The sequence below is a fragment of the Glycine soja genome, chromosome 8, assembly GCF_004193775.1.
Source record: "Glycine soja cultivar W05 chromosome 8, ASM419377v2, whole genome shotgun sequence".
Classification (NCBI taxonomy): Eukaryota; Viridiplantae; Streptophyta; class Magnoliopsida; order Fabales; family Fabaceae; genus Glycine; species Glycine soja.
Window position 1 is genome coordinate 19,121,812 of NC_041009.1, and position 66,249 is coordinate 19,188,060.

The 66,249-nt window shown below is 30.0% G+C and overlaps 3 protein-coding genes across 5 annotated transcripts; 2 read left to right on the forward strand and 1 right to left on the reverse strand.

The window, feature by feature from the left end:
- The first annotated feature begins 5,744 nt into the window (after window positions 1-5,744).
- On the forward strand, window positions 5,745-7,574 carry LOC114422841. Of its 3 annotated transcripts, none has more exons than XM_028389383.1 (4): window positions 5,745-5,843; window positions 5,960-6,004; window positions 7,035-7,142; window positions 7,228-7,574. In XM_028389383.1, exons 3-4 carry the CDS (start codon window positions 7,049-7,051, stop codon window positions 7,371-7,373), a joined length of 240 nt encoding a protein of 79 aa, XP_028245184.1. In that variant the 5' UTR covers window positions 5,745-5,843; window positions 5,960-6,004; window positions 7,035-7,048; the 3' UTR covers window positions 7,374-7,574. The 3 variants fall into 3 exon arrangements, with proteins under 3 accessions (XP_028245184.1, XP_028245185.1, XP_028245183.1); XM_028389384.1 differs by having other exon boundaries at window positions 7,040-7,142; XM_028389382.1 differs by lacking the exons at window positions 5,745-5,843; window positions 5,960-6,004 and adding an exon at window positions 6,837-6,884 and having other exon boundaries at window positions 7,040-7,142.
- A 5,443-nt stretch (window positions 7,575-13,017) lies between these two features.
- Window positions 13,018-18,799, forward strand: LOC114422592 (prohibitin-3, mitochondrial). The gene is made up of 2 exons (XM_028389035.1): window positions 13,018-13,951; window positions 18,450-18,799. Exon 1 carries the CDS (start codon window positions 13,089-13,091, stop codon window positions 13,929-13,931), a length of 843 nt encoding a protein of 280 aa, XP_028244836.1. The 5' UTR covers window positions 13,018-13,088; the 3' UTR covers window positions 13,932-13,951; window positions 18,450-18,799.
- A 5,704-nt stretch (window positions 18,800-24,503) lies between these two features.
- LOC114422646 (potassium channel KAT1-like) lies at window positions 24,504-31,707 on the reverse strand. The gene is made up of 11 exons (XM_028389116.1): window positions 31,428-31,707; window positions 31,092-31,307; window positions 30,657-30,812; window positions 30,508-30,565; window positions 29,601-29,918; window positions 26,850-27,089; window positions 26,280-26,378; window positions 26,146-26,178; window positions 25,849-26,034; window positions 25,022-25,589; window positions 24,504-24,850 (listed from the first exon to the last, which is right to left on the reverse strand). Exons 1-11 carry the CDS (start codon window positions 31,604-31,606, stop codon window positions 24,717-24,719), a joined length of 2,187 nt encoding a protein of 728 aa, XP_028244917.1. The 5' UTR covers window positions 31,607-31,707; the 3' UTR covers window positions 24,504-24,716.
- Window positions 31,708-66,249: the final 34,542 nt, after the last annotated feature.

A 66,249-nucleotide genomic window follows, 5' to 3' on the forward strand; every position in this document is an offset into this window, starting at 1 on the left:
GTGTTGGGTGCACCAGCAATATTGCTAGGTGCATCTAGCAACAGCCAACAATTGGGGATGACCACACCCCAATCACATGCTCGCTAGGTTTGGACTTTGAATTGGCTAAGAACTACATGAAAAACTTAGGGAATCACCTATGGTGTAGTGGGGTCCAGTCCTACATAGCAAAACATACTTGAATTCATAGGAAAAATAAAAACATATTTGGATCCTAGTCACTAGAAATAGCATGTCTAGCCGTGTTTTGTGATTTTTATAATTTAGCCTATATAATATAATTTTACTTCATTTCATTTTAATTTTCCCTTACAATAAACAAGTAGCTTTCTTTAAGTTACATTTCGGTTCTAAACACTTTCAACAATTATAGGAAATGTTTTAAAAATCAATTATACATGTATTTGTTCATGTTATGTGCTGGGCTTAGACTCAATCTATATGATGACTAATCTTTGCCTATTAGTCTAAAATCACAAGTGTTAACAACAAGAAAATAAAAAAAAATTGCAAGTGTTAACCAGGTCAACACCAAGAACAAGAATCTTAACATGCACTCACGAACAGTGTGGGTCATATCACATCTTGAAGTATACTTGTTCTGTTGCTACACCAAGCCAGGTATTATTGTCCATGAGAAGCCTTGGACTCTCTTTCAGAATTAAGCTCATCTCTATCCACTATATATAACACCAATGTCACTTAATCAGGTAAATATTTAATATACATAGTTACTTTATGAAATTGTTATTAACTTGAGTGTGGAAGTACCTTTTACATGTACCTCCTTTTTTTTCATGAACTCAACCTCATCAAAGTGTTAACCAAATTCTAAAGGCCTTACACCTCATTCCATTAAAAGTACACCCGAGACAATATTTATCAACAGCTTAGTCTTAAATCAACAATTCATCTCGAACATAAGGTGGGTAATTCATACCATAACATACTTATGCAGTTGAACCAATGTTTATGCATTTCTAGCATCTTTTCGTGGAGCATATTATTGTATTGGAAATTACCTATAGATATTGAGATTTCATACCCATAGAGCCTTATACTAAAGATACAGTTCTTCGTAAGCACTTGATCCTAAACCAAATGTATCTTACCTGCTTTCTCCCTTAACCACTCCTAATCCTTGACCTTCCTTTCGGATGGAGAACCTTAACCTTGATGGGAATGATCTAGGGCTCAAATATCCTTTGTTCCAAACCTTGAAGAACACATTGATTTCTCACTATGTTTAGTTGGTGTTAGAACAAAACTTAAAAAGCATGAAGCCCCTAATTTAGTTTTTGGTTTGATAATTTTACAATGCCTAATACATTTTTGTAGATGAGACATTTGTTTTGATTATTTTTAGTCTAGGCATTTATGTGCTTCATTTTTTTTCTTCATGCCTTGAGTTTTATGAAGTAGATGAAGATTCTTTTTCTCTATGTTTCTTAATAACTCACTTTTACTTGAAATTTGGCTAGTAGCATTGAATTAATTGACCTACCCAGTTAGGCCTTCCAGGGATAATGACTCTACCCAGTTGGAACTGTGAAGGTTTAGGCGACCCGAGCATATTTCTTATCTTATGGGATATTGTCTTGTTATATCATGTGGATTGTGCCAAACACTTGCTCACACTATATGTATAGAAGAAATAAAATTTCATCATGACTTGATTCTTGTTCTCAATGGATGTCAATGGAAGTAGTGGTGGTTTGGCACCGCTCTGGAAAAATCCTTTCACCTGTCATTTTCTCAACTTTTCTTCTAATTAATGTCCAGGTTCTTCACCCTGATCATCCACCATGGAGATTAACGAGCTTCTATGGCTACCCTAACAAAAACAAAAGAAGAAAGTCTTTGAACCTTCTTTGTTCTATGGCATCACATACTACCTTCCCTTGGTGTATCTTTTGAGACTTCAATGGTTTGCTATCAAATGATGGAAACATTTGTTTAATGGATCCCCTTTCTTGGTTGCTCAATGGTTTTAGAGAAGCAATCCTTGACTGTAATTTGCATGACCTTCTAATGGAAGGATATCAATACACTTAGGCCAAGAGGAGAGGAAATCATGATGCAATTGAACAAAATTTGGACCGTGGCTTGGCAATAACAAGGTTGATCAATCTCTTCCCAAAACTTAAACTTTCCAATGGTTAATTTCTTTCGTCAATTCATAGCCAATTCCACTGGAAAAATGAAGGCATTTTTAGTATTGTTGAAAGTAAAAAACAAAGATGAATTCATTTGGGGAGATGTACAACAACAAGCCTTTGACCAAATTAAGTAAGTATCAGTTGCACCTGCAATATTAGTTCCACCAATACCATGCAATCCTTTGAAATTGTACATTTCAATTGCAGAAAAGTATAAATTCCTTTAAGCACAAGATACTGAAGATGGGATCGAAATAGCCATATATTATTTGATTCGATTATTACTTGATGTTGAATGTAGATATATTCCTATTGAGAAATTATGCTTATCTTTATTTCATGTGTGTACAAAACTCAAGGACTATTTACTGCCCAATGAGGTATTGGTTTTATGCAAGTTTGATATTGTCCGGTATTTTTTTAATAGATTTCATGGATATTTAAGGAAATGAGCGATTAAATTTAATGCATATTCTTTAATGTATGTTCCATAACGAGCAATGAAAGGACAAGTTCTTGCTGATTTCATAACCTAACCCTTGTGTTGAAGTACCTGAAACACACTAGAAGAAGGGTTAAATAATGTGATGGATAAAAACTTAGTCTTCCAAAAAATTTTAAAAGTTTTACTCAAACAAATATCAATGGACGATAGGCTTCGTCCAAGTGGTTTTGAAATCATTTAATGCTTAGAAAACCAATTCACAAAAATTGGATATAGTAGTGCAGGAGTAACTTATAAAAACAAACTAGTTACATAGAAGCAATAAAGAAAACATCAAGGTTTTATACTGGTTCAACCAAATTTTTGGGTTACATCTAGTTCTCCTTCAAACCTTGAAGAGTTCCACTAATCGATTCTTCGATTACAATCAAGTATTCTCTATGTCACTTTTGGCTACAACGAATACTAGGTCACTCCTGACACTACACTTAATCTCCCCTTGAGATTAAAACCTAAGTATTCTTTGTCATTAAGCCACTATTGTCTTTCACAAACAATATATGTTTGATAGAAAATATATTCTTAATCACTCAAAGAGTGTTTACACAATAAGCTTAGATACAATGAAACTCTCAAACCTAGCAAAGCTAAGATTCACTCAATTTGTTCAAGTTTCCTTCGTCCAGTAAACTGACAGTGTTACAACACTTGTTTGTTTTGTCTCAGATTATTTTCTTATGATTCAACAAATTTAACACAAACACCTTCAAGCTTTATATAGACTTCAGAGCTTCGATCCATTGAGAGATCCTAGCTAGCCGTTATATAATAGCTTTGACACTTGACATGAGACCGCTACTGTGTAGAGAGAGAGTGGGACCACAAACAATTTTTGCAACAGATCTTTAGAGAAGGAGAATCTATCAATTTTTCCTAGTACTCAAAGTTGAATTTTACCGTATGAATTGAAAGAAACATTAATAATATAAGACAAAAGAAATTAAGAATGTCAAGACAAGACAATTTAAATTTTCCCTTTTGTGCGTCATGACACAAGTTTCTTACTGAACATATGTATGTTACTTTATGATGATTGTTTTGCAGTACTTGAGAATAGAGTAATCGTTCTATTGCTTTTGTATTGCGAGCCAAGTGCTAAAAAACTTGTCTTCTCATTAATGGACACTAATTCAGTATTGTCCAACTACTGGTACTTTTCCTATCGTCCATAACCTTTCAATTTATTCTTTTCTACTTGTATCTCATATAGGTCTATGAATATGTAGCTTAAGCATGAAAGGTTAATAGATAAAATTTATACTTTGTTAACATCAAAATTTTTGGGATTTAATTGTTTGGTACAGTCCAATGTGACTTGGACGCAGACAGACTTAACATTTGCATCCCTATTAATGATGAATCAAAGTGGACTAATAATTATGTTGGCCTACAACCTTGGTTTTTAGGTTTTGAAAGATCATTGACACAAAATGGTTTGGGGGTGAGAATAGTAGTAATCAATCCAAACAACAAAGTATGGAGATATTTCAGAATAATAAACCCATGTTTTTAAAATAATCAAGCTGAATATGAAGCTTTGATTTTGGGTTTAAAGATTTTAATAGAAAGAGGTGTGCAATATTTCAGAATATATGGTGATTTCCAATTGATGATTAGGCATGAGGAATATAAGTGTAATATTGTCCAACTATTGGATTTTTATCAATCAGCTAAGCACTTGTTGCAATGTTTTGTCGATGTGATCATAGAGCATACCTGTAGGGACGAGAATGATGGAAAAAATGAGTTAGCATAACATGTTTTTGAATACAAGAAAATCAAAGGAGAAATGATGGACTATTCTATAGAAGATTTAGCCATTATCCAAGTTGAGGAATTGGATACATGGCAATAAAAATTGATTAACTATTTGCAAAAGCCAAGTGCCAAAGTAGAATTTAAACTGAAAGAAAAGGCTTTAAAGTATATCATGATAGGAGATGATCTCAACGTAAGAAGTTCCAATGGAGTATTACTAAGATGTATTAACCAAATTGAGTCCATAAGACTAATGGGAGAAGTTTATGAAGGATTGTGTGGGTCTCATAGATCTGAAACCATAATAAAATGGTTATTAATTTGACGTGAATATTATTAGCCTACAAATTTAATGGTCTAGACTTGTGGACTTATTAATCACATTTCAATTCCTAATCACTCCTATTATTCCTCCGATTGAATTGCTTATTGCAATACCAAATATCTTCAATTGCCATCAATAACATTAACTAATTTCAATCTATTTTAAAATTCATATTTTTTCTTTAACCACAGTGTCTCCATATGAAAAAAATTCATAAAGAAAATAACCACACGCTAAATTCACAATTTAATACAAAAAGTTAGTAATATTATATTTATAATAATTAATTTGTATAATATATTGCCATGATTTTAATTATAATGTGGTATATTATTAATTATTAGTTTTATTTTTTTGACGTGATTTTTAGTTTTATTTAATTATTATAAATGTTGTAATTGAGTCAAAATTAAGTAGTTCTAAAAACTAACAATTAATATTCAGTTTAAAATATAACATTTAAAAACGAGTCAAAGTTCTTGTTTTTTTTACAAACTGAATATTAATTTGTATAATATGTACTCAACAAAATAAAATGATAGAATCAAAATATTATTTATTTATATTTTTACTGTACTGACTATTATTATTTAAAATATATTCTATTAAACTTTTTCTCTGAGAGGAAAACATTCTAATAAACCTAAAATTATCATTATTGAATAACTAAAACCTAAAATTAATATTTTTTTTAAAAAATAAATAAATATTTAATTTGGTCCCTAAGTGTGATCAGTTATGAAACTGGTCTCAAGATAGAAATTAAAAAAAAAGACATATTAATCATAATTTAATTGCTAATTTAGTTCATAAATTTTATAATTTTATATGAAATTGATTCTTAAAATATAATCTATTATTAAATTGATTTTTAAATATTATAATTTAATAAAATAATTTCACAAGTTAAATTTAATGATAGGACTGTTCTGTACAGGTTTTATGATAGGACTAATATGCATCATTTTCTTAATTTTAGGATAAAAATGAATATTTATTCAGTAAAATTTGTTAAACTTCACTTAACATTTTCAACCAAAAAAAAAATAAACTTCACCTAGCATAACCTAATCGCACCCCGGTTCCGATTGCATCTGTCTGTCTGCGTTTTTTTCTTTGCCTTGTTTTTGTTTTTTACTTTAAATTTTGGGGGTGTTTTCGGATTATGCTTTGCGATTCTCTGAGTTTCTTGTCCTTTCCCTTTCTTTCTAGGAATCAATTCTGAGAAGCATTGACGTTCAACAGGTTGCTTCGAAGGTAATCTCCTTTTTAACCTGTTTTCGTTAAATTCAGCAATTTACATTATTTCTTTGCTGATTCAGTATTGAATAGAAGACTGTGGTTGATTCTAAATTCGACGTTTATGTCATGTGGCGTAATAGTTTATTGCTTTGGGAAGTGAAATCCCTTTTATGTCACCATGTTTTACAAGCAAATCAGATAAACCCAAAAATTTGGTGTTTTATCTCAGATATCTGATTGTTTTGCCGTTCAATTTGGGCTGTCTGTAATTTCGATTTTTGTTATTGCTTAATTCTTTCAGCCAATTAATTGTGTGGTTATGAGTGTCTTGGAATTGTGTGAATTTATGGATTGGATTTTGTTTGAAGCAATGCCTTACTTTCTTGTATGCCCTGTGGTTCCAATGAAGCAACGCCTTTGGATTCTTGTGATGGATTTTGTTGTGTGAATGTCTTCACTGATACCCTTTAGGTGGTGCCAACAGAAATTTCTGATTAATTTCCTTATGGTCTGGACTGTAAGTTTTACATAACCCCCCATCCTGTTGTCATATTAGCGTATCGTTTTGGAATTTAGATCATGCTGGACAAGTCTAAAAATGTTGCCACATGTAATGTATTCTGTTGACATTTGTCTTTTGATGTACACAATCTGCTTTGCCTCCTTGTGGTTACTGTTTTCTTCAATCTATGCAATATCTCCTGAAGCTTCTTGCATTTTGGCTTTTTTATATTTGTTCATGAGTTATCCTTGTTTCTCCAGTTGTTAGGATGTTTAGCATTTAACCAGCAAAGGCACTTACATTGTTATGCTTGAGTTAGTAGGATTTTAGGAATTTTGTGGCTTTACCACACTGGCTGTCATGGTTTCATTTCATGCTTTTAGTGCCTTTGCAGTTGAGTGTGAAATCAACCCTAACCGTTTTTTGCAATTTTCTTGTGTCACACCCTTTTGTTTATTTGGATAGGAATGTCTGCCATTCATGTAGTCTTTTTCTTTCTCTTTTGAATTTTGATTTATCTATTTATTCTTTTGTTTTGTGTAGTGAAGTCTGTAATCATGTCAAGCAAGTATATCATTTCTGCTATTCTTGGATCATTTGGAGTTGCATGGGTTTGTGATTATTATGTTTCAGAGAAGAAGCTATTTGGAGGTAAGTTGTGTTTATCATAGGAATTGATTTGCTTTTTAGCTGTTGCAGCAGACAGCAGTATGTAACTGCTAACTTCTTTCTTCAGGTAGTACCCCTGGCACTATTACAAACAATGAGTGGGCAGAAGAGACTGACAAAAAATTGCAGGCATGGCCTCGTACTGCCGGTCCACCAGTGGTCATGAATCCCATAAGTCGCCAAAATTTCATTGTGAAGTCTCGCCCTGAGTAATAATTTTTGTTGATTGATTGTGAGTTAATTGATGCACCTTGTTCATGGGATATGTTTCCATAAATGATGATAATGTTTGAGGTAAAAGTCTTGCAGTTCAATTAGTGTTTTGATTTTTAAACATGTGAATGCTTACTTGCTAAATAAAATGTTATTTAAGAAATCATGGATTGATTAATGCATATTCATGTATTCAAATTCTATGTTTAGTCTTTACCTTGGTATGAATAGGAATCAATGCCTAAAATTATGTTTAGCAGACGTGCTAAAATTTACTTTTATGTTGTGATTTTTTATTTCCAGCAGTTGTATCTGCTATTATATTGGGTGCTTTTAGGCAGTGTCGTTCAGTAAGAGATTAGCAACATTTTTTCCTTTCTCTCTCTCTATTTTTCTTTTCCACTTATTAAAATCTCATCGTACCAATTAATTGGTATGATTAATTCTTAAGTTAGATGTTTCCCTACAAGAGTCATGTGCTTTCCTTTCTTAAAGGCACAACCACTAGCCAAGTCTATGCTAATTTCATGATGTAATTTCTCCAGCACCTTGACACCTCATCATGAACTAGCAAATACACCAAAATGGAAAATGCTTTGTCTCTACTAAATATTGATGTTTAAAGGAAAATGCATTTTTTTTGTTAGTATTTCAGGCAGTGAACACATTTAGGACTTGGACCATAGTACATGAAAGGGTTGTAGGTGGTGTTTCTCATCATAGCTTTCGACATTGAAAAAATAGCAATCACAAATACTGAAACACACCCTATCATAACCCACTCCAGTATTGAGAGAGGGTAAAAATAACATGAAAGAAATCTAAACTTTCTATTTCCTGAATGCTGGTTGAAATTCTCATTCCATATGAGCCAACTCAAACTTCTTCTCTCTTTTCAGTGGAAAAGGTGCATATATGGATCCATGTATTGATGCCTGCTGCTATGGACAATGGACCATTTGGGGCATTGGTTCATTGGTTGAGATATAAGAGTAATGGTTCAGATGTCACTTTCAAAATTCAGACCAATAGTACATACTGGTTGAAGTTCAGTGCTTGTGTAAAATTTGAATGAGTAATATAATATAGTTAACCCTGCCAAGTGCCTAGTTCTCTTCTGATTCAGCTCTTCATGTCTTTTTTGATTCATCAACCTTATCGGATTCATATTGGGAGCAAGGCATCTTCCCATGTGTGTACTATCATCATCTTCCTCCAAGTTTGAAAAAACTGTTCTATCAATAGATGCTTCATCCTCAGAATCATCGGTTCCTGACTGCACTGATTCATTAATTTCGGAACTTAAAAAACCAGGCGATGATGAACAACATGAATAAAAAACATCATACATGCTTATGTTATCTTCTTTCATTTTTTTAGCATAAGCTTCGTAGTTGAATCCAACTGTATTTTCCCCACCAAAATAGGATTCCAGCTTGTCCATGTCAAGGTGTTCCTCCATCCATGTGACTCCTTGGGTTGTAAACAAATATCACCTTTTTGTATGTCTCGGGCTCTAGAAATGGTTTCACCATCTGGTACCATGAAAAGCATGCTTATAAAACACACCAAGCAAATATAACAACACTGAATTTAAGTGATGTCCATGAACAAATTTCAACAGAAAAGAAAAGCCAAAAAAAAGAAGAAGAAATAAATTGACCTGTCTTTCTACTTATAAATCACAACTCACTTTAAACTAGTATCTTCAAACTGAGCGATACGTTATACCCTCGTACAAATTCCCATCAAGCACACATCGTCTTCTCGTCCATGAAACAAGTTTTGTGTAGAATTTTTAATTTGAGAAAATGTGCTTTTAGTTTCTATATTTTCTGCCAAATGTAACCAAGGTCCTTATACTTTCCTATTGGTGAATTTGATTCTCAAACTTTAAAAACGAGTGAATTTAGTCTCTTCTAAAAACATGTGGATTTAGTCCCTCCAAACTTTTAAAAACAAGATGAATTTATAGAGATAACAGGTTAAATATATGTGTTTTTAAAATTTGAGAACCATATAGGAACTTTTATCCCCTTTAACCGAAAGAATAAGGACTAAAAATATATTTTTAGCCAAATAATAACTTTGCAAAATAGCCAAGCAATTGAGACAAACTTTTTCCCTGTCCAGTTGATAATATCAGACAACTTTAGTTAGTCAATATCATTACATACAAACTTTTTCCCTGTCCAGTTGATAATATCATTACAACTTTAGTTGATAAATTTGGTAAATTGTTTATTGAAAAAATATAAAAATCAAGGATCATACACGTAGCTGACACTATAAGACAGGGTCGGTTTAACGCATTATTTAAATCATTTCAACTCTATTTCAGCAACTTCTTTTTTCCTTCATCATCATCTCTTCCTCTCGCCAGAAACCCCAGCTTGCTGCTAAGGGTTGAAACTTCAAGCATGCAAATGTGATGCAACGGAAAGACGAGCAATCGCTGAAACGTGAAAGTGTTGGTTACTCATGTTCTTTAGTAATTCTACTAATTCCATTAAATTTTAAAATGAGCGTGCAAAAATTAGATTATTTCTCTTGCCATATTGTTGTACATTGGATTTAGTTACGATTAAGTTATCCCAAAAGCTAAGGAAGATATACTCGATGAATCTTAACTTCGTAACAAGTTTGAACCACTATTTCCAATTCCACGTGCGTCGCTGCAATGGGCAAAGAACTTGCGTGATTTATCGGTCACCCAAGACTCCCGTTAAGTTAAATGGAGCTCAAATGGTTTTTAAATTATTTTTAAAACATTTTTATACTTATTTTCACAATTTAAAAAAAGTTTTGTGAATTTAATTTTTAATTTTTTTAAAAAATACATTTTTCACATTTGACAATAACAATATTTATTATAATCATTGTTATTACCATCATGACTATCACACCATTATCACTGTCCTTTCCACCGCTACCCCATCATCAATATAACCTCCACCACCACTAATGTCATTGTAACCACCATTATCACCCATCGCCACCACTAACACCATTTTTACTGTCACTATTATCATCATTACTAACATTGTTACCACCACCACTATCATTGTCATCACCAACGTCTTTGTTAGCACCACCACAATCACTACAAACATCGTTGCAACTACCATCTATAATAATTTGGTCTGTACGTCGGAAAATGAAATGTTCCATCAGTTTTGGAATTGAGAAGCCAAACATTGAATGACTACTAATAGGTGGTAATGACCACTAATGAGTGATAATGACTACTAAATACATTTTTGATGGTATAATACTTATATATAATACATGTATTTGATCCCTGAAAACTAAAATCACCCCAAACAGGCCCTACCATATGAGTTGCCCATTTAATTTTACATGTTATTATATTACCATAATTAACGCAACATATATTGACATTTATTCGTCATGTCATTTGAGGATTATTACGGTGAAATATATTAGCATAATTTTTTTTACAATTTCATATAATTACGAAATTGCCATGTATTTGGGCGGGAAAAAGGATTGTATCAATTACCCAACTCATCTCTCTTGGGCATGATCCAACTCGGGTGAATGAGTCACTGGTTTAACTGCAAATCTGATTGGTCCATATTGAGTTGCGTCGAGTTAAATGCATGATCAATCTAATAGGCAACTTGACCCGAGTCGTAGTCAAATCACTTCAATCGAACAAGTCAGCTTGAATTTTAAAACACCAATGTTAAGTGACAACGTAAAACCGATAATGTAATAAAGACGTTGTAGAAGCAAATAACATAAGAAAAAGGGTTGAATTGTGTTTTTAGAAATTTAAAACTTTTTCTAAAACTGAAAAACATGTTTATCGTATGATGCATATAAACCTAAAGAACTTAGAGATGTTTTGATTCAAACTTTATCAAATGATGAGAAAAATAGTTTTTTTTTTTTTTTTTGTAAAACAAAGAGATATAAGATCTAAAAACAAATTCAAACCATTTGGCAGTTCAAGCAATATAAAGAAGCACACAAAGAATTATATTGGTTCATCTCAACCTTGAGACTACGTTTAGTTCTTGGCAACCACTAAGTTTCCATTAACTTATCAAAATTACAATTATTTTTCATTGTCACTTTTTGGCTCTTACACTTGCAAGATCTATCCCAAGCTTGACTTAAATCGAGTATTTTTTGTCCTATCAAGTCACCGCTGGGTCTAAACAAATCAACAAGATTTGTTGGAAGTTTGCACATTGACTAAATTTGTGATCATCCTACAGATGAATATATCACTTAACACTTTTAATTTTTTCTCTCAAAGTATACATGAAAGAATATGTTCGCGTAGATGATTTGTATCTTATTTTTTTTCAAAGATTCTTCTATATATATAGCCTTCATATCCAAATATATGTTATCTCACAACGGTTGGATTCTTTATTCTGTTCTTCGTCTAAAATCTTGAGACCATTGGAACATTTAATGTTTGAATTAAATGAACACTAAATACACATCCCTTTTTCATGTAGAGTCTATGTTGATATGTAGTGTCTTGTACTTTAGCAGGAAAGTCACTTCTTTCATCATAACATATCTGCAACAATAACAAAATGTGCCTTTTGATGAGAATCAACTTATTCCAGACTATGAACTTCATTTATTTTTTTTATAGGATTTTGATGGATCCTAGAAGAATATTTTCTATATAAAATAATCGTAGACATAAAGTATTAAATGGAGATTTTAAATGCACAACTTAAATGGTATACTTGATAATCTTATGAATGCATCGTTTAGAACTTTAGACGCACATATACATATCATGATCTTATAATATATCATACACAATTTTTATCATTTGTATTTATTTACATATAATCAAAATAATTAGAAGTCTTGAGACATAAATATCTTTTGATTTAATAAATGTCCATAATTCATTGACTTTATCAACGAATCTGACATGACATTAAAATATAATTTAAAAACAAAAAATAGAAATACTTAAAAAAAAATATTAAACCTACATGTAATCATATCATATTATAAAAAAAAAATATTAATTGGATCTATCAACACACATGTCATATACTAGTAAAAAGAGATTCAACTCTTTTTCTCAAAATTTAAAATTATTGTAAAAAAAAAAATATTTTCCAGTGATTTTAAAATATCAATCATCATTAATTTATTTTGTCATGTAAATACAATGCCCTCTTTTTAGCAGTTTCTGATTTGTAATCATATGTAATAACATCAATATAAATAATAATAATTTCGGTGTGTAATTTTGTCAATTTATTTAATGTAATAAATATCAATATCAATATACTTCTATAAGCTAATTTCCGTTAGAAGCAATACAAATTGAAAGTTTAAAATTTTGTTTCCAAAAATTTATTACATATACATAGCTATGGTGACATTTTTTCCGCCTTTTGTTCATTTCTAATTATTTAATTAATTAATTTATTGATTAACACCATCACAATTTTAATATTTGCAAGACACTTAACATATTTATATGTCTCATTCTAAATTTAAACTTATATTTTGAATGTTTGATAGCCTACATAATTTTAATTTAATAAAATTAGTAATATAATATTTGATATAAATAAAAAAGAAATTGTCCTCCAAATTTAAATATAGTGTAGTCTAGTTTTTCATTTATAATGTAAAATAAAAGCCATAGTCTCCCTCTCTTAAGCCCTGAACCCTCATCTCCAATCTGCAAATCCAACTAACATGGGAAGCCAGCAAGCCGCCGTGTCGTTCCTGACGAACCTGGCCCGCGCCGCTTTCGGGCTGGGCGCCTCCGCGACCCTATTGAGCTCCTCCCTCTACACCGTCGATGGCGGGCAGCGCGCCGTCCTCTTCGACCGTTTCCGGGGCATCCTCGACGAGACCGTCGGCGAGGGGACCCACTTCCTCATCCCGTGGGTCCAGAAACCCTACATCTTCGACATCCGCACCCGCCCCCACACCTTCTCCTCCGTCTCCGGAACAAAAGACCTCCAGATGGTTAACCTAACCCTCCGCGTCCTCTCCCGCCCCGACACCGACAAGCTCTCCCTCATCGTCCAGAACCTGGGCCTCGAGTACGACGAGAAAGTCCTCCCCTCCATCGGCAACGAGGTTCTCAAAGCCGTCGTCGCGCAGTTCAACGCCGACCAGCTCCTCACCGACCGTCCCCACGTGTCGGCGCTCGTGCGCGACGGCTTAATCCGTCGCGCACGAGACTTTAACATTTTACTCGATGACGTTGCGATCACGCATCTGTCTTATGGCGCGGAGTTTTCTCGTGCCGTGGAGCAGAAGCAGGTGGCTCAGCAGGAGGCCGAGAGGTCGAAGTTTGTGGTGATGAAGGCCGAGCAGGAGAGGCGGGCGGCGATTATTAGGGCGGAGGGAGAGAGTGACGCGGCGAAGCTGATTTCGGATGCCACTGCGTCCGCCGGGATGGGGCTGATTGAGCTCAGGAGGATTGAGGCGTCCAGGGAGGTCGCTGCCACGCTGGCCAAGTCGCCGAACGTGGCCTACTTGCCTGGAGGGAAGAACTTGCTCATGGCGCTCAATGCCGGTGGACGTTGATTCATGTATCTCTGTGTGTGGTAATTGATCTTGTTGTTGTTGACCTTTTGGTTTGATGTTTGTTTGTTTAATATAACTTGTTTAATAGATATGCATTGTTTTGTGTCTGTGGAGATATAAGGTGGGTTGGATGGATAAGAGAGAGAAGGAAAGGGGGGAAAGGTCGTGGATTGGATCCCTCTGCTAAATGCTAACAAAACTAACGTCTGCTGATAAAAAAAAGATTGTTGTGTGTCTGTGTGGTGATTGATCTTGTTTGAATTGTGGTTTCACTCGGCTTAATGATTGTTTGATACAAATTGTAAACCTATCTGCACGACATCTATTCATTGTTGTTGGATGTATCTTTGTTTTAGGAGGTTGTTGGTTGTGTTGACTATGAAGCATGAACACCTCTCTTGTTTGAAGTGTTGTTGTTTTGGATACGACACCGACATACTCGGACACTTGTTTGATACTTGTCCGATACTTCTTATCTAGGATGCACCAAAACAGGGACAGGGACATATATGGGTATGAGGATGGGAAACGGCAAATCTAGAAATCTCAAGATATGGGTACTGCTAGGAAACGACAATTTTTTTTTATTATTTAGAAAAACTGAAAAATTAAAAAAAATGAGAAATAAGTAGCAACACTAGCATATTATAAATAAAGACAATATTATAGATAATATTAAATTAAATAAAGACTAGTAAAATACTCCTATAATATAATATAATAAAAAGCAATCAGATAATAGATCATCAAACTGAAACATAAAAATGAAAAATAAAATAGGAAAAGGAAAACATAGAAACCGCAAAACGTCACTGCTTTTTACTGCATATAAAAAACCCCTTTTCCTCAGCTCACGGAATCTACCAGCCATTGTTCGTGTATGTGTATTTCTGTGTTTCTTTGAATTGTTATCACTTTGTGCCACCAAGGTTGGTGCTGTGTTGTGTTTGTTATTTTTTGTGTGAGAAAATGGGTGTGAGAGTGTGAATGAGAAGAAGGTGTTTTGCTGAAAGAGGATTGCGACGGTGACTGAAGAAGGCGGCTGCGGCTTCTCTATTGGTGGCGACACCCTCGTCACATAAAAAAAAGAAAATTAGAAAAGAGAGAGAGAGAGAGAGCAAACCTGGCTGGTGGTTTGCCAGTGGTTCGCCCAAAGAGGGAGTGAAAGAGAGGAAGCCCTAATTTTTGAAAGAGTGAATTATCGTTTCTCTTCTTTCCACTTTTTTATGTTTTTCCTTTTTTCTTTTTTTTATAAATTTTGGACTATAGGGATGCACGTGTAGGCCACTGCCGTCCCCAATACGTCCCCACAAAATGAAGGCACCGCCCCCGTCTTGATCAGTCGTACCCAATAAGTCAATGCCGTCCCCTGGCCATACCCATCCCGTGCCCGTGTAGTTCCAGAAACGGGGAAGGCCACCAGCAGGCATCCCCGTGCTTCATAGCTTCTTATTAGGTGTCTGATTCAAAAAATATTTTTGGTTGGCTTGAACACTTCAGTCATCACCTTTACACAACTATTACACTTCAAAAAACATAGAAGGTTAGTTTAAAAAGATGAATATACCATTAATTTAGATATTTTGTTATATGTTACTCATATTTCATTTAATTAGAATCTTTTTTTTTTAGTGTGTGGTATCCCCGTGTCCTATATTTTAGACATTAGTCGTGTCGAAGTGTCTGTGCCTGGTGTCCATGTCAGAGTCTGTGTTTCATAGGTGTTGGATGTAAACAGTGTGAGCAAATTATTTAAATTCTGGTTGTGTTGCAATTGTTGAAATTACAAAAAAAGTGTGAGCAAATGCAGCTACAGTTGTGTTGTGATGCGGTTGGGTTAAGGCTTTAGATTGTGGTTGCAGTCATGTGTTCCGGCTGGCCATTGCAGGTTGTTGCGGTTTGCAATTAAAAACTTGTGTGGTTGTGGCGGTGCTATGTGGTTTAATTCACAATTTAAAGCCTTCAGTTGCATCTTGCATACTCCTTCCAAACTGCAATATTTGAAATGCAGCTGAGTTTGTGGACTGCAATTTGAACAAACACTGGTGGTTACCGATTGTTTGGTTGAAAAATGTCACTTGTAGAGTGATTTGGGAGTGTGTGGAGTGCTGTTGATTGGTCCTCTAATTGAATTAGTGGCTTTTAGTACTTGATTCTGGTGATGATGATCCTGCATATCAATCAATAGGTTATAGTTATACTAAAGGCTTTTTTTTGCACACAAGTAAAGCTAGTCAACCCTGAGTATTTACATGCCTGCTTAACAATGTATTAATTAGTTTACACAATTACAGGTAAAGGTAGAAAGAAAACAACCCTGTTGGATTGCAATGAGTTTAGGACTATTTAGGCAAGAAAACATTGTTGTTATAATTTTTTGTTTTCCTTAGTTCTGAGAACTTCAGTTTGACCCCTTTTGTAAGAGGTACACTTGTAATTTAAGACTTATGGCTTTACCTGTTAGGGCCTTAGCATAATCCCAGAACATATGGCATATAGTTCCTTGAGTAAATTAAATATTGTGTTCCTGTCCAGGTTGTCAAACCCAACAGTTTAGGTAAACTTGGGGAGGGTCTACAGATCCCAGAACTTGTAGCATATAGTTAGTTGAATAAATTAAATCTTGTATTTCTGTCAAGGTTGTCAAACCCAACAGCTAGGTAAACTCGGGGAGGGTCTTTAGACTTGTAAAACCATTGGCTTTTGACCATTTATACAGCATAAACTATCAAATCATTAGTGATCTTCCTGTTTACTATTAGGTATCAGAGTTGAAGCAAAAACTTAAACCTCAGAGTAGCTTTAGCCTTTGAAGAAACCTGCTACTACAGCTGAGTTGTCCATGCTCTATATAATTAACAAGCATGCACCAAGTTGAACTTTGAACCTGTGGTCTATTCACTTTTCCAGTCTATTATTTGCAGCTAGTAGGATCGTTTTGTTTCATGTTGGGTTCCCTTTATTTGCCTTTAGTGTTTGATTGTGTTTTTACTTGGTTTAACAATTATTTGTCACATCTGCATGCAGTTTTTCCATTGCTGTTGGGTGTTGTTGCTTTGTTTTAAGAGATCATTGGTTGTGTCAGATATAAATAGTCATAAGTTTAAAATGCAGTTGCAATTGTCAAAATTGCGGCGAAGTGTGGGTGAATGCAGCTGCAATTGTGATACAATGCAGGTAGCTCATGGTTTTAAATTGTGGTTGTAGTCTCGTCATGATTGTGTTGCAGCCATTGCAGATTGGTGCAGTTTTGTGGCTGCATTTGTGATTTAACCTGCAATATAAAACCTCGGGTTGCATACACTTTCAAAACTGCAATTATGCAAATGCATCTGTGGTTAGTAAACAAAAGCTATTGTAGAGCCATTTGGGAGAGTGGAGTACTGCTTGTTGGCCTTCCAATTGAATTGGTGGAATGATGCTATATGTTGGTACTTGGCAGTAATACAGGGCCATTTCTCTTAACATGGCATGCCGTGCTAATTTGATTTAGTACCTTTGACGGATAAAAAACAGTAGTAAGAGCTCGCCAAGTTGTCCATATAATTAACTTCGCTTTAGTTAAAAAAAATCATATGAGAGCAAGAAGTACAAAGAACGATGCTGATCAGAAATCCTCATAGAAGTTGATGCCCAGAAAGAAGCTGAGACAAATCTAGGCCAAATGATGAAAACAGTAAAAGTCTTCGCATTACATTTTATATACATCCATCCAACACCACACTTTCTGATGTACCTTTTTGTTGTTTTTCCCTGCAAAATGTTGAAAATAGGGAGAGGATCAAACTCTCAGCACTTTCTGGAGGGTTATCAAATTGCTTAAACAACTTACTCTACATCTGTTGAGCTGCTACCAGTGCAATATATAACCATTGATTCCTGGACATTTATACAACATAAAGTAACAAATCTTTAGTGATCTCCCTATTAACTGTTAAATATTAGAGTTGAAACAAAAGCTTTAGCCTTTAAAGACGAAGTGCTGCTACAGCTGAATATTGTGCATGCTCCATAGAATCAACTACCACATACACATTTGAACTTTAAATCTATAGTCTTTACTTTTTCAAATGTTTTACGTTTTTGCTACTGGAATTTAATTAGGTGTCATGTAAGTTAAGATTTTTTTTAGGATTCGAACCAGCATATAGGATTATTTTGTTTGTTAGAAATTTTGAGTTGCCTATGTTGTCTCTTCGCCCTGTTTAGTTAGTTTAATTTAATGTTATATATGATGGAACTTTGGAGAGTTTTTGTGCCTTCTGCACTTTTACATGATTGAAATTAATTACTTGTTTCTTTTTGAAACCAACTGTGCTTCTTCTCTCTTCCACCCCTCCAGAAAAGGTTGTAAAACATTTTGTAAATTTTGAATAAGCAGTGGTTTTTAGATTTTGATGTAATTTCTAGTACCTCATTGGTAAGCAATATGTTACTGCCTTTTAATTGTCACTTGTCAGCAAACCCAAAAGTGTTTTTGGATCATTAAAACTCCTAATATTTCTTTTTTCATTTCAGGTTTTCACGATACGGTGTAATGGCATGCTTGGAAGGAATGCTGTTGAGGTTCTTCTTTGCTGGGGTTATTTTTTCCCCACCTTGTTTTGTAGACCCCATTTGTAACATGTAGAATTTGGACCTTCGCGTTGAGGATTAATGAAAAATTTGGACCTTCACGTTGAGGATTAATGAAAAATTTGGACCTTCATGTTGAGCATAAATGGGTCTTTTACAGTTGTACTTGTAGAATTACATGCTAAGACTTGAAATCGAGTCCTTGTTTGAGGATAAAGGGGTCTTTTAGAGTTTGTACTTGAAGACTTAATGTAGCTATTTTATCATCTATTTCCATTTCTTTTCACAGAAAATGAAAATTTTCAAGGAAGAGAATAGTATAAGAAAGATGTCTCAAGAAAGCAACCGAAGCAAGAGAAAAACTTGAACCTAGGATATTGAATCTTATAACAAAAGCATGCGAACCATTAGTATGCAATATGTTAGTCTTCCAAAATTGAATTTTTCCCATCAAACTGTAGCAACTGCAAAGACTCAGCCATGCCACAGGATAATATTTCCAACATTAGAAAATAAAATGCCAACTTGTTTTTTAAATTTGAAAATAAGAAAATGAAAGCTCTATGTAGAAAATGAAATTAGACATTTATTTTACACCAAACAGTCCTTTAGATTCATTGTGTGCGCTTAGGTCTTCAATTTTGCATAATAACTTGGTTATTGTTGCCTCCAAACCAGATAATCACAATTATGAATAATAATATTTTAGTTAGGCAATTATGACAATATAAAATGGCAACATGGTGTATATATCATGTTAGGTTCTGCGTTTGTATGGCAAAAACGTGGGTAAATTGACATAAAAATGAGAAGCTTACAATACAAGCTTTTAGCGTTAAATGAGAAAATGATGTGATTTTGTAAAGAAAGTGATGCAGATTCAAATATGCATCAACTATGGCAGTAGATGCTGTTGAATTTTTCATTCCTTACAAGTTATTACTGTTTTCCAGTGACAGTTTTATCTGACAAATTTTTGTATCTTAAAGTTAAGTTAAATTAATCGGTAGATCTTATCATTGGGAATGTGGATTAATTGGTGTAAAGTTGTTCTAACTAAATTAATAATAATCTTGAGTTTTAGTGAATAATTTTATCACCAATAGTAATCATACTTAACTCAAGCAGAATTTTTTGTTGTAAAAGATCTTGTGATCTCCATCAAAAAAATCTATAAGTTCTAAATTATTTAGGAGTTTTTAAAAGGTCCTTTGTTATTATGTTCTTCAACTTATAAATCATCTTTAATTGTGTCTCTAGTCACATTTTCAATATGGTTCTACTAAATATATATATTGCCTATTAACTTGTTGGCATAAAATTGGATCAATCTCTCAATTTTTATGACGGATTGTAATCTTATAAGCAGAAAAAAATAACATATAACTATAGAATGCACTAATTAGATTTTTAACATGTTGCGTGATGAATTTGACAACAAAATTTCTAAACCAAGTGTAAACCCATCTATGTTCTTAATTACTATTGTTCAATTATTAATTTTTCAAAAATTACATTTTCACAAGTATTTATTTGGTAAATTCTCACTCAACTCAACTTCAAGAAGGATTTACATCAACTTGGACCATCCTTAATTTGCAAAGTTCAACAAAGGGTAAGTCCAACTTTATTCTACTTGGTCAATAATCTTGAAATACAATTTTAAAACATAAAGAAAAACATATTCTTCCTTTTATTTGCTCAAATTTTTATAACTTTTAATTAAAAAAAAACTAATTTGTAGATCATCTTTGGAGTAATATCAAGTTAAGGAACTATCCTCTTCAGATTCTACTAACATTGATATTAAGACAAGGATGTCTAAAAATAGGAGATTTTTGCAACAAATAAGGTCAATGAAAGAGGTATCAAATTCACAGGTATTATTTCATGTCTTATACTACATATTTACAATATTTAATTATTTTTAATTCAATGGTTTATTAACATATATAAAATTATTGGAAAATGTATTTACAACCTAGACATCAATAGGATTGACAATACGTATGGTTGGAATTGTATTGCCTCTGAAACATGCAAAAAGAAACTAATCAAAGATGGGAATCAACACGAGTGCAAAAACATGCAACCAGCCATCCAAGTATCCAACAAATAGGTTGTTGAAAATTTCTCAATATTGATTTATTTTCAATAGCATAATTAACTAATTTTTAATATTTTTTTAAAAATAAATTCAGGTTCAAGATACAATTGAAAATTTCTAATGATAAAAGGCAAAGCAACATTCACAGTATCGAGATGCTAAAGAAATTCTAAACTCAATGGCTTCGAAACTACTTGATGCCGAAAATGAAAATAATGCTAACATACCACTGATAATACATAACCTTTGGAGTCACTCTTTTATTTTCAAAATAAAGCTCACAGATTGCAACCTTAAAAAGGGTTCTCATGCCTACACCATCCATCACAAGGACTTTAATCCCAAAAGAAATCATTCAAGACCACATAGTTCACAAAGAAACTAAGAGGCAATCATATTTAAGATTTATTTATATTGTTTACTTCTCTTAAAACATATAAAAAATTTCACCCATTGATTAAAAAATTACATTAAACAAGGAGTCGATTTAACCTTAACAAATATCATATGATGAAGAAACAAACTTAACAAAAATGACAAATATACAAGAATCCAATAAGTCAAAAGAAGTAAATTCATTATCAAATGATGATGCATATTCAATCTTGAAGACACCTTTAAGCATGGTCGGTTGGACATTTGGGGGAAGGAAGACCTTGGCCCCTCCTGATTTTTTTCTAAATAAAAAATTTAATAGGTTATTATTTAATTACTTTACAAAAGTATGTTTTTTTATTCAATAAAAAGTCTAATTTGAAATATTATTTTTATCTCTTAAATTTTTTTAATTATAAAATCAATAGTAATATTTTTAAAAAATATTATTTCAATGTTATATTTTATCGAATTTTAGTTATTATATAATAAGTTTTTATCTCCTAATTTTTTTAAATTATAAAATCAATAGTTATTTTATCTTTTTAAAGAAATTTTATATAAATATTATATTTCATTAAAATTCAATTATTTTATAATCAATTTTTTATTTGACTTTGTTAATATCTAATTGTTAAACTCTATTTTCTTATATAGGAAGAGTTTTTGTTTCTCAAATCTCATAAACAAGTGTTGTCATTGAATTTATTATTGTGAAAATATTTTTTCCCAAAATGCTAAAACCCTAACGGCTACTTTAACATTCACGCTTTCATTCCATTTTTTCTCCTACTCATACTCTCATCTAATTCTTATTCTTCTCCTATCATCTTTCTCCATCTTTGTAGTTCTTCTTCTATTATTTTGTGGTCTGCCATGTCTGCTAATTCATGCACAAGGAGGAATGTCACGTCAAACCGTCTTTGCTATTGTCGTAGAAGAGCTACCATTCAAACAACAAGGACGACAAGAAATAATGAGAGACTGTTTTATACTTGTCCATTACCACAAGTAAGTAATGTTAATGGTGTTTTTTGTATTCTAATTTTTGTGCAAGATTGAACATGAATATTTTGTGTTGTGCAGCAAGAAGCAAATTGATGTAATTTCTTTTCGTGGGTTGATGAAGACATTGATGTTGGTGCAACTGAAATAGGTAGAATAGAACCAATACCAGACTTTGGTCTAAGGTTGAGACGGGAGATTCTGCAAAGAGAAGTTAGAGATCAATTTGAGAGGGAATTCATCACATTTTCAATTAGATTGAAAACTATTAGGGATCAATTTGACACTATATACAAAAATTGACTCTTCATTTTTCAATATAACATTTAAAATTATGTCATATTAGTCCTTAAGAATTGACATTGCTTATTTCCCAATTACGCGTGCCACGTGTGCATCCAGGATGCACTTAACGTGCCACATCACACATTTACTAACGATGTTAGGAGACTATTAACGGTAGGGACTAACGTGGCAAACAAAATGTAAAATCAATGATCATTTTGATATTTTTTAAATCTCAAGGATCAAATTGATAGCGCCTCCAAAAGTGAGGGACTAATTTGATACTTTACTCTTATTTAATGTTTTAGTGACATGAATACACTTGGTAATAAGATGAATGATAATTTTTTATTTACTATTTATTGTTATACATTAAAAAAATTGTTAAAAAATTAATATAAACTCAATTATTGATTATTTTTGTGACATATAAGAAAAACATTCTATATTTTGATAAATTATTAACTTAATTTAATGTATTGAAACATCCAATTATAAATATTTTATATAAAATTGATAGATAAAATTATTTAGATGAATTTTATTTTTTATGGTTAACCTTCCTTTTTATTTTAGTCTGAGTCCATCCCTGTGTTTAAGTAGAAAAACATCTATACAAACTATTGACAACTCCTCACAAATCTTGATTCAAAATTTAAAGAAGAACACCCCCAAAGAAAAAAAAGTCAACAAGTCGGTAGCAAACAAAAAAATATATTGTAAAGTTGAAAATAAAGTAAATCAACACCGATTTACTATTTTCCTTTCATTTGAATAATAAACTATCATACACTGGCGCGGTTTCAAGTTTGAAATGTTTCCCATGAAAATATATCAGAAAATAAATAATATTATGCATTTAAATTATACAAATTGTATAATTTTCCATTGTTTTCTTTATCTCTATTTTCAGCAAAATTAACTATTAATATACTGGAAAATAAAAATATAAACCGCGCAACGCGCGGGTCATCTAGTTTGATTAATTCTTGGTTGATTCTATTGGGCTATTGATAATGGTTGAATTTCTTTGGATTAAATGAATTTATTTTAAATTATATTTATAATAATAAGCTAGTACATGATCTTTTAGAAAGGAAATTGATTATTTCTCAAATATTTTGTTCATGGGTTGGTCTACAAAAAGTTTTAAACAAAATGCAGAAAAAGAAAGATAATTATTTAAATCCTTTACTTAATGTCTTACTTTAGAGTTTCCTTGTGTATACGGAATACTAGATTGTCTTATTTCATTTGTGTAATCACATTTTGATTACATTGCACTTTTTGCTCTTAAAATCTGATGACAGAAAATGAGCCAAATCTTTTTTTACTTATTAAAATCAACATTTTTTAACCTTCTTTTTACAGACTTAGCAATGTTCATTGATGAAAACTAGTAGGTTCATCCCTTTTTAATAGCAACATCATATAATATAACTTTTGTGGTTCTTTGGTTTGATTAATATGGTTGATGATTTTATTGGGTGTTTCTAATGGTTGAAAGGATTTATTTTAGTTTATATTTATAGTTATAATAGTATATAGTATACTAGTACATGATCTTCCATAAAGGAAATTGATTCTTTCTCGAGTATTATATTCTTGGGTTGGTCTTAATTTTTTTTAAACAAAATGCAGAGAAAAAATTGTAGTTATTTGAGTTCTTGATTAATAGTAATGCCGTGTGAACTGCAATTTACTTTGTAAATATGAAATGCCTGAATTTGTGATTGTTTTGTGTTATCGTGTTTTATGTGTAGTCCCATTTCGATGGCATTGCACATGTTAAAATCGAAGAAAGGCTACTTTATTTTCTTTATACAACGAGCTTTCCTCATAGACATCCAATAACAGAAAAATGAACCAAATTCCTTTTTTCTGTACTAAAATGGAAATTTTTTAACCTTTTTTTTTTTTTGCCACATCTTATTTGAAAAACTCTCAGGACTAGCAATTTCACCTTGTGCATTAAGGACCCATGTGGTGACTGTGGAGCCGAAGCACATGGAATCTTATTTACAAAAGTTTGAAAATGATTTGATAATATTCTTGATCCATATAATTTTTCTGAAAATTTGGTTTTTGATCAAGTACAGTGGCATTATGTATTCCATAGATTGACTAGGTAGTGATTGGAGCATTATAATTTATAAACAAAGAGCAGATTTGTTAATTGAATTTTATGATTTTTTCATTATTTTTAATATACATTTGTATCATGATTACATATCTAAATATTACAGCTACTTTAAGTTAGGTAAAGTCATGAACACAAATCTTCAGTATTTCTGCAAAATAGAAAGAGATATCACTATCTCCATTGACAGTTTGGCACTTTATGTAATCTGTCTGTGCTTTTTTGTATTAATTATTATGATTACTATGGTTACAAGATGGCTTCATATCTTCCACACTGTTACTGGCATTTGATAAGATTATGAACTCAAATTTTCACTGTCACTGCAAAGAAAAAAAAGATGATCCCCATCTCTAATGACACTAATATCATCTATCTCCGCATTCTCTGTACTAATTACTTTTGTTGGCTTGGTGTCTCCAAACTTTTCTCCTGCAATATCACAAGTTGAAAGTCAGAATGAGAAAATAAGAGTGCATACTGTTCTTAAACAATGGTATTTGACACTGAAAAATACACACTTATCCTTGTCTATGCAGTTAACTAAAATTGCAACATCCTAATTTTTTCCCTCATTTTTAGGTAGTTAAAATCAATGCTTACCCGCAGTATGGAGCAACTCTTCTATTGAATCAGGTAGGATTATCAACTTCCCATGCTGTTCCTGTGAGGTTGTTCTTTCCTTGCTTAGAAAGTGGATGATAACTCTCTTTTTGAAGTATCTTTCTGTTTCTCTCTCATTTCTATGGTTAGAGGTACTTGAATAAGAGTTTGTGTATACTTTTCCTAAAGGGTAGTTGATAGGGATTTCTGGCTCCAAAAATTCTATAATATGTTCATCTAATGTTTTCCTATTTTCATAGTTCATTGCAAGGTCAGAAATGCTCTTGTTTTGTTGCTGGTCTACAAGAGGCTTCTGTTTCCATCTTATAGGGCTTTGGTTCTTTTCATTTGCTTCCATGTCAGGATGATCATTGTGCACAGTATCATGAGGATCTCTTTTGCCATCCTCAGGAATCAAGTTATGCAATCTGGCTTCCCCATGTGAGTTATTTGTAGATGCATCAGAAAATCTTCCTCCAGTGTTGTCCCAATCATGCATTTGGTAATGAGGCATTCCAGGGTCCCTAGGTGGATATTCAAAATCCAATCCTTCATGCCTCTTTATGCTCTGCCAACATGAATAACCAAATTGTTAAAATCATAATAGTATTTGGATTTAATTGGAATACACTGATAGGGTAAATATTTTTTATACAGTTATCCAATCATAGACTACTGCATGGTTGAAAATTATTGACTTTTGTAATGATTTCCTTACAAGTAAAATTCTTTACACAAATAGTATATCAAAATTAAACAACTAGTATTTTGTGAGTGGTTATGTGATTGATGAAAATGAAGTTGTCTAACTCTAATATGCTTTTTACCATGAAGATATTTTTCATTATAATTTGTGCTGCTTCTGGATATGCATGTAAGGAATTCATTAAGGAAGTTCTGCTGAGTCTTAAAATTTGAGAAAGCTCAGTGGTCCGAACAGTGAAGGGCTGTGGTCTACAATACAACACTCCAATCTCCCCAATTGTGTCTCCTGCAATAGCCTTCTTCAGAACCTGAATTGTCAATAACAGACTAGGAAGTTAGGTTCTGTTGTTTCATTGTGTACTATAAAAATATAAAGAAAAAAAAATGTAATGCTTGAATGTTACTTGTGACATACTTACTTGATCATGGCCATTGACATAGCGAATGAGATCCTGCCACAATTAAATCATTGCAAAGCAAAAAATTTCAATCAGGGAGCATTCTTTGAGATTCATTCAAGGTTACTTGATTACTCATGCTTTAGCTTACTCACCACTGCCCCTGAAACCAGCATGTAAAGGTCTGTGGGAGACTCATTTTGTAGTATAACATCTTCCTTGGGTGGGAAATACTCAGCTTCCATCTCAGTAACCTATTGGCACAAAGTTACTTGCATTAGTTTAATTTTATTTAAGCACTTATTTAATTAGAAGTTATCATACTAGGCATTATTCATAAACTTGACACCGAATCTTCTTACAATAAGTTACAAACAACAACAAAACTTTATCCCACTTGTGATGTCAGTTATATGGATCACTAGACATTATTTGGCATGATTCTATAATGAATAATCCATGAATAAGTTAATTTTTTTTACACTGACATCTAATTATGGATTGTCATAAAATCAAAGATGGTTGACTTTTATAATAATTATTTTAAAATTTATATTTGAATTCTAATTAGTTGATGGTATAGATTTACAATGTATCAAAATTAAACTTTGAAGTTATAAGTTTTTCTTATAAATCTTATAAAAAAAATAAAGTCAAAAGAGATAAAAAAATGTCAAACTATTATTATGAGCTCAAATAAGGGATGGCATTTGAAGTATTATTACCAGTTGGAAAAGAAAGTCATGAGAGACTCCTTGGAAGAGGTAGACCTTCTGCACAACTGGGAAAAATAGATGGTATGCAATGCTTGCACGAATTGCCTTTGGCATGCCATTTAGTGTTTCTTGCTGCTTCAGTCCCTCTGTCTTGAATTTCAAACACAAGTGTGACAACATTTGATCCTGTATGTGATGAGGCAGATGATTTCTTGATGCAAATTCTGAAGCTGCTCTTACTGTGTCTCTCTGTGCCACCAAAAGCATGATTCTCTTTATTAGAGGGAAGAAATACATATTTCTAATTTTTTTTTTCTTTTTCAAAAGACTATTAAAATTCATCTCTAACAATTTCATGCTCCAACACAATTTTTATTATTTGTTAAAATTTATTAAAACTTATAAAATAATATGAACTATGCTTTTTATTTAATAAATCTCATATTATATGTATAAAAAGTAGAATTTAATTAGAATCTACTTATATTGTAAAGAGTTTTTATACTTTTATAAAAAATATAGTATTTAATTTTTATGCATGTTAATACAAGTATACTTTTTAATCAATTAGCAATTATGATGGATATGAATTTAAAAGTAATTATTACGAAAATTAAGAATTTATTATTAGATGTTAGTAGTATACAAATCATTTATAAATGTATTTAAATTAAATCCTAAAAAATAACCTTTAGAATTTTTTTTTCTTGTTATCCAAGAATAAAATAATTTCCCAAACTCTTTATACTTTTTAGTTATATTATTTATATAATAATGTTTTACAGTATATTTTTGTTGTATTTACTACACTATCTATTTTATCAGACATTTCTATCTTTTTTTTTTGTTTTTTTATCTCTTTTTTATATTTTATAAAAGAAATATAATTATAATTTCTCTAAATTTTTAACAAAAAATTGTAAAGGCAAAGGAGATATGTGTACGTAGGGGTCCTCACTGAAATATTTTTTCTACTTTTATATTTATAAGCTTTACCACCTTTGCCTAATTTTTGTTTAAAGAAGTTTGCACAACTACGCGACAAAATAAATGTATTTTTTTTTTCTCTCACATGATTTTCACATGCATCTTAGAAATACTGCTGGGCTAATTTCGGCCAAGCATCTAATTGCATGGTTTTAATGATAAGGTGCCTTTTGAGGGATATTAGAGCCACAAGATACTTGAGAAATTTAATATAGTTTTTGAAGTATTCTATTAAATGAAATAAGATAATATAAATAGATTTTTAATAAATTTCAGGATTTTATATTATAAAAATCATATTTTAATTTTTGAGTTAGAAAGTATTCTAAATATAAGAACGATAAATAAAGAATTTCAATAAAATATAATAAATTATGATCTTATACGTTTAAAATTAAACTAAACATTTAAAATTTGATACAAATTAATAAATAAACTTCATTATTAAATAAACTTTTAAACACGAAACTAACATGTGTTGACATGCACTCATAATATAGGAGATAAACGTGGAAATAATAGCCTTTTTTTCTTTAAAAAGCAGAAATTGATTTTACATCCACATGCAAAAACAACGAGAAAATAATCATAAGCCTTGTGAAAAGATTATTGAATTTATCTTTCAATAATTCTTTGAGTACATATTTAAATATTTTCTATAATTATATTTTTCAAATTTGTTGTATATTTTTCGTATTTATTTTTAACTTTTCTCTCACTACTCCAAAGTTTTTGGTAGGCCAATAAACATTGAAGCACGAGGAAGATTACGCGTGGTTTTTTTTATGCTAAAAGTGCATATTAATAACGAGTACTCGTGTTGGACGCTGATTAAGGAATATTTATTAATTATTCAAAAACATATATTAAATAATTTTATTCCTTTCGTTATCTTCAACTGCATTTTATTATTATTTCTTTAAACGGTATTCGAAGGCACTTGTTAAGATTTTTCCAAAATTAAAATGTCAGAATCAAAACTTTTCAACTTTTGTTAAGATCCTAGTTAAGTGTATGAAGATTGAGACTTGGGGATTTATTCTAATTCATGCTCTTAAAATTAAAATGATAGTTAAGTACCACTGTTAATGCCGATCGAGACTCGGGATTTATTCTAAAGCTTCAGAAATCTAAAGTTTGCTTCTAAGTGGCAATAAAAGTTTAAACAATTCTTTTAATTCTTACAATATACTAATGTTCTTATAATATAGGGTTGTTTTTATTTTAGTTTTTAAAATTTTATTTTGGTTTCTATATAATCTTTTTTATTTCATTTTAGTTCTTAATATTATAGTTTCAGCCTTTAAAAAATTGTAACTTTTTTTACATGTCTTTATCATATTAAAAGAGATTAATTTAATTGTGTTATTTATGAAAAACTAGACTTAGTTTTTACAAAAACGATTTTCTTACACCCAACAATCGATCTATTAGGCAATTACTGAGAAAAAAAAATATAAGTTGATAGGTGAATGATATGATATGGTATGAAAAAAAAAAAAGATAAACGATGAGTATTAATTAGGTATTTGAAATAAAAAATAAAGCATGTAAAAACCATTGTTATAATTTTTTTAATCTTTGTTATCCACACAATTATTTAACAAGGAAAAGAATCAAAATGAAACATTTTTTTTATAGAGGTAAAAAATAATGTTTTCTTAAAAGAATAAAGCGAAAACAATTTTATTATAGGAACTAAATTTATTTAAGCTGATCAAAATAAATAAATTAATTAAGTAGTAAAAGAAGCACAAGTTTGAGAGCACATACAAAATTTCTGGTGCGGCTAGTCCAGTGGACCACCAGGTTTGTCATGTTTCCAATGATGTATGAGGTTAATCCCAAGTTGAACAACATGTAGAATATGTCAAACAGCATCTCTCTTGTGTTTTCAGCATGCAAGTCCCCATAGCCAGTGGTGGTAAGTGTGACAATGGACCAATACATGGCAGTGACATATCTGTCCCAAAGACTCATTTCTTTGAAATTTGGGTACACAGAACCAATCCATGTTGATTTTGCATCAGGGTACCTATCTGCAATCAGATAGTTGAAGCATCCAGCACAGTGCACAGCAAACAAAGTTACCTGAAATTTTATGACTAATTGGTTAAAATGATCTATAAAGACAAAATTTAGATAATTCTTTTTCATCCGTAGAATCGAAAACAGTACCAAAGAATTTATAATACTCATACATCCAGCTCAACTAATTGAACTAGACCTCTTTAATAAAATTTAGATAAAGTTGGTTAAGTACTTTTGTGTTATTCTCCAATTAGAGTTGGAGTTTCATCTTATTAGTCAGTCTAATAAAAGTTTGCATTATATGTTAACATAATTGACCAAGCTTTACATGTTAGCATAACTGATTAAGGTGAAACTCCAATTTTAATTGAAGAACAGAAAAGTGTACATCAAATTCACTTCAGTTAAATAATGTGGCATAACATAAACTGTTGAAATTTGAATAGAATTATACTTATTGATCTAACGGTTCGTGTTGTGTCACATCATTAAATCTAGTGAATGCATCTTATTTTGTTAGGAGGAATCTATGTCCACCAAGGGAGTCTAGCTCAGTTGGTTGATTAGGGTGTGTGAGTGTTGTAAACCTCTGATAATGAGCTCAATTTTTATGAATCTATGTCCACAAATATAGGCTTTAGAGGCTTACAGCAATGAGCTTGGAGCACCTAGTCCAGAAGTAATTGAAGCGAATGTCCTTCTCAAGTCTGAAGGAAATCAGAGGAGCTAGTAAGCATTTTTCAGTTTGAAGTGTTGGAAAACCATAAGGTTGAGTTATATGCTATAATAATGTTGGACCTTGCAAACAGAGAACTGACACGTCTGAGGCGCCACAACCGAAGCATGTTGAGAACTTTGAAGCCAATCTCACTTCTGTGATTAGTGAAGAGGAGGCTGATGGATTGAAATGGCGCAGTTGAGCAGACATCAAATATAAACCAGGTAGATATGTACCTATAAGGTTTGTAGAACTATATTATGTAAGCAAAGTTTTTGAGATTCATTATGATCTGAAAGAAAGAAAATGTTTTGGAATTTCTATTGTCACTCATAAATTTCTTTAAATTATTATCAAAGAAGAGTATATTAAATAAAAGTTATCATTTATTTGAATGTAAGTACAATAACCAAGGGGTTCACCTGAGTGTGAGTTATTGTAAATTTCCTAGTATCTGAGTTTGATTCCTATAGATAAAAAAAAAGTGACTAACATGGGAGCGTAGATAAGTGTACCTTATTGCAATTTTCTTGGGATCATCAACAAGAAGGTAGGAATGGTTATCAAGATATGCAACAAAGAATGTCAGCATGATGTCAATGGCAAAGAAGGCATTGACAATGTTGTCTATGATGAATAGTGTGTCTTGCTTATAAGGCAGAAAGGCAAACTCAAAAGGGCAAATCCATGCAGAGTAAACAACTAGAACAATTAATATCATCTCCCATGCCCTGCAATAACAGCATGCTAATTAGAAGAAGAAGCACACAATAACCCCAATATCATTGAGAGTAATTGAATTTGTGTGAGGGTAGTTAATTAATTAAAGAACCATCATCATTCATTATCACCTATAACGTGGATTGAAAGGGGAAATTATGTATCTTCTAAGCCTCGTTTCTTGGTTGATTCTGGCTCCAAGGGATGGCAAGAGATCATTGGACAAAAAGCTGCTATATGGAAGACTTCCCATTTGGAATTCATCCACACAGAACCTCTTGAAAAAATTTTGGCTATGGGAAAATGACATGGTGAGTTTCAACTTTGAATTTCAATCCTAAGGCTTAAGCAGAAGTGGTAGTAGTAGTTGTTGTAAGCTCTCGTGGGGTTGAATTGAATGGCCCCTATGAGTGACCATATTTATAGTGTGGCTGATTTGAGTAAGACGCGTTGGTTTTGGAATTTAGACCCTTTTTCCCCTACCTTTTTGTTGAGATGCCTGTGATATGGCTTAAAGGAATAAGAAAGTTTTATGGGCTTAGTTTTTGGAGGAAAAGATAGAAAGAAAAAGAGTGATAAAACTGAGGGGGCGAAAATGAAAATGTTCCATCTTGTATTGACAAATAAAGTTACGACAAAATGAAAGAGAGGGGGGGTGGTGAGGAGGGAATTGATACGTCCGAAAGATCTTTCTAAAATGTTGCTGATAATTCCGTGTGTGAATTGTGTTTACACCTAAACTTCTTACTAATCAAAGATCAGATAATTATCCAAATAATAATAATTACTAGTGAAGTAGTGCATGTATAGGGGCATGCACTGTTAATTAGCTATGATTATGTTATGTAAAAACCAAGATATTTTTCTTTGACTTCCTTTTCCAATTCAAAGATAAATCAGTCAGTTAAAGGTCAAATTTTGGATGTAGTGCCTTTAGTGTTTTTACTACTGTTTTTCAATTACAATCGGGGTGTCACCTTAGTAACATTCCTTGATTTTTAATGCAAACTTTTATTATACAGATTATGCGGTACTACTTCAGTTCTGATTAGGGAATAATACCCAAAACACTTAAATGGAGATACATTTAAGTTTTAAAACATGTTTATAATGTGATATATATATATATATATATATATATATATGCTGCATATGTTAAACTTCTCTCTATATATAGACTAGGATCGAGAGCATTGTAGAAAGGAAGGTTTTTATTTTTACACATAATGGATCAACGTTGGGCTGAAGTTTTCAATGGTCCTCCATCTCTGAACCTCTTGCGTGACAATCAGGCTAAATTTTTTACATTGGCTTTTGTTGACAAGTTTATGTTGCCTTGAATCCTCATGAAAGGACAAAATATAACGAAGTTTATTCTCATTTTATTCGGGGAAGAAGAAATCAGCAGGGTCGAGTCCCCACATGTCATGTTAGGACCATTCAACAATTCGCTACATTTTTACCAAGTCACTTCAATGGGAATACAATTGATGATATGATCGAAGTCTTTCAAGTTTTTTTTAAGCTATTTAAGTTCTTTATATTTTAAAATTAGGAAAATTTGATCCTTCCATTATTTTCCTCTACTTTAAAAACTCAAATTATTATTCTCTATTTTTTTTTGTATATACCAAAAAATTTATAACAACTTATACTTATATTCAACCAAGAGTTATAATTAAACTGTGTTTTAGAATAAAATATATAATTGGCTAAAATAAATAAGAACCAAAATCAAACATAATTCAAACCAGAGAAACAAAAAGTATTAGTAACCTTAACCTAAATACTCATTTTAGTTCTTGAAAGTGTAAGATGGAGATATATTGATCCTTGTAAGATGAAAAAACTTAAAATTTAACCTTGAATGTACAAAAAATGTGACAAATTTTTTCTACCATTAAGTCCCTTTTGTTAACTCAAACATTTGTACCTATGTGACACAATTGTTATTAAAAAGATTGTCAAGTGTGTTGCTTATTTGCTTAAACTAATTTGTCGTTTCAAAAATTATTAATTTTTTTAATTTAGTCTTTAAACTTAACAACTTATTATCATTTAGTCTTTAAATTTAATTAGTCACTGACATTTTGGTCTTTAAGTTTAATCATGTATTGACATTTTGGTCCCTAAAATCACTTTAAATTTATTAATTAAGTCCCATGTTGTACATAAATTATTAGCATATGTATTACCACATTCTCTCATATTTTCATCCTCCTCTTACCATTTCTGCCATTTAAAATCTACTATAAATATGAAATTAATTTATGAATGATTACATAGAAATAGATAGTGACGAATTTCAAGACATCACTAACAAGATTCTATAAGGTTTCAAACCAGATCATCTATCCAAGTCAAGTTATTATCTTATATACTATTAATTTGTATGGAATGTTAGATTAATTAATTAATTAATCTATTTTACGGAATTAAATTAATCACAAAAAGACAGTTAAAAAATGAGAATAGCAAGAGGGATATAAATGAAAGTGTTTGAACCATTTTCTTGCATATCCTTCTGATATGCAAATGTACTACATTTTGTCCCTATTTTTTTTTTCAATCTTTATGGTTTTCACATTGTTGTTCAAGGGTTGGGTATTAGAGGACATGAACCTCTAGTGACTCGTAAAGCACGTGTTATTTTTTCATTTTGTTGATCATATTTGGAATGTAGAAAGTGAAATGATTTAAAGGATGAAGGAGGTGTAAGTGTGGGAGGGATGGCATAGGATTCACACAATCAATTGGCACAAAATCAATAATCAAAGTGAACTGATCAAGCATATCAAAAAATATAAACAACAAAAATTATTTTCATGAACTACTACTGCAAGTTATATATAGACATCAAAGAAGTAATGAATTTTAAAAATATTTTAGTTAAATAAAATATAATTTCTTAAAGAAACTAAACAATGTTTATTAAGAAAAAATAGTTCTTAAGATGTTTTTGTGTTATTTTTCTATTAAAATTGATGTTTCGGTTGAATAAATGACAAACTTTACATGCAAATGGGGATGTGAAAGTGAAGATGAATAACAAAGTGTGGAAGAGGAAGGTGAAAAATATGAGGGATATAGAATGCAATTAAAGAGATATGGTAATGACTATGCTAATAATTTACATACAATTTAGCGTGAAACTTGTTAAAAAATCAAAAGTACAATTAAGGATCAAAATGATAATGCATAGTTAATTAGTTCAGAGACTAAAATGTCACTAAGTGATTGAATTCAATGACTAAAATAACAACAAATTATTAAATTTAGTTCAAAGATTAAATTAAAAAAAATTAAAACTGAAAAATTAATCTATCAATAATTTGCTAACAAATTTATCTCATCAAGGAAGCAACACATGTGATATTGTTTTCAATGACAATTGGGTTTATAGGTGCTACTTAATACAAACGTTTGAATTAACAAAGAAACACTTTTTTTCTTTAAGTAATTTACTTGCATTGATTTTGACCTGATAATAGGAGTTTGCACAATTTTGGTAGTTCAATTTCAAATGAGATCGAGCTCTTGATGCCTTAGCTTCCTTGACTAACATAGCCTCCGCTCTGGAAGCATAGATTCTGAAACGAAAATAGTGATGATTACCATTTGAAATCCGACGAAGGGACCAAATAATAGTGTTTTTTTCTTACATAAATTTAAATATAGTAAATAAAAATAGTCGTAAAATAGATACGGTCCTTTCATGTTGAGACACATGGACCGATACAAATTGTTACACTTGTGCAAACTCTTTCCCCCTAGTTTTGGTTGGCAGACATGTGAATGCTGCTGATTCTTACCTACCTTTAATTCCTTGTGGCCCACTGATATGATTGGTTCATGATAATTGTATATTTTCTTTGTCTTAAAAGAATTATAGTCGTTTGTTATTTTATAATGATAAAAAATAATAAATAGATAAAAAAACAATTTTATAATACTAATCTGATTAAATAAAATAAAAAATATATTAATATTAGATTAAAAAATTAAAGTAATATTTATTAAGATATTAATAAAAAACAAATAATATTATATTAAAAGATAAATACAATACTATGGAACAAAGACCGTATTAATTACTTATGACTTAAATTATGTTTAGCAAAATTAATTTGTAGTTGAAAGCAGATAATAAATGTTCAATAAAATTAATTATCGAAGTAAATTTAAAATGTAAAATAATATATTTGAAAAAGATAATAAAAAATTAAATAAATATTTTAAAAATAAAAAAATAAAATATAAAAAACTATAAGCTATTATTTTTAAAAAATTACTTTATGTAATATTTCAAAAAACATAAAATGTTACACACACTAGAAGTTATTTAAAAAAACTTATTTATTAAATAAACAGATAAATAATTTTTTAAAAAACTAACTAAAATGATATGTAAAACATATTTAGTGTGTATTTGCATTAGAGGTGAAAATTGAAATTACATTGAAGAAAGGAATTGTGTGTTTCAATGTAAAAAACCAAAAGTTATGTGAGGAAAACTTTGTTTCGAACGTTAGTTGCGTTTCTGCCAACGTGTATGTACACACTTAATACTCCACTTCTTCCATGACATTTTAGAAAGAAAAAACATATTCTTTAGTGAAATAATTATTACTAGGTAATTAATTAGAAAAATAAATGATATATTAAGAAGTTGAATAATTTTTTTTATAAAACTCAATATATTATTTACATTTCTTAATACACGTACTAAAACTTAACACCATATAATATGAAATGAAGACATTATATTTTTTTCTTTAATTTTTAGAGAAGATGTGTATTTTCATGGGATGCAATCTTGTTTGGAAAAAATTAAACATACAGTTACTCTCTTCTATCTTACCTTCACCACATTTTACTCTCTATTTCTTCATTTTTTTTATCATATCATTTTTCACATAAATTGTTTTCTCTCTATTCTTTTTTTCCCCTCTCTATCTCTGTCTAATGTATTTTCACCCATACACCCTAACTTCATACACCCCCAAATTCGGGTGTAAGTTTATCATTACTCGTCTTGTTTGAGTTTTGTACAATAATTATAGGTAATAAAACTTTGCCTATACAGTTGCATATTTAATATTTAAACTCAATTAAGAGTGTTTACAGTCAGAGTTGCTTAATGGATTGTTTATAAAAAAAATTATTTTGATGTATACCAGATGTGATTCTGAGTTGTTTAAAATTGGAGAGAGTTATTTATATAAGCAATTATTGTTTATAAGTTGTTTAATTTTGTATTAAATATAGGAGAGAAAGAGAATAGTTGTGAGTTAAGAAACTTTTTAATAGTAAATCTCATTGAAAAGAAAATTAATTAAGTTGTTTAAGATTTGAGTGACATAGATTAGTCTGCATATATGAAGACCATTAAAGATGTTCTAATACATAAATTGACATGCTAATTAATTTGCGCGTTTAATGATCATGAATAGGTTATTTATTATAGAGAAATAATTTAGAATTATACTTTTTTGGCATGTGATACTACTTAAGTTTTTTTTAATCAAAATATTCTCATAGCTGAAAATCATGAGACCAACCCTCGTAATAGAGATTACTGAAGTGAGTTTTGTCTTTTGTAACAAAATATTTTCAATACTGATGATTAAGGAATCAAATCTTTGTTAGCATACTTAAGAAATCCAGTCATGTGCCAAGCGTGTTGGACTTTGTTAGTGTTTAAGAATTATTTTGGTGTTTAAGATTAGTGTCATTTGAAATTTTCATTTTTATTGTTGTCATTTCTTTATCATCATAAGCTTGGGATGTCTATGCCAAATATTCACAATCATTTTTCCAAAGATATTAGTGTGTGGTTTGGCTTATGATTTGGGTTGAATAAGATAAGTTAATATATAATGCTTGGCTAGATTAAAATATTGTTTTCATTTTTTTTATTGGTCTCCTCTCATCTTTCTTTTCATGACTGAATTTTTATTTTAATTCCCAATATGTTATTTTTATCTTTTTGGTTTTTTATAAATTTTTATTTTGTTTTCTGTCTAATTTGTTTGGATAGCACATTAAAAAGTAATTTAGATAGCACTTGAGGCACTAAAAACAAAATAAAAACAATTATTAGAGATAAATACAAAATTATTGGAAAACAAAACAAAAATTCAGTCATATATGAATGTCCAAAAATATATTTAAGTGTTAAAAAAAATAGAGATTTATCTCTTTTACTCTACTCTCAAGCTTGTAAGGTAGTGGTTTGGGAATATAAAGACAAACTATCCTATTGAGGAGAAAGGGTTAACCATGGAAGGAATTTACAATGTTAAGGTAAAGAAAAGTTGGAAAAAGTTACAATTAAAATCATTAAAAAATTTCAAAGTAAATAATTTACCTACAAATATGACTTATTTATTTTAAAAAAATTAAGAAGACTTGAACGGTGACTAGGTTAAAATACTAGTCAAGCTAGTACCCACTATATCTTGCCATAATAAAGGGATACAACCTGAAAAAGGAGAGTACAAGTAGTGATGACCGTATGGTTATGAAAATGAGTGTGCAAGACTAATCACCAACCTATTTGCAACCGCATTTCCTTCTATAAATGTATGAGTGATCTAAACTTGTTAGGTCCTAAACTCCTAAGTAATAGTCACTCTGGTTAGCTAGCAAATACTATAGAAGATTCAATTTTTTATAAGTTGTTTTAACACTCAAAAAGATCTCTTCAATTCAAGTCGAGTACAAAAGCTGCTTTCCCTTTGGAATCTTATTTCAAGCCATGGATCTTACCTTTAATTAGTCGTCCCTCTAAAGGACAATATGTCTTTTAGAAACTTATTATAAGAACAAATTTTATAATAAGTATAAAACGAGTATTCGAGATATAATAATTAATTCATACGAACACAAATAACTTCCGTAGATAATTATAAAACTATACTTAAACTAACAACATTTACGAACACATTCAGGATAATATAAGACTGCAAATAAACACTTAAAAATAATAAAGAATGAGTCATAGATAAAAAAATGAGTAATAGACAAAAGGTGTTATCGAAAGGAAAACGAATTATAGAAAATAGAATGAAAATGAGAAATAAAATAAAAAATAAAAACAATGGATAAGAACATACATATTTCGATAGAACTAAAAAGTCACAAGTATAACAGAATCTGATATATATAAAGTATGCAAATGTTCATAACCAAATAAATATAGTACATTTTGCTTATTTATAAAAAAATATAAATAACTGATCTTTGAAGCATATCATGACATGTGTCCTCGAACAGCGGACTGACTCCTTCGTATGTGGCCACTTGTTCTTATGTGGCCACTTGTTCTGCACATTTTCTAAATTTGAATAATCACTAAACTCGTTTGATAACTTACTTTGAATGTTTGATTTAGGTTCTCAATTACTTTTATTTTGAATTATCATATTCAAAAATATCAAATAACCTTTTCTTAACATATAAATCAAAATTCTCATTTTCAAACTCCTGGTCTCTATTTCTTACACTTGTTCTCTTATTGATTTCATATTTTTCCATACTGAAAGAAAGATTATCTTTATCATACCATTAATCTTAATCAAAAGAAAGATAATCAAACAAATATTAAAATAATTCATTCGAACAACCTAACACCTTATAACTCTTTCCAAAAGAGGTGGTGGCCTTCCCTTGGACAATCTAAAGTGCGGAAAGAATGCCCTAGAGCTTAAGTTTTTCATAATTGTCTCCACATCCAAGAAGCACACTGTTGGGATATGTGCTATAGTGGTTGTACTAATTGCCTTTATACTTATCTTGTTGCTTTAAATCCATGGGATTTTTCTATTATTTTATCAGGTTTTATTAAATCAAGTTTTAATTGTATATATAGACCTACTTATATATATTTTTCTCAATGTGGCATCTTATATCCATTTCATGTATCGATACCATGTCCGTATCCGTGCGAATGTACATATATAAAGTCCAAGGTGTGGTACAACATAAAACGAAGCAATGGTTATGATGTGAAGTTTCAAACAAGTTACGAAAAGGGAATAATGCCGAAAATTTGCTTTTTTACGATAAAAGAATAGAAATTCCTTGGGAAAAGAAAAGGTGGCATAAAATACAAAGGTTGAACTTTCATGAAAGGTCTTATTTGTTCAGCATGTTGCAAGATGGTCTCAATCACAGTACTGGTCCCGTATGAGTAGTGTGTTGAAATCATCTTTCCCAATCGACTGGGGCCAAAAGAAAATTCGTTTAAAAGCAGAAAATCTCTGCTAGCCATTGAGGACTTTTGCTCTTGCCTCTTGCAGAGAGTTATCTTTCTTTTCTATTTCTTTTTTGGTAAAATTAATAAATGATTTTATAGCTTTTTGTATCTTGATTTTATCCTCTATTTTTTTGTTATATTTTGATACTTTGTTTTTCTTTTATTTTTTATTTTTAATTGATTTTTATGTCAAGTTATTAGATTTAGTGACAAAAAAAAACACCGCAATTGTCAAACCATAATTTTATGTAATAAAAAATTGACACAGAAAGCTAAATTGACATAAAAAAGAGACATGATTAAAATAAAATCTAAAGAAACTACAGTAAATTAAAATAAAAAAGTAGAGGTTCAAAATATTAATTGTATATTTTTTTATCATACAAAGTTTTCATGACCCAACCCATATATAAAAGCAAATACACACTATACAGACCAGTTTGAAGAAGGTTTTAGGAATAAGAAAACAAATGAACTATAAATAGCTTGACTTCCGTTCAACATAAGAATGAATATAATTAATGTTGTTATTTAGTTAAAAAAGCACAAATATCTAAATATCACACTTTTTTTTTAACGATCACACATATATGTAATACTTGTTAAGACATGTATCTATGGCAGATGATTTATAAAAACTTTCAATAGTCCTGATGAACTGGATTTTATATGTTTGATAAAATCCTTATTTAATTAATACCACTTCCATGTCACATTCTTTGATAGTCTAGTAGTAGTAATAAGCTAATTACTTAAAATACTACCCACTAAATATAAATTGATAATATATGTATTATTAAATATGAACTCGCATTAGGTAATATAAGTTTTCAACGTTATAACCTTTCTTATTTTTATTTTTCTAAATCACAATAATTGGATAAATTATAAAAATTTAGCATTTCTAGAATAACTCAAGTTCATTTTCAAAACAATAATTATTTTATGTAATTTAAAATTTATATGTTTGTGTTAATTTTATGTTATATTATTATAATTCATGTAACACATAGGATTGTCACAAAGATGTAAAACCTGGTTGTGTTCATATATATGTAGAGGAATATTTTATTTAGTAAAAAAATTTGCGGTTGATTTTCTCTTTGGGTGTAAGATTCATTTGAGTCAATAATCACACATCATGAGAGAGATTAATTTTTTATTCGATGGATTGAGAGACATTTGTAATCTCTAACTTAAGATCAAATAAAAATTGATAAACATGTTATACCGTATTTATCTAGTATTCTTATTACTTACTATTCATTTTTTAACATTTTAGTTGGGCTTAAATATAGCCTTGGTGTTTCTATTTTCTCCAATATATAATTTTGGGTTAAAAAAAAACTGACACATTAGACTCCTCCATTTAAAAAAAATTATAATTTTTTCTAATATTTTATTTTAAGTATATTTATTTCTTTTTGTTTCTTAGATTTAAATAATTAAATCATTTATTGATGATATGTTAAATGAAAATGTTAGGTCTAATTAGGGTTCTATCAGACCATTTTTTTTAAAAAAAACTTAAACAAAATTAAAGATTGAATCAAAATAACAGGATGAATAACTTTATTTTAAGATGATCAAGTTATTGATTAAAAATAATGGAATTTGACTCTAAGAAACTTTAATTTGTTTCTTGTGGTGGCTATTGGATCCTAAAATTAGCATGGAAGTCCCAGAATTCATGGAAGGAAAGGTACATAACCGCAGATTGATCAGAGGTAGCAAAATTAAAGGTTGTCAGGGAGGCATGCATGATGTTAACTCATGTCACGTGGGATTGAGTAGTTTTCAAGGTTGTTCTGCTTCCGAAATTAATGGCTACGGATTATTGTGTGGAACTCTTGATTATAGTTTTAGTTTGGTAGTAGCAGCCTCAGGAAGCTCGTGAAAATAGCCTAAAACGTTGACAGATGTTGCAATATGCATGTACATGACCCATGATTAAGCTTACGAACAGAAACATATCTCCTAAAATCATGAGCACACTTCTAAAGTTGTGGTTATAACTCCTACATCTGCACTTCCACTGAAGCAAAAAGTGAAGTTGGGGCATGAATTATGTGAAAAAGAAAAAAATAATAATAATGTTGCACCTTGCTGTACCAAATTTCTGGTTCTTGGTTTTGTTACTTAGTGGTGAAGTCAAAGTCCGTTTTCTATTTATTTATTTTTTAAGGAAAGTCCGTTTTCTATTACTTTCCATGAATTATGGAGAGTTTGACATAAACTTGCTCCACTACAAATACAATGGGGACGTGTGGTTTTTTTTTTTATTATTTATTTTAAAGACCTTATAAATGCAATGGGGTGTTTAAATTAGACCTTATAAAGAGATTTTTTTAATCACAGCCGAAAATTATAAATTAATCTCGATGTATCTATTTAAAGAATTAAACTTTCTCAATAGATTTTTTTTCTCTCCCCACATACGTTGCTTTATTCACATAGTGTCACACCTTGTGAGTACTTTCTCAATAGATATAAAATTCAATTACTTATAAGTAGATATTTAAGAGGCATGGTAATACACCGTTTTTTTTAGAAAAAAAAAAGTTTGTGTATAAAGAGTTTATTTAAATTTATAAATTATAAAAGTTTTTTAAATATTTTTTTTTCTATCTTTATTTTTTATTTTTTACGGTCAAATTATTGCAAAAACTAATGTGTTAACAACTTTATTACATAAACACTTTTTTAAGAATATTGCAGAAACACTTAATTAAGTCATTTACTCAAATGTGATCGAAAGCATACCAATTAATGAGTCAGCTAAAAGAAATAAGTGAGAGATTATTTTTCATAATTTATGTTTGCCAAAATTTGTTACATTGAAAAAGCAATCCTGAAAAATCCTTTATATCTCAAAAGAAAATGGTTTGCAAGAATCAGGTTAGGTTCGACTTGTCAATTGTGACTAAAGTCGTAATTATATAAAGATCGATATCGTCAAGGGTTGCACATATCAATTTAATTATCCTTTCGTTAAGCATCTAGAAATCTGACAACAATGTAGAAAGTGATGTAGAACATTTTCCAGATTGGTTGTACGTACTAAGAACTGGTGTGACTTTTAGATTAGTTGTTAATATAACTGATCTAGATAGTCTAGTAAAAAGGTTCAAGAGTTACCAATAACGTCAACATTTTATGTCAGTTTACCAAATAATTGATCCAGAAAATATTTTTTAATTAGATTAATTATGTATACGTACAATTAATCTATAAAGTCTTGTTAAGAATTTCAAAAGCTGTAATGACGTTCATATTCTTGATATGGGTTAATAAAATTGATCTAGGAAATACTTTTTATATGTGTTCTAGTACAAAAATGTAAAAAATTTCTAAGTGAACTCTAAAATGTTCAATGTAGAATGTCCATCCGGATATTGTAAAAATAGAAATATTATTTGTACAATAATTTATACAACCATTAGGATTGATCCAGTAGTGTTAGAATAATATGCATGAGTTCTTAAACTCAAACTTCAGTACAATCATTATACACACAAAAAAAATATAACAATTTGTACAATTATATTATTTTGTGTCTATCTCTCCTACACATCTTTTATTACATGTCATAATAAAAGGATAAAGACAAAATTGATTTTTATAAAGAGTATTGCTATTGAGCATTTTTTTTTTTATAAAAAGTTAATATAAAGTGCATTTTTATTATAAAAAAAACGCCTTCGTACTGTTTTCACGAAATGGACTTCGTACTGAACAGTATTATCCTTTTATAAATGATAGTATGAATATCACATCTCTTATAAAAATACTGTTTTACATGCTATTGATAACCTATGTAAGTTTTCAATTTTAAAAATCCATTTTGTACTATAGTGGCCATAGCTTATTTAGTTTGTATAACTTCATCTTTTGATTAAGACGACGACATAATTTGGTCATAAGTTTTAAGTGTTATTCTCAATCAAAATTTCTCTCTTGGAGCATGGATTATTCAATGATTGTTCTTGAAGGTTCTAAGCTTCTAAGATAGATGAGAGAGAATTTAGGAACTTAGTGTATATTATTTGGAATCTTACAAGAGTCGCTTGTGATGTTACTCTTCAGTAGAAGGCATTACATAAAGACTTTTTCAGAAACAAAAAAATTTCACATGACAACCGAAATTAATTTGGAGTGAGCAATGACTTGTATTTCTATTCCAATTTCTCCTCTTCTGTCTTCTCTGACGTTAATGCCTTCTTTAAGTGTGAACTGTGAAATAGACGATAGCTCAGCACAAATCTTCATTGGTTAGTAGTTAAATTTAAATTCCCCTAAAATTATAACGAATTTGTACTATATATAGCATTGGTTCTCTTAACAAATTAATGTTAAAGTTTCACGTCATTCGTTGCGTACATATGAAAGCGATGGATCCACCAACAACTATTAATGAGTGATAAGGGTTTGTGTGATTTAAGATATGAATTGGGATTGGTAAATCATATTAGAAAGAAATTATGTGATGATGCGGGACTCACCCATCATTTATGCATGGTTCCATTCAATAATTATGTATCATTAATCATAACTATTTTGTAGCAATATCATAATAAAATAAAATAAAATATATATATATATATATAACAAAATATTTATTTTATAATTTAAAATTTATAAAAATATATTACTTATATTAATTATGTTTTTATAAAATAAAATATTTATTTTAAAATCAATGAGATCTTTTTGTTGTACATGATCGAAATCTAACAAATTGTTGTATATAAAGATAATGTTCACATGTTTCAATTGATGTTAATTAAAAACTTTTCTCTTAAATTATTTTTTTTTTGTGTTTATTACATGTTATGTTATATTATATTGTTGATTGATGTTTTGTCAAAGTTATTTTATTTATGTTATTTTTCTATTTCTTTTATTATATATATATATATATATGAAAGCGATCGGTTTGTAGCATATAGCATAATTTATTGCAAATTACGTGCAAAGAAGGATTGCTAACAATAGGAATAGAATTGAAATCTTTCAAGTGAAATTCGTTGATTGTTAATATCCAACTAATTAGCTCTTTATACGGTTTCTTTTCTAAGACTTCTAAATAAGTGTCCTATCATTCTTTATATGTGGTTGTGGACGTTGGATTATGAGCGATAGCCGCATAGTGTTGTTGTCCATAAATTTGAATCTTATCATAGAATATCTATGGTACGATATTTTCATGCTTTTCTATCTTATTTCAAGGTGTAACTTAAGTTCTTAAAAGTAGTAAATATTTACATATAAAAAAAGACTTTGTATGACTGTCTTAAAAAAAAATTTAATGTTACTTATATTATTGAATAATAATTTTCTTATGCATTAAACTAATTTTAATGTTTAAGTAAAATTTTAAATATTTTTTACAAAATGATATATCTCTTTTATTAAATGTAATTATTACAATTATAAATAATGATGAAAATTGTCTCCAATACAAAATACTCATAGTGTATAAAAAAGTATAATAGTATATGTCATTATAATCAATAATGATTATCTATTTTTATTAAAGATGAATAAATTTTTTTAAAAAAATAAGACTTTTTAAATAAAGGGAGAATTTTCAAAATAAGTTATTTAAATCAAGACTCGTCATCTATACGTCTTTTAAATTAAAATAGTGTATCAAAATTTAAAATCTAAAATTTAAATTTAAGTCACCTGGATGTAAATAATAGTATTTGGAAAACTTAAATATATACAAAAATCAAACATAAAATACATGTATAACTCACATGACTTTTTTTGTGAGTACGAATGCATTTGAATAAATGACTTATTAAATATTTATTTAATAAGATCTTATCAATATCAAGCCTACGCAAAATTTTAATTGCAAAACTTATTAAAGTATGATTAAAAAATATTTTAATAAGTCTTTCCATGATGCTTATTAAAACAAAACTAAAAATATATAACAGCTTACAAATTACCTTCCATGCATTTAAATAAGTTTTTCCACTTAAAACTCTACACTTTTATTTTACAAGAAAAACTCCACTTTTAGTAGTGAAATCTTTAAATGAATATAAAAAGATTGGTTACTGCATTTTGCATTAAAAAGTGAACAATCACATTGAATGCAAGTGCTAGAGGTACCCCTTAAATTTTCATAGTAGAAGAGATTCTCATGTGACCACGGAAAAGCAACAAGCAAAAATAAGCATGCTTGTTCTCTCTCTCTCACACACAAAAGTACGCAAACAATTCTTTGATAATGGTAATCTAAAAAATCATTGGTCCAAAATCTAACATGTCTTCATCCATATTTTAATTGCTGATAAGTTCAAATATGCTTTTGTACTTAAATAAATGTCGGATTTTAATATTTAATTCCTAATAAAAACTTTATTGACTTTAGTCTCTTAAATAATTTTATTTTGTAGTTATCTCTATTATTACATTGATTTTGTTAACTTAACACTTCATCGTTTATTGAAAAACATACCGGCAATTATGTTACAAAATTTTTTAGGGATCAAAAGAAAATTCTAAAAGCATTTTAGGAACCACTTAACAGAGACAACATAATTTCAAAAAAAAAATAAAAAAAAAAATAAAAAACCAAAAATAAAGGAAAAAAATTATAAAGGAAAAAATGCAAATCTGATGGGATCGGACAAAAATATATTTTAGCTTTGTCGTTACTAATCTAAATCACTCCTAGCCACCAATAAAAAAACAAGTCCTAGTGGTTTTCCCCCTAAGAATAATAATAATAATTGTTATATCATTATCTTTATTATATAAAGTAATATACACCATGCCGAACTTTTCTCTAGCTCCAAAAGTTTCAAGGGCACAGTGATATTTTTATATGGTAATCGAAATATCCAAAAATAATAATTTAATTATATCAATCATTAATATGAGACTAATTATGTGGCTAAACCAAAAATAGAATGTTTTTTTATATTTTGAGGCTTAACCAAATCGAACCTAACCTAATCATGCTGTACTGTATCAACCAATTAACTTAACAATATTGTTTTTTATATTTTGAGGCTTCAAGTCTCCTTTATTTTTACATTTGATATTGTATCAATTTTCAAATAGAATGATTTATTAAAAAATAAAATAAAATTATCAACAATAAAAAAAAATTGTTTTTAATTGATTGCATGCAATAGCTAGCAAGATTGCTTCGCAAATGTTTTGATGAATCATGTGTCACACACATCCGTTCATAATTGTAAACAATTGTTTTTCATTTGTCTCCCTGTTATTCTTCGAGACAATTCACAATTTTGCAATCTTCTATTGTTTTACTTTCTTAATAAATAAAAAATCTCTCTATGATTCTAGCTAGCTGTTGTAGTACTCCTTAAATGATGTTCTTAATAAATGCAATCTTCTATTGTTTTACATTTCTTAATTATAAAAAGGTTTCTCTCTATTATTCTTTAACTGATTGTGCTCCTTAAATGATATTTTTTAATTAAAATTTGTCAAGACACTGAATTAGATGCGATTATACAAATTTTATTCAAGTAAGGTTTTTTATCACATTATTTTTTTATATCCCAAATTATTATAAAATTTATTTGAGTAAGTTAAAAATTTCTTTATGTAATATGTTTATGGAAAAAACTTATCCATATGAAATAATAATAATAATTAATTATAAAAAAATTTAATTATGTGGTATAGATTTGAATAATATTTTTTATTTAATATAAAAAGTATCTATTGAACAAATAATACTTGTTTTATAACATTTCCTCTATTTAGAAGAAAAAGTTGATTATGTTGATAAAAGATAAAACCACATTAGTATATGTTTATGTTTATATGATTAAATATAAATCATGTTATAGTTGATTGTACGTATATTATCATATACAACATATATTTGTTTTTAAATTTAAATATTCAATTAAAATTACTATTTACTTTTCGAACGTTGTATCAACTTGAAAGCAAAAGTTGTTTGCTCACATTGAGGCAGGATGAAATCAATAACAAATGGTCATGTAGTTTTAAATGGAAAAAAAAATGTAAAGGTACATAAGATGGTATCAACTTTGAAAACATTGAAAATTAAAAGGATAAATAAGGTAAACATAAATAATAATAATAATAATAATAATAATAATAATAATAATAATAATAATAATATTAATTAATTTTTTCTTCAATTTTTAAGCATTTTTGCTCTCATCTTTTTTTGAAAAAAGAATTCTTTGATATTCAAGTAAAAATAATTAATATATTAAAAAGTTTGATAGATTTACCTTCTGAAACAAGAAGTTCTGATCCCAGAAAATACATGGATCAAGGGAGGGTTTAATTAATTAAATTCATATACATTTACAGATTAAATAATTTATAATAATTTATTTAAAATTATAGTTAACATTAGAAATTTAAAAGTAAATTCTTATACATATTTATCAATTTATTTGAATTTTTATATATTATAGTAATATATTTAAATTTCCATTTTGAAATACATCTTAAAAACCTTTTTTAATCAATAATAAGGATAAAATAATAAAACTTCTAATATATATAATTATATTTTACCATGTTATTCATTCAAAATTGGTTATATGTTTAAGGATTTAATGGATCTCTTTTTTAGCTAGCATCAAGCAAATGGGGTTGGTTCTCTCTTTTTTCTTTATTCCTATAATTACCCATGATTTTTTTTTTTTACCGACGAAAAATGTTACCAATGTATTATCCGTCGATAAAATTTGTTGGAAATATTATTTTTTTTACAGAAATAAATCCTTTATAGATATCTATTGCAAATTTTTCCTAATAAATTTTGTTGAAAATTCGACAAAGGTCCATTAGAAATGATTAAATTTCCGACAGAAAAAAAAGCGATTGGAAAATTCTGTCAAAAATGTTGACTTTTTCAACAAAAATAGATTGGTTAGTGAATATTTATTGTAACTCAATTTTTTTTTATGGATTTTGATCTGTCTGAAATAAACATTTTTCTTGTAGTGGGAGTAGAAGTGAAGGTGGGAAAATGCCCAAATTTGGGAAGAAGAAGACTTGGTCATGTTTGTAAATAAGGATAGCTCAAAGAGTCCCAAACATGATCTACAATGTGGAATTAGAAGTAAAGGACACTGGAAATAGAATGTTCAAGTGAAAAACAACCAGAAACAGTCAAGCTCTGACAACAGTAATGGTGGATGACTACATCGTTAGACTTGTCAAAAGGAGACGAGCACAATGGTGGTAGTGGGTGCCACTAAAACTCACTGAAGAGACGTAGATCTGAAAAAATGTGAAAGAGGTGACCGAGAAAGATAGCAACATAGTGCACAAGAACAATGTTTGAGAGCTTGAGTTAGAATTTGATCCCAAAACCACTTGGATTAGATTGCGCTAGACAAGGTGCACCAACCTCTGAGATCACTGGAGAAAAATGGTTGTGGCCGGTGCAGTGGCCGATGGCGATGACGGTGGCCAGAGATGACATACAACAATAGGCAACGCTGCATGATGACAACAAGAGTAGGATCGGTCCACTCTACTCTGATACCATGTTAAAGTTTTAAGTGCTACATTTTGAAGGGTGATAACTGCTAAATAATTGTGAAATTATAGAGTTAAATAGTCAAATTTTGGGCTTAAAATTAATTATTTAGCAGTTATTTATAATTAAAAGTGAGAAAATTAATTTAAATTGAATTTCTGGTTGCAGATACGAAAAATAAGGTTGCATTTAGCAAAAGTGGCACAGAAAGGAAGAAAAAAAGAAATTCTGAAGCAGGCCCAATCCAATAGGGGCGCTCAGCGCGCATCAGGCGCTAAGCGAGCAACTAACTGCAGGCGCTGAGCGTGGCGTTAAGCACGAAGGTGGAAACCGTTACGCGCGCTAAGCCCAGCTAGGCGCCCAGCGCCCGATCCAACAGAAGCGCAGGCCCAGCGTGCATGGGGCGCCCAGCGCACGATCTGAACGCGCTAAGCGCGAGGTGTGGCGCTGAGCGCGACTACGAAGGCCCGAAAGCCCACTTCAGCCACTATAAATAGAGAGGCAGTCCCAAGGAAATATCATCCCATCTCAGAGCATCACTCTCAGTACTTCAAGCCTGAGTTTTCTTCCCTCTTTATATTCTTTGTTTTGTTTTGTTAGCCTTTCTTTCTTTCATCCCCAGTTGTAAGCCCTCAATGGCCATGAGTGGCTAAACCCCTAGCTAGGGCCTGGCAGGCCTAAAAAGTCAACGATGTACAATGAGCTTCAAGAGTTATCAATGCAAAGGAATTTATTCCAGGTTTTTCTGTTCTATTTCTTTTCTTTTATTCTTGCATTCATTCTTAGATCTCTTTTTGGGTTTTAATCGCTCGGGAGAGGGTAATTCTCAATAATATTTAAGATTCAATGCATGCATCAGTTTTAGGGGTTATACGCTTGGGAAAGGGTAACACCTAATAGAACATCTAAAGAAAGAATCATTGGGTTAGCATTGCTAGGCATAGAATGATAACTCACTGCCCATGCATCTAAGCAACATCTAGAACTTAATCGTAACGCATTTTAATTATTGAATCTTCGCAAAGGCATTTGGGAGATAGGTAGTTAAAATAGGCTTGCCAACGTGAGGCATCAGGGGCAAGTAGTCAACAGATGTGGGTAGAACTAACATCATTTCATTGGTAATGAATATCATACTTACATGCATCGTAGGCCAATTGGGTTTGTCTGGTCTTGGCATTTCTATCAATTGTTTTCCCTTTTACTTATTTGCTTTAGTAATAGCACTCTTTACTATTCCTACTTTCATTTCTACTTTACTACTTTACTCCCACTTACAAATTGAGAGGTATTGAAAAAGTGCAATAAAATCCCTGCGGACACGACACTCGGACTTCCGAGCTTTATTACTTGTCACGATTTGGTGCACTTGCCAAAGTCTTGTGTGTTGGTTACCCCACTCAACCAAATATATATATATATATATATATATATATATATATACACAGAGAGAGAGAGAGAGATAGAAAAGATTACATACGAGAGAAGCTTAAGTTTACTATGTAATAGTAGATAAACTAAAATAGTTTTATTGTTGTCACTAATACATTAAAAAATTTAATATAATCTAACAAGAAAATATAACACAATCTAATAGAATGCATAGTTAATTTTGGCTTTGAATTATATGAAATTAGTTGAATCAATTTTTAAAGATGGAATAATTCATTAAAAAAAAGTGAAATTATTGATGGAATAATCTATATGTATTTTTAGAATCACCTGACCTTAAAATTAGTGACAAAAAATTTGGTTTAATTATTTTTAGTAGGTTCAATTGGAACCCTATATTTCTAAATGATTTAAGTTGATCCATTAATTTTAAAAACATGTTCATTGATTCTTATGTCTAAATTGAATAACAATGTTAGAGGATACATGTGCAATCCTAACATCATTGATTTATAATATAGAATAAGGAATGATTTGATAAAAATATTGGATAAAAAATAGAATATGAACATGACAAGCTCCTATTATATCCATTGTTACATGCCAAATAAAGTCATAAGATGGTATAAATCATATTTAAATTTATGATAAAATTACCCTTGTAATAGAATAAGACATAATATTTTATAATTTAGTTTACTATTTTTTAAATAATTACGCATTATTTTTAAAAAAATGATAAATATATCACACACACACAATAAAATATTTGGCAATATCTAGTAAATTATATAGTCTAATAATTAAAGTACATGCAAATATAAAGTATTCTAAGCTGATTGTGTGTATGCCTCCGTCACTATAATTCAAATAAGAGATTTTTTTTACAATTGTTAAATTTAAAATAGTTTAGTTAAAAAAAATAGTAAAATAAAATATTAGCACAAAATAAAAGAGGCACCTTCTACCCTATTGGGTTATGAGCACAAGGCCCACTACAAGGGAGAAAAATGCTCCACGTCACAAAATAAGCCCCAACATGCTCTTAATAAAAACATACTCGTTCTTAGCACATTAAATCGTATAACCCATTTTAATACTCCTGGCAATATTTTTAAAAATATTATTTACGTAATTAATTTATAAAAAAAATTCACACAATCACACACATAATATAAGATAAATATTGGGGGTATTTTGAGGATGAGTTAGGATTATGCTTCAGGTCATCCTTATATATGATATCTTTTTATTTTATTGTTTGTTTTTTTATAAGATTATCTTCTAGTTGTTTGATCTATTAAATATATTTTTTATCATATCTTTAATTAATTACAGTATTCTCTCTTTAAATATTAGTTAATTAGGTAAGAAATAATTAAGTGAAAAGAAAAATGAAGGATAAATTTGAAAGAGCAATATAAATTATTGATTAATTTAATATAATTAATTAAAATTAATCATTTTTTTAAAAGATATGTGAATTATTTAAAAAAACTTACATATAAAAATGAAATCACTATCTTTCCATATATAACCAAAGAATGAAAAAAATTCTTGAATTTTAAGTCCCAAAAGTATATAATAATATCGTCAATGTCCAATAATACAGAGGAGGTCATATATATATATATATATATATATATATATATATATATATATATATATATGACATTTCTCTTTTTTATAGACAAAAGTGATTATTATTAATAATAAGTAGGCAAAGGTGTACATAAGCAAGCCAATAAAGGAAGAATACATGGATAAAAACCGGAAGTAGATAAGAAAAAAAAACACATGTATACAAAAATTGGTAATGGTTTAATTTTTCAGAAGGGAATTGGGATTAGTTATATATCTTTGCAACAAAACTTTACATTGAAACATTCTTAACCATAAAATATCTACATCAGTATTATTCTTTCAGTTAGAAAAAACATATTAATTTAATGTCTTAATTGAAAGTAACATCAAATTTAGTTCACCAATCAAATGCTCCATTATCCACTACCACTGAAAATATAGTTAATATGCCAGATACAGTGAATTCTACTGTTTGCAACTAGAGAAAGGTTCTTTTCTCCACTTGCCTCCCGTTATTATCTCTTTACATTTCGATCCTTAATTAATTTTGCTAAACCTGTATCTTACTTCCTTTTTTTTTTCTTTTTTAAGAAAAGAAAGAAACATCTTTAATTATATTTCATGTAACTTGGAAATTTAATACTAATGCGCATAAAAAGTGGTCAAAAGGGTTCTCAAAATTGCTAGACGTACATAACCACACGGTGTAGTTTATTCTTCTGAAAGAAAAAGGATCGGCTAGCGCAGGCTATTCATGAATCGTGGCCCATCTCATGTGGTCGAAGCACTTAGCTTTAATTCTTGGCCCACGTTTTGTTAGTGGTTTGGAGTTGCTTGCTTGAGAACTTATCCTATTTTCAGCAACATCTTTTTGTTCTAATTTAATTGTAGAATATTTGACATCGCAATAAAGTATATATGAAGCAATCGCAGAATCTCAATATTTAATTTTTTGTCATTATTTTGAAGGGGGTAAATATAAGTGGATCATCTGATCAAGATCAAGATAGGTCTTGAGACAAATGACTTCAACTAGTGATGGACCCACACTTGAATGAGGGGTTCACTTACACCATCTTATTTTTAAAAAATCATATATAAATATATTAAATGTGTATATTTTGTGTCCCTAATTTTATATATATTGAATCTCTTGTTCTTAAACTTTTTAATTCTTTTATGATAATATTAATTATTTTTATTTTTTAAATAGATTGTCTCCCTTAATTTAGGGTCCTAAATTTGTCACAAACGGATAACAATTCCACTTAAGCACTTACGCCTTACAAACTTATTAGTGTTTGTGGGATTGTAGATCGTCTGGCTGACATCATCCCACTAAGGTCGACTCATACATAAACGCTTAAGCACTCACACCTAAAGATTCAATGCTTGGAGGGTGGTGGGCTGTCCGACTGACTCTTTTCCACGAACGTCGACTTAATTACTTAAGCATTTACACCCATAAGGTCAATGCTTAGAGGATTGTGGACCATCCGATTAAGATCACCTCACCAAGGCCGACTCGAGCTGATCGAGAATAGTTGATCAACCATAATAAAAGTATGAAACAATTGGACCTCTAATATCGCCTCGGACCTTAAGCCCAGCCAAATTTCATAAATGAGGATCCCCCCCCCCCCCTCCTAAGCTAAAAAAAGGATGGTTCCTCTCTTGTCACCCTAAGTTTACACATACTCTAGGATTTCGTTACATCTCTAGAGTCTTTGATTTTGAGGCCTCTCAAACGTAAAGAATAATTTTTTATTTGTTAGAAATATTACACTAAATCCGTACTCATTTTTTGAGGATGTCGTAAATGTAAGTTTTTTTTATTATGGTTGTTTTCTTTACCTTAAAGTGTCATATCATGCTCTAGCTTTCTAACTTTTTTTACCAAAAAAAAAACTTATTCTAGGCATGAGAAATAGTCCTAAATAATTAAACACCCAACAATTGTGTGAATTAGCATAACTGGAAAGAGAATAATAATTTTGTCTTTACATAAACTTGTAATTTATTTCTATTTTTTATTAATAAAAATCATGAAATGAGCAATAAGTAAGCATGAGTTAAATAATTGAAAAATATATGCATTGTTAAATTGAAGCATGATTGAAAATATACAGTTTTGTGTTTAGACAGATAATTTGAAAGAATTTATATTAAAAACATGAAAATATATTAAGGAAAAAAATTGTCTTGTTTTATTTTAAAATCAAATCAAATACTCTAAAAATTGATTAACCAAAGTTTTTTAAAATGTATAAAGCAAGTCCACATATATATGGGTATTAGTATTTCATACAATATTGTTTGTCGCAAGCTCAATAAGAAGTGATTACGTATCTTGCAGTTTCAAGGAAGTAACCAGTAATCATTTTGTTTTAATGTTTTCCAGCATGTTTTTTCATTCATGATATTTAAATTCAAGATCTATCTTTAAAAAAATTAAATCCAATACCATTCAAATCAATAACTTATTAATAAAATAATTGACCAACAACTTATTAATAAAATAACTGGCAGACTTTTTATTTCACAATAGTGAGATATTATTTGCAAAGACTCAAACACTAAGTCAGTATGAATTAGAGAATCAAGGGATAGAGGGAAAATACCCCTTGAGATGCCAAATTTAGGGAATTTTTATAATTTTTTTGACAATAGGTAATTATTTTATTGGACCAAGCGCTAGTCCAAAATAATTATTCACACAGTTCTAAATATAAGTAAAATAATGAAAAAATAACTTTAAAAGCAGTCGAGACTAGATTTTGGTGTACAATACAAAGTACTTTTGTAGAATAAAAGAAGTCTACTTTAACCTGATAAAAATTACTTTTTTGATGAAAATAAAAAAAATCAAAACAAATGAAATTAAAATTGTTTAAAAAAATGTTTAAAATTGATTTAGTTGGTAGAAGACTCCTTTAGCGGCAATGTATTGAATGTTGATTGAAAGGATAAATATTGATGAAAGAAATTAAAGAAAATAAAATCTCTTTTTATTAAATAATAACAGGAAAATATTACTTTAATACAACTTTTAAAATAGAAAAGATACATGACTGTGTAAATATAGTTTGTAGAATTTTGGGGAAACTTTACATTTAGTAATAAAGATTCAATTTTCTTTAAAAAAAAATTCAAATGTATATAAATACTGTAAAGTTAGTAATATTTTGGGAAAACCTAATATAAAGGGGAGAATCCTCAAACCACTTTTATTGACTTGATCCAACACCTTCGGTAATTGACAATCATTACTTTGAAAGAGAATTAGAATGCTGAGAAACTACAAAAGAATAAAATTGTAAACAATAATTATCCGATATCTTTGGGCGACTATGGAAAAAGTTAAGTATTCTTCCTCAATCCTCACGGAAAGTGCTAACCATAGTCGGTACTATTAGTACTGTGGTCCTTTTCTTTTTCGGGTGAATCACCTTTAATGCACTTCCCTTTAAGTATCGCATTTTTAATTGTTAGGTTTCAATTAAATACTAGATTGATGAATTTAAATCTTTAATAAATAATAATAAGGTAAGTATTTAAGTTCGAATCTTAGAGGTCTCGATAGGCTCTAGAGCGGTCAACAAACCTATAGTGTATGTGAGCTTGGAGTGACAAAAAGAAAATTATCCTTATTTATAAAATGTAATTGGATAAAAGGAATGAAACTCGATATTAAAGGTCCATCTGTGTTATTATGATTGATTTACTATATTTGGTTGGCCTAATTGATCAGATAATCTTAAATAAATATGTATGAATTAATCCTTCATAGAACTAAGTTGATTAAATAGTTTGGTATGTAATTTTAATTATTAATGAAAATATATATAACTATAATTTGTTATAGGTATGTATATAATTCCAATTCTTTGTATTCTCATAAATGATGTATATTACTTATCTATTTCATTAGAATGAATTATAAATTTTAGAGAAGTTGTGATATGATCTTTATTAGGAGCGAATTGCTTATTATAGATCATGGAATCAAATGACGGCACTTCCAAATATGGAAGATAAGTCAGAGGTAGACGTCACAAGGGTTTCAATCTTGATAAGTTCAGACTTGGTTCCACAAGGAATCCAAACAAAAATTCACACGAAATACACAAGTATTTTTTGAAAAAATACCTAAAAGTCCTTCCTTCAAAATGAGTAAATGAGTTAAATACATATAGTATAACATTAAATTACTAATTTAACTAAAATTGGTGCAGCTGAAAAGGCATAGGATTCAATCACCAATAGAAAATATTGGATATAGGCCTTCAAATTAGCTTGGACCTTCAACAATCAAGATTTTTGGGAGTGACTCTGGGCTTTCGTCCTTCTTCACTTGAACCTTATTAAGTATAATTGCTATCATTTGTTGAAAGGTATTCTCTAAGTATTTGGTCCTACCCCTGGTCATAGCTTCTTTTATTTGGACAGCTTTAAGATTCTCATCAAGTTGAATCTTGATTAATACTTTATCACTTAATGAGTAATTTTGATTTCGAATTCTAAATACGTTTTGATTGAATAATTTTTTTTATGAATATTTATAAGAGAATTAATAAAATAATAAAGTAAATTGAGTTTTTTTCTTAATTAAAATCAATTTATAAATCTCAATTTTTTAAAAAGTCTTTAGAAGATAGAACTTCTATAAGAATTAAGGGTATACAATGATTTTAATTTATACAATTTTTTATATATAAATGTTTGTGGAAAAATTTATTAAAAAAATAATTATGTGATGTGTTTAAAGATATGAATTGTAAATTTGTAAACAAGAAAGTATTCACTTGGTATGAAGTGTGAGTGTAATTGGAAATCTTGTGATACAATCTTCAATTTATATAATTAAAAAATATTATAAATTTGTTGATTGAAATTGCTACAAAGCTCAAGAATTTTCCTCTTAAGATTCCATGCAGACACGGAAGCATCGACATCACTTCAGTTCACACTGTTCACAACTTTGAGTAGGCCAGATTGCATCCCACTGAAATTCAGTTGTTATCACCAACAAGCACATTGAATTGGCAATCATGCTACTGAAATTCCATTGGCAATAAAAGATTACATGACACAATGGAAAAGGATAAAGCAGAAGAAAATTCATGCTGATCCATATGACAGCAGCACATTACCAAAAAAAAACGAATATATGTTAATAAAAGAAATTAAGTACCTTTTAAAAAATAAACAAAAATTAAGTATTGATTTTTTTATTACCACCACTTTTATATTTTATAGAAATTAAATTATTATCACAGATATATTATGTATAGGTTATTACTAACAATTTAATACGTTATATTAATATCATAATTGCAATAATATTAATATAGATATGTTTATATCTATATATTTTATACCGATAAAGTATTTGTTAATATTACATACCATTATTCGTATAAAGTAGTATAAACTTACAATGTTAACTTATATTAGAAAATATATATTACATAACTACTATATGTCTCTAATTTCTATGACATTTTTTGGGTGACATGTGAGGAACAAGTATGTTTTATATAGCAAATATAAATTAAAACAAATGGAATACAAAAGCAACATATCTATATTCAAATTTTTGTTTTTTTCCTTTCAAATGTACCCTGCCGATTGCAGGCTAGCCCATAGGCTATAATGGATTGGGCTAACAAGGCTCGAATTCAATTATTATTTTCTAGTTATTTTGTTACTTTCTCCCAAAATTCAAGGTTAATAATAATAATAATAATAATAATAATAATAATTATTATTATTATTATTATTATTATTATTATTATTATTTTAGAGTATTAAATAAAAGATAGATAATAATTTTATTTTATTAACACTTAGAACAGGATTAAAAAGTTAGAATGTTACAATTATGATTGTTTTTATTTTTAATATTAAAAGCACTCAAATATTATAAGCAATCTCATTTATCAATTTGTAAGAGTTACTGAAAATATATATTTATAAAAATAATAAGATAAGGCACTTAATATATGTGTGTCTTATAATCTGATTTATCAATTTGTAAAAGTTATTGTTAATACATATTTAAAAACAATAATAAGATAAAGAAATTAAGATATATATATATATATATATATATATATATATGGATAAATAGCCACTTTTTATCTTTGAACGTGTGATTCGCTGACAAATATATCCCTAAAAGATGAAAATACAACATTTAATCCTCAAAAGTGTAAAAAGTGCTCAAATATATCCGATCATTAACTTTTATCCGTCACCATTAATAAAATAGTCTACATGGCATAGAAGGACGAATTTGTCACTGAAATGATTGTTAACGTGATCATGTTGACTAGATTGGACAAAAATGTTAATAAGATGTCATTTTTGAACTTAAATGTCAGTAATTTTTTGTAAGACAAAAATGTAAATATTTTTTTATTAGAGAAAAACATCAGTAATTTTTTTTTTGACCTAAATGTCAGGACGTTCCGTTAGACAAAAAATGTTAATAAGTTACCATTATTGAACAAAAATGTTAGTAATTTTTTATTGGACCTAAATATCAATATGTTACTATTGGACTAATTTGTTACACCCAAAATTTTGTTTCATTTAAGAGTAAAATATAATTTTATGATAAATTTTCGTCGTTTTTTATCCTTACAAGCATAGCATTACAATAATCACATAAAAAAATATCTTGACAAACATAATAATAACGATAATATTGATTATCAATCATAATTTGTTTGCCACAATAGAAATTATCCAAAATAAACATTATATCAGTTTACCAAAATAAAACATTGTAACAATGTACTAATTATTACAAAATTTTCCAAATTAAAAGATAAATATACTTCTTCGAATCTTGGTTATTTTCTTAACAATGACGGATAGAAGTTAACAGTCGAATATATTTGTTATACTTTTTACACTTTCGGGTACTAAATTTTGTATTTTCATCTTTCAGGAACACATTTATTAGTAAATTACACATTTAAGAACAAAAATGACTATTTAGCCTTTATAATATGAAAGAAAGAAGATATAAAGGAAGAAGGAAAGGAAGATAAATTATGGGTTCAAATTTTTATCATTAACAACTAATATTTGTCAATAAAAAAATGTGAAAAGAAGAGGTTTGACTTAGTGACATAAATTAGAAATTAGCAAAATTAACATTTACACCTCCTAAGGTCTCTTGCATCCTTAAATTTATAATACACAAACACATCTCTAACATTCAAAATGTATTCTAACATTGAAGAAAAAAATGAGTTCTTAAATCTTATTTGACACTATGATACCCACAAAAGGTGAATTAAGAATTTAATATGAATTCTATAATTAGAGATGCTCTTAGATATAGAGGATGATGTCGAAACACATTCTTAATAACGTCAGTACATTGTGGGCAAGGTCACTAATTTAAAGGTGAAAATTTCAACAAATCTATGATGTGGATATGTTTAGTAAAATTAGCTAAAAAACTAACTTATTAAATTATAAATATTCGGTAAAATTAACTATTAAGTAGTTGAAAAGTGAAATTATTAAAAAAATAATAAAATCATGATTTATTTAAAAAGAATAAACAGAAAATTTGAAAAATATATTAAAGATAATAATAAAAGAAAATACAAAAATTTAGAAGATAGAAATTAATTTTTTAAAAAACATTATTCAAGTAATGTTTCAAAAAATGTTAGAAATTACTAAAAAATATTTTTTTTGCTGAACAATCAAATGAATTTTTCAGCTAGTAAAAAAATAAAAACTAATTGAAATATCTTAATGAACATATATCTTATGATAGTTTTTTATGTTAAAATATTAATAATAGTATATATAAGTTGATAACTGAAATATGTTAACCAATATATCTTATGTCCAAATTTAGTTTTCAAGGTTGGCGCAGCATAGACCCTAAATTTGTGGACTCAAGGTTAGGGAGACATGTTGGTGCTCAAATAATAAGAAAAGGTGAAAAGGGGAGAGAGACCTAATCAACACACCAGCAAAAATGAAATAATTAATAGGGCTTTTGCACTGTATAAAACGGCTACAATAAATGGATTCAATAGCAATAAATCGGCCAATTACATATTGAGCCAAATGTTGGGAGCGTTTTAATGGATTGAAAAAAGAAAAAAAAAAAGCATTAAGATTCCTAAACTTTTCATCTTTTTGTAAATACTAAATAGATACCTTAAATTTTAATTGTCTTAAAACATTTTTTTCGTTGCATACAAGGGGCAAACGGCCGAGACCAAACGAAAAGCTACCCTAGGCTAACAACATCAGCTTGAAAAGCTGATACCACAAAGCCAGATAATCTAAAAAATAAACTATTCCCTCATCTAGTGAGAGACCCTTCTTAGCTAACAGGCCTGCAACCTTGTTGCACTCTCTATAAACATGTGAAAATTGAACTGTCATAGCAGCTATGATGGAGGCCTTAATCGCATCCAATAGCTTCCACCTGATCCATAAATGCTTCCACAAAAAGAATTAAATCATCAGCAAATGCTAGGTGAAATATAAATGGACCATTTTTCCCAACTTGAATGGGTCTCTAGAATTTGTTTTCCATCGCTACACCAATTATCTGACTTACCTCTCCATGCACAATACAAAAAGGTAAGAAGATAATGGATCTCCTTGCCTTATTCCTCTAGTTGGGTAGAATTCTTCTAAGGCCTCCCCATTCCATAGCATTTTAATGGATGAAGAAGAAACGCAATGAAAAACATCTGCATAATTAGAAGGAAGGCCTACCTCTTTGAGAGTATGAATAATGAAATCCCAACTCAATCTATCATTCACCTTCTCAAGGTCTACTTTGATATCCATCCACCCTTTCTCTCCGTTTTTCATCTTCATAGAGTGAATTACCTCCTGAGTTATGATTATGTTGTCCCTACTCTGCCTATTAGGCACAAAACTACTTTGAATCAGGCTCACGACCTTCTTCATCACTTCTCTTAGTCTCTAGACGCCAATATCTTAATAAATGTTTTATATGATCCGTTACATAGACTAATAATGGGTCTAAATTGGGATAGATGGCTAGCATGCTCAACTTTAGGGATACGAGTAATTAAAGTGTTATTCAGTTTACTAACCTCAGATGGATTTTTAAAAGCTTTCTCATTGTCTTACACAAGGAAGTTCCTACACAATCCCACTGACTTTGGTAGAATAAAGCTTAGAAACCATTTTCTCGAGGAGCCTTATAACTACCCATAAGGAACACAAATATCCTCACTTCTTCATCTGATATCTCTTTGCTCAGGCATAGCAGTCTCATTCTCTCCCAATGAAGGGAATCTTCCTCTGAGGAAAAAAGGTTCCAAAATACCCTCTTGTGTAAAAAAAAAATTTGAAAAAATTATTTACCATCTTTTCCATTAAAGTTGCCTCTGTTACCCAATTTCCATTATCATCCATCAAGTGAGAAAGGACATTTTTCTGCCTTCTGACAATGGTTGTATAGTGAAAATATCTGCGAGTTTTTATCCCTAGATTTCAGCCATCTGCATTTGGATTTTTGAAACTAGAGGACTTCTTCTTAGAATAGAAAATCCTCTAGCTCCTTCCACAAATCATTTTGCAGCAAGGATAAGACCTTATTAGGAACCACCTTGAGCTTTTTGTCAATACCCCTCAGTCTCCTATGCAACTCGTGCTTCCTCTTAAAAATGTTGCCGAATAAATTCTTATTCCTATCTATAAGTGAATTGGTTAAAGAATCAATATTTGTTTTCCACTCATCATCTCTTTTCCAACTATCACTCACTACAGCTTTCAATCCTGGGTCAGTGAGTCAGGCAGCCTGGAATCTAAAAGGCCTTCTTCTTCTATCAGGGGGAATTCCGACATCATCAAGATTCAGAAGAAGCAGCCTATGGTCTGACTTATACTGATACAAGTGGGTGACCATGTCTCTAGGAAATCCCAGCTTCCAATCTTCATTCATAATCATCCTATCAAGCCTTACAAATAAATCTCCCCTTGACTAAGTAAAATTAAATTAGATCCTTCAAATCCAGCATCCAAGAGGTTACAATATTCCATGACCTCTCTAAATGCTCTCATCCCCCTATGGCTTGATTCAGTGCCAATACTTCTCTCAGATTCATGTAAAATGGCATTGAAGTCTCCGGTAATATCCCATGGTGCCACCATATGATCACTGCATCTCCATAAAAAATTCCAAAGAATAGATCTCATAGAAGGAACATGACTTCCATAGACTGCTCTCAAACACCAAACTTCATGTTGACCCCTCCTTAGTTCCAGATGCATATATTGAGTGTCTTCCTCCAAATTTTAATTTGCTACACATCAAAATTCCACATGCACCACAGCCCCCCTGACTGTCCATTCGAAGCAATAACATGATGAGTGTAGTGTTAAACTGCATCCTTTCGATAATGGATTCCGCTTTACTCACATTTGCATGAGTTTCCAACAGACACATTATGATTAACAATTAAGTCGTTAATCAGATTAGAGAAACCCCGACACCCAATACTTGTACAATTCCATGTAAGAACAGTCATCGAGACAATAGATTTAATGACCCCAACTGGTCCATTAACCATGTTCTGGTTTATAACTTCTTCTTCAGTTTCCATGTCAATAGAAATACTAACCTCATCCTTTGTGCTTTTAGAAATTGTAGAGTCTCTTCATCCGGTTTCCTCCAATGCCTTGTTCAGACCTTCTGTTCCAAACGCATAATCATCTCAAGGTTGTTGATACTCGAATCCATCTTCATCGTTACTCCTTCGTTTTTTGAGCTTTGGCTATCATAGATATCTTCAGGAGTGAAGTCTTAGATCCCTTCTGGATCTTCACCAGTTTGAGGCCCCATTTGTATTTTTATTCCTTTTGTTCATCACAGTTTGATGCCCAACCACCATCATTTTTTCATGGTACCACCTTGTCTAAACGCCTCGTTCCCACACCATGAACACAATTTCTCTCCCTGTGTCCATATGGTTCACATTTGAAGCAGATGGCGTACAAACCTTCATACTGAATGATCAGTAAATATCCTCTAGCAATCACTTTTGGTTGTAGCGGTTTATCTAGATCCAATTCCACGCAAATTCTTACAAACTTGCCTCGAGACTGGATGGTTGTTACTGGTCTATCTTCAACATCTCCCCCAATGTGGATCCCAATCTCCATAGAAATTGATCATTAAACAATCATCCATCTTTGCACCATGATGTAGTGATCAACAATCATCCACAATCCATTCCTAAAGGCATGATTATAATCCTCATCTGAAGTAGATAGTACTTGATAATAATCACGTGGAACGTCGATAATCTTGATATTTGCTTCGAGATATGAGAACCTCTTAGAATCTCTCCATTTCCTCCTTTGATATTGATTGTGGTGGTATCTGCTTGTCTGGGCTGCCATAACACCTTCCATCAAATGTTGATAAAGGGATTGCCTCTTCACCAGCTAGCAGATTCTCCTTTTCTCCTACTTTCCCGTTGTCACAATCCATCTTTAGATTATCCTCACCCTTCTCAGCTTTTCTTTTGACCTTTCTAGCATTCCTAAGGAGGATATCATCTTCCTCCTTGGAACTTTCTTCCGAAAACCTAGCAGAGGACTCACTCCATAAATGTTCTAATATAAATCTTCCTCCTTGGAATTAGTTAATTTTGAAAATAAAACACCATAAATTTTAAATTTATTATGATTGATATTTAAACATTATTTTTTGTCAATAAATACATTGAACTTTAATTGCATTTTAATTGTTTTTTAAAATTTAATCTTGTTGCAATAAAAAAATTATCCTTCTTACAAATAGTTTCTATTCAATTTATTTATCTTAAATTGTGTTTTTAGAAATTTGAAAACTTTTCTTAAGTCTTGTAAAGCACGTTCAAAGAAGAAGATGTAAGATCTAAAAACAAATTCAAAATCTTTTGTTAGTTAAATAAGAAAGCACACAAAGAATTTATATTGATTCATCTCATCCTCAAGACTACATCCACTTCTTGACAACCATCAAGTTGTCACTAATTTATCAAAGTTAAGTATTGTTTAATGTCACTCCTGACTCTTACACTTGCAAACTCTATTTCAAATTTGACTTAAACTTGGTATTCTTTGTCCTACCATGTCACTTTTGACTATAAACAAATCAATAAGATTTGTTGGAAGATTGCTCACTAACTAAAGTATGATAGTCTAACAGACTGATATATCACTTAAAACTTTTAGTCTTTTTTTCTCAAGGTATACAATGTGTTTTGATCCGGAAACAGCCTCTTTGCATATGCAAGGGTAAGGCTGCGTACAACATCCCTCCCCCATACCTTCGCATAGCGAAGAGCCTCTGGGCAATGGGGTACGAAGTTTTTTTTTATACAATGTGTTTTGAGAGTTTCATATCTTTACAAGAATTTAAAGAAAATTTTACAAAAATGATTCGCTTAGATGATTCATGTCTTGTTTCTTTCTTCTATATATAGTCTTCATCTCTAAGTATCTATTATCTTTGTTCTTCGTTTGATATCTTGAGTCTGTTGTAGCATTTAATGCTGGCATTAAATGCACGTCCCTTCTTCATGCAAAGTCCATACTGATAAGATAATGTGTCTTGTACTTTAACAGAAAAGTAATTTCTTTCATCATAGTAGGTCTATAATAACATAACAGGCCTTTTGATGGGGATTAGCATCTTTCAGATTGTGGACTTCTTTTACTCTTCATAAGACTTTGACAAATCATAGGAGAATGTTTTCTGTATGAAAGAATCTCATACATGGATTACTAGACGAAAGTCTTAAATACACTACTTAAATGTTATATTAGATCGTCTTATGAGAGCATCCTCTGAAAGCTTCAGATGCACAAAGACAGATCATGATTTGATAACATATGAAACATAACTTTTATCATTTGTATTTATTTGCATCTAATTAAAATAATTAGGAGTCCTAATTCATTTTAAGATATCAATGTCTTTTAACTTAACACTCATTTTTTCATATTTAAAATATAATAAAAAATTTGAATTTAGCATATATATATATATATATATATATATATATAAATATAAAAGGGGAATAATAACATTAATTATACAAATAAAACTAATAGATACTTGAGGTTAAATAAATATCACTTGAGATTATATTTTTAATAATTTAATCCCAATTTAATATAAGAGAGATTATTTATGAAATGAGTAGATTTTAAGAATTAATTGAGATGAAATTAAAATTTAGGTATCTGTGTACAAAAGATGACAAGTTTTAAGGATTGATTGAAATAAAATTAAAGTTTTTGGTACTAACAATAGTAGTTGGTATAAGTGGTAATAACTTATGTTCTTTAATTGAGTGGTTGAGATTCAAATCTTAGTCAGTATTTAGTTATGAAATGAAGAGGACTACTTCATATCAATATTATAGTCAACAAAAAAAAAATTGTTTGTGCTTGTTGCAAAAAATATAAATTTTAAGGGTCTATTGGAACAAATTAAATTTTATGATGTCTACTTGTAAAAGGAATAAAGTGTGAAGGGGTTGAATACTTTTTTTCAAAAAGAAAAAGGAGATTGATTCTTTGATAGAAAAAAACAATTGACATGTTTAAGACCCATTGTTTTAAAACCAAAAAATAGTGCTAAAAAGAATACTATTGCTTCCTGCACTCCCATCTTGCTTCTTCACTCTTTTCATACTGTGTTTTAACCTCTGAAATGTAGTTTTAGGATTGAACTCCTCTAAAGTACACTTTAGAGGCTAAAGTGAACTCATCTAAACCCTTCATTATGTTTAACGGTTCAGATATTTTTACTTCAAAATTAGTATTAAAAATAATAAAAAAGATGCCATTAAAGTTAAAAAAAAAAAAAAAGAGTGAAATATGATCATCGTATGAAGATAATTAATTCACAAGCCCTATTTGCTGCATCAATGGTTGCTTTTGGTAAAGGAGCTTCGATTAAATATTCAAGTCAGGAAAAAAGTTATAACACCATATCAAGAAGCAATTTAATTTCTTGATATCCCAATTTGATTCAACCCAGAAAAACTGGTTGCAAACTGGGGATTAATTATTTTCCCTTTTCTGGAACAAATACAGAGCACTAAAGGGAAGAGATAAAAAATCAGGGAATAAGGATATCGAGAGCCGGGTCCAGAAAAAAGATGATTTA

Bases quoted from the DNA above. Each gene is read 5' to 3' on its own strand.
- LOC114422592 (XM_028389035.1), top strand. From the start codon at position 13,089: ATGGGAAGCCAGCAAGCCGCCGTGTCGTTCCTGACGAACCTGGCCCGC.
- LOC114422841 (XM_028389382.1), top strand. From the start codon at position 6,852: ATGGTTTCATTTCATGCTTTTAGTGCCTTTGCA. The intron at 6,885-7,039 runs GTTGAGTGTGAA...TGTGTAGTGAAG, and splicing joins ATGCTTTTAGTGCCTTTGCA to TCTGTAATCATGTCAAGCAA. The intron at 7,143-7,227 runs GTAAGTTGTGTT...TTCTTTCTTCAG, and splicing joins AGAGAAGAAGCTATTTGGAG to GTAGTACCCCTGGCACTATT.
- LOC114422646 (XM_028389116.1), bottom strand. From the start codon at position 31,606: ATGTCATTTTCCCATAGCCAAAATTTTTTCAAGAGGTTCTGTGTGGAT. The intron at 30,813-31,091 runs GTACACTTATCT...CAAACCTTATAG, and splicing joins CCCAAGAAAATTGCAATAAG to GTACATATCTACCTGGTTTA. The intron at 29,919-30,507 runs GTAAGCCTCTAA...ATAAAATTTCAG, and splicing joins GGTGCTCCAAGCTCATTGCT to GTAACTTTGTTTGCTGTGCA.